This window comes from Lampetra planeri, chromosome 17 (assembly GCF_965212315.1).
Source record: "Lampetra planeri chromosome 17, kcLamPlan1.2.h2, whole genome shotgun sequence".
Lineage (NCBI taxonomy): Eukaryota > Metazoa > Chordata > Hyperoartia > Petromyzontiformes > Petromyzontidae > Lampetra > Lampetra planeri.
Genome location: NC_136123.1, coordinates 12407128 through 12479216, shown reverse-complemented (window position 1 = coordinate 12479216; position 72089 = coordinate 12407128). Strand labels below are relative to the sequence as shown.

The 72089-nt window shown below is 50.2% G+C and overlaps 2 protein-coding genes and 1 long non-coding RNA gene across 3 annotated transcripts in view; 2 read left to right on the top strand and 1 right to left on the bottom strand.

Moving 5' to 3' along the window:
- LOC144723381 (chymotrypsin B-like) overlaps positions 1-1633 on the top strand; it is a 7785-nt gene extending 6152 nt beyond the window's left edge. Inside the window, exons 4-7 of the mRNA XM_078602121.1 lie at positions 92-173; positions 341-521; positions 710-849; positions 1338-1633. Of these exons, the coding sequence (XP_078458247.1) occupies positions 92-173; positions 341-521; positions 710-849; positions 1338-1499 (565 nt within the window). The 3' untranslated portion in view covers positions 1500-1633. The remainder of the gene's footprint in view (positions 1-91; positions 174-340; positions 522-709; positions 850-1337) is intronic.
- A 19979-nt stretch (positions 1634-21612) lies between these two features.
- Positions 21613-25277, bottom strand: LOC144723380 (uncharacterized). Its single transcript, XR_013586156.1, has 2 exons — positions 24841-25277; positions 21613-22339 (listed from the first exon to the last, which is right to left on the bottom strand). It is a non-coding gene; the product is annotated as an uncharacterized LOC144723380 (long non-coding RNA).
- Positions 25278-28682: 3405 nt separating this feature from the next.
- LOC144723379 (chymotrypsin B-like) lies at positions 28683-36799 on the top strand. Its single transcript, XM_078602120.1, has 7 exons — positions 28683-29138; positions 32043-32146; positions 32319-32398; positions 32518-32599; positions 32767-32947; positions 33136-33275; positions 36507-36799. Exons 1-7 carry the CDS (start codon positions 29087-29089, stop codon positions 36666-36668), a joined length of 801 nt encoding a protein of 266 aa, XP_078458246.1. The 5' UTR covers positions 28683-29086; the 3' UTR covers positions 36669-36799.
- The last annotated feature ends 35290 nt before the right edge of the window (positions 36800-72089 follow it).

Here is a 72089-nt window from a genome sequence, read left to right as displayed (position 1 = left end):
GCATAGCACCGCTCATTGTTAACGACTTTAAAACGAGGAAGAATATCTTTATCAATCAGTAAATGTTCGGTTTTCTTAAATGCGTCCGCAGCCCATCCCGTGACCGCGTCGTCCTGGGCGAGCACGACAGGAACTCCAACGCCGAGAACATCCAGTCTCTTGTCGTCTCTAAGGTAAACTTTCGAGCCATGAATTGACCTCATGAACATTCCCTGCAACTTCCTAGACATTGAAATGGAAGAAGTTCAACTGATACCAATTGTGTTGATCAAGTACCCTGAATTTAACAACTGTAGCGAGTTTAAGATATTATAACATCTCGTTCTGTTTGCACACACAGGCCATCACTCACCAGCAGTGGGACTCCTACAACATCAACAACGACATAATGTTGCTGAAGCTGGCTCAGCCCGCTCAGATCGTGGACCGTGTCTCTCCCGTCTGCCTACCCGCCGCCTCGGATGTCTTCGCTGATAACATGATGTGTGTCACCTCCGGCTGGGGCAAGGTCCACTCTTCCGGTGAGCATCAAAGACCAATAATTAACACAATTTACTTGGTGCAGGGTATTCATTCAGACTTCCTACAGCTCGTAGGCCTATACAACTTTGACAGTAATTCGTGCCAAATAGTTATTAAGAAATATTATTAAAGAGATGATTTAACCCTTATTATGTTATTTGGCATTCTTCTATGTGTGCGTTCACAGCCTTCAACACGCCTCCCATCCTGCAGCAGACCGCTCTGCCCATTGTACCTACCCCCACCTGCCAGCAGAAGTGGGGCACCGTGAACGTCATCACCAGTGTCATGATCTGCGCTGGTGGTGCTGGAGCCAGCTCCTGCATGGTAAACGTTAATGGCCTTCCATTACGTAGCTAAAGTGGTATCTGAAGTCAGCGTTTTAATGCTTACACCAGAAGGTAGGCGATCATCATTGGAGGTATGAGGGATGGTGGGGTTTATGGGACTATCTTGCAAAAGTGTAACATGTTTGAAAGTAAACCATTGATGAAAGTAGTTGTTGACAATTTAATAGGATTGAACTTTGATATATACCTCAATACTTAATTTTAAGTGGCAATATATTTTTTTTATTTCATCATCTAATGTAATTTGGTGACAGCTCATTATTACCATGCACAATGCACATACATTATTTTAAAAAATGTGTAATTATTGCAGACCTGCACAACCATATAAGTGAAGTGTATCTCAAAACAACTCAATTGTCATCAAAGATGGGTCGGACGGTTTTATTTTACTTTATTCTGTCTCGATATCGAAGCTCATTCTGATATGCTTGTGGCTATGCACCTTGCGTGTCTTCTCTCCAGGGCGACTCTGGCGGCCCCCTGGTGTGCGAGAAGAACGGCGTGTGGAACCTCGTGGGGATCGTGTCGTGGGGCAGCAGCTCGTGCTTCACCAGCATGCCGGCCGTGTACGCGCGCGTCACCGCCCTGCGAAGCTGGATAAACCAGACCATGGCTGCCAACTAGACACACTGATGGGCAACGATTCAGTAATTGCTTTCAATTGGTCGCATCGAATTCGTGATTGTGAAGACCTTGGATATTGTACGAATCAATTTGTTGATGACATGTTGTATCATTAATAAAATTGTTGACCAATATTTTTTCCCAAAAAGTTTGATTTATTTCATCCTTGACTTGTTTTAGTTTAACACGTAGGCTTTCGCGACCAATATTATCCATAATACAGGTTTTTTTGGGTTAGATCGCGTATTCCATTTGTAGGCAGTTAAAGGAATACGAGTTAAAAAAAATAGTAAATTTAATCTAAACATATCATACAATATAAACCACAGATTTCTTTACAACAGTAACATAGCCAATATTCCAACAAACTAGTCGACCTTCCCAATTGCAATTCTAAATGTATACTCACGAATATTCTTAATTCATTTATAAATTGCTTTGCATGCACATCTGAAGTTTCTTTTTATTTTTTAAAGAGGATGACGTCGTCATGATTGGACTAGAGTTTGGAAACCCGTCGAGTATGTTATATGTAATGAACTCTGTCATATCACTGCAATTAAACTCTAATCGTAACGTGAACAAAACTTCAAAATTTCAACTTCAAGATTAGCTTAACACCGAGTATAATCATACAGGCAGACATCGTCGAACGCAGGGATAAAGTTCTTGGAAAATGCCATATTGGGAAAAACCACGTTCGACAATAAAGTTAATGGAAGTTGCATTTCTATGTCTGAAATGATCAAGCGCTCCCTATTTAACTAAATATACATGATTTCCACCCTTGATATTATGCTAAAGGATTCTGAGTCACTCTCCATTTCTTGTGTTTGTGTGTACACTCTTGATTTTTCGATTTCACCTCAATTTAAACCTCCATCTCCATTCCCCTTTCCGCACCGCGAAGACTGTTGCCCATAACTCGCCCCCGACATTTAATTGCCAGCCCGGTACTGGCCCCTAACAAAGTCACTTGAACGTGAATGATTTGCCATTTAGGCGTCCATATGAACTGACACATTTACTGCGCGTTTTGACTCGTAAGGATTTTTAGAATTTCTTCATTTTTGTAAAAAAATCTCCAAGACAAAGAGCGCTTTGACAAATTAACGTTGTACGGGGTTGCGCTTAGCGAGATCTGCCTGCATGTTATACCAGGCAGATCTCGCTAAGCGCGACCCCATCGAACGCTAATTCGTTACAGCACTCTTTGTTACTATAACATAAAGCACGGCCGGGCGGGCTGCAAGGACACAGCACCTATCGTGGCGGCAGTGAGGCTGGTACAACAGAATGGGGAGCCCTTCTGATGCCAGCAAGGTGTGCGGCAACAGGGCGAAAAGCCCAGAGCAGCGGGATGATGGCTGCCCGTCATCCCACAAACACCCACGCACACAGTGAAATAGTACTCACCACCAAACCTCTCCACATGAGTTTTTATCCTCGCAACCTTGAAGAACCAAGAAGATGAATCCCTGCAGTCACGAAAGGCTTAAATCGAAATAATAGTTATGCTTTAAATTAGAGGGCAGCCTGTATTACAGATGCGTTATATTCTCCATCGCCTCAGTCTTCTTCTCTCAACTATTCTCTGCTATTGACTCCATCTCTCCTCCGGTGGTCACTCTCACCCACTGGACACTACTCACCTGATGTTCGCTTCTCACATCAGGCTTTTCACTGGACAATGATTCTATCAGCTTCGACAATTGTGCACCATCCATCGTGCATTGATTAAAGAGATAGCGAGGATGCTTCTCCATGCATTCATCATCAGTCGCATGGACGATTGCAACAGCATCTTTTGCTGTTCTAGCACTGCGCATCTATGTCCACTCCGGCCAGTGTTCAATGCTACGTCTCACCTGATAGTTCGGACGCGGAAAAATGATAATGACCTCGATATGAGACGACTTAGATTGGCTATTAAATATAGGATTGATAAACAAAAATAAACTTTGCTTACTATTTTACAAGATGCTGCACCAATCCGCTCTGTCTTATCTCACTGAGCAATGTATACTCGCCTCAATGGACCCTAGACGATGCACTCTACAATTCACAGCTCATGGTGATCTACTGTACCCACGCACACACATTGTGCTGTTTTGGGGTCTTTGGTCCAAAGACCGGTAACTTGCATATGTTCTGGATCCATCCTTGAGTCTGAGTCAGCTTGCAACAAACTTTAAAGAGTAAAACTTAGTATGCAAGATCAGGGCGCATTTACATCGTACATAGCTAACCGCGCTAATTGGAGGTGCGGGATGCTCACCTGACATCTAACGCTCACGAAACACCCCCAATACTCCCATGACTCCATTCACCAGTCATCCACTTGACCCTCACCATATACAACTGACACCTAACTACTTGGTAGACACCACACTACTCTGCTGACATTTAGACACTCTAAACTTCTGAATTCAGTAGACATCACCCACCACTCACCTGCCACCAGCCTCATCGTTAATACATACTCACCAGACCAATTGACTTGATAATTACACCACTAAACTCCACCCTCAACTCCAACTACACCAAATTGTACTCCAACAAGGCACTGCACAACGTCACAATTGTAGACTACACCACATCACTCTTCGTGCGCCATTCCTCAGCACAGGTCAACCGAAATGAAGAACCGACTTTTACCAATAAAACGTGAACAAAACAAAACACAACTTAACAATCACAATAACCAACCCACTCGCAACTCCCCCAAAAAGTCACCCAACCGCACAATTGGGTCTTGACTCTGGAAATTCTTCCGGGCCTCACGTCGGAGCAGCTTACAGTCTCAGTCAAGACTTCTGGGCTCAGGAACAACTTGCAGTCTCAGACCGCTGAGTTAGATTCAGTGAAGACAGGTGCATCTGTTCATTGTGGGACTTTAAGAAGCATTGTCTGTAAGGTCGTTTGTATATTTATAATACTGGGAATGCTGTTATAATGTTAGGATTGCGATTATAATGCTGTAAATGCCTTTATAATGCTGTAATTGTTATGATAAATATGAGGCATAGTTAACAACGAAGCTTGCCACTTGCATTATCGTGAATGTTATTTTTAGTTGGATAAGTCGTGCCAGACTTGTGCCCATGCAACTTTAATGCAATCTTGAGAGCAAGGATGAAGAAGTATCTCATCCACAGTTCAGTGTTACATGCAGCACTGTACATTTAGGCTGCAGTATGGTGATTACACAAAGTGACCTTATTTAACACAGTCGCTTATTCTCTTGCTGTATAGTTATGCAGTGCTAATGTAGGTGCCTGGTCCATCCAGGACCTATTGTTGAGATTTATGTTATCTAAGACAATGTTATGATGCTGCAGTGTTCATTCATTGTATTGATATTGTAAGTATTAACAGATGCTGTATTTTGTGCTGTGTTTTTCCATCAGTTTTACTTCGCTCTATTCATTAAATACGTTGGAGTCGGATGTTCACCCTGGCACTGAAAATTTATTGAATGCAGGTAAACTACTTGGTGCAACGCAGCGCACAGCGAGGCCGTGACAGTAAAAATACATTCTTCTTGGAGCTCTCAACCAGCCAGCTCCTCAGGCTTAGAACTCTCAAGCAGCCAGCTCCTCAGGCTTGGAGCTCTCAAGCATCCAGCTCTGCAGTGAGTCTACATTAAACGTGTGTTCTAAGCATCGCAGCATGGAAAGCCACAGTTCAGCAGGGAGAGATGCTGAAACAAGTGATTTAACCAATCCAGGACCTCCAATCCTGCCTCAAGAGAACCAAGGGAGTTCAAGGCCCCAAAGAGAAGTCAGGCTGACACAACGGGCCTTGGAAAGCTATGATGCTGAGAAGGGGCATGGTGTTGGATCTATACCCCCTTTTTTAATATTAAGAATTATTCTGCCAACATATATAATACATTTTTTTAATAGACACGGGGCAACTTGGGAGCAAACAGGAACGCGCGGAAAACCAGTTTCCCCACTTACACAGATGCGCGCATTAACCTCACTTCAAATGCCAGAAGGCAGGAAAGAGATAGCAATAAATGTCATAAAAACTCCCCTAATTTCACACAAGAGGAAAAAGGGAAGGGGGAATTGCAAGCGGGAGTTAGGATAACACCCATCCTTTAAAAAGCCCTTTACAATACAAAAAAACCAGGCGCCACGAAGGAATATATAATTATATTCTTACCAAAAAAATAGCATTGACAACAAGAAAGCACAGACGGGTTTTGAACCATGTTAGATAAACAAAGTTACCAACTTAGCCATGAAGATTAAGCAAACATTATCTATCCTCGCTCCAATTGGAAACCAGACACAGTCTGCACCAGGGTCGCGATTCATCATTTGCTAATTAAATACTGACATTATTTACCTTTAAATAATTTCTACGCGGCCGGGCCGAAGCATCAAAGAATAATTATGGCAGTCAGGGTCGCTCCAATAAAAAAAACATAAAAACATATTCCCTAGTCCGGGATATCAGATTAAATAATAACTAGAAGTCAAATAATAAGTACGAAATTAAAGTGGATCTCCTAGGAGAGTTAAGGGCGGAGAAGTCTATCATAATTAACCAACACGCAACACTCCAGGGGAAGCGAGCAGCTCACAGCCATCTTTGTCTTCCCGAGAGGAACGACCACGGAGCACACGCACAAAGCCAGGAAATGACCCTCATAAAGTTTGGGGCGAGCGAGCGACGGCTCGAGAAAGGAAATTAACAAATAAAACACACGCGCAGTGTGCTCACACGACGGAGCACAGCCGTCTTTGTCTCCCCGCAGCACGGACAGCAAGATTTGCGCACGTGAGCAAATAACATTTCCCCATAGGGAGATCAAACCACGATGAAATACCGTGAACACGGCTACGGCATACCTGGAGTCGCTTGCAATCAAATCACAATGATACTAAGCAGCCAAATGAGTCATTTTAACTTCCAAACCAAAAACAACTTAAGCTGTGTGAGACAAAGGATATAACGCCCAGAGCGAGGGAGGGGATCATTAAGCTCGCTTAACGCGTAGGTTTTCGCGACAAATATTATTCATAATCAAAAGCGTGGATTATGATTTTTGTAACCTCGGTACGAACGCGAATCGTCGGTCGGGTTTAATGAATGACTCGTGTGGCGCCGCTCGCGAGGAAGCCCCCACCCCTCCTTCCAGAATGATTACACAGCTGTGTCTTTAAAGCTAATAAACACACACGCGACACACACGGACGAAACGCACACGAACAAAGGAACAAGTTATATGACCCGGCCTTTGAACAACTCGGGAAAACCGAGTGGATTTTCTCAATATAAGCCGAGGCAAAATCCATTTAAATCATCTCGTCTCCGGGGCTGCGGCCCCCACCAGAGATCTCCAGGGCTTCGGCCCCACCACAGATCTCCAAGGGGCTTCAGCCTCCATCTCCTCTCGTCGCCGCCAACGAAGAAGCTCTTTCGTCATCCAGAAGGACAATGTTCGCGGGGTAGCGACGTGCATCGACAAGCCAAGGTGCTCGCCTGCCGCGCACAAGTGAACGAGCTTCAACCCCTTTGTCGTGCCGCCAAGCCGAGGTGCTCGCCGGCCGCACACGAGTGAACGAGCTTCAACCCCTTTGTCGTGCCGCCACGCCGAGGTGCTCGCCTGCCGCGCACGAGTGAACGAGCTTCAACCCTTTTGTCGTGCCGCCAAGTCGAGGTGCTCGCCTGCCGCGCACGAGTGAACAAGCCTCACCCCCTTCATCTTGCCGCCAAGCCGAGGTGCCCGCCTGGCCGCGCCGTCAGTCACCGTACGGGGTCAGCCGAGAGAGGAGTCGGAAAGCGAGCCGCTCACCGCAGCCCGCTCAAGCAAGAGGGTCCTTCTCCGAAAGTCGTTCGTACCCACAACTTCCCCCACTCACAGACCCACACACGCACGCATCGACGTCCCGAACTTACCTATGAGACTATCTATCTCACCCATACCATCGTATCAACCCTAGTCAATTATCAGAAGACTAATTATCAAATTACATGAACCATCAGCTGGCCATGAGGAATCGTGGCCCATCGAGTGATTAAGAGTCCGTCGGTTATATGAGTGAGGTTATTTTCCTTGCCTTTTTCTTTTGTTCCGCTCATCGCATAGGCGACCAAGAGATTCGTCGAGGCAAACTCAAACTCTCGAAATCCTCATTACGAATCGACACGTTTACAGAGAGAAAATATCTTGTCAAACCGGTTTCTTTGTCATAGAATTTCGCCGAAGAATTAATCAAAGCAGAGCCGATACTCTCTCTCACAACACACATCCACCCACCCTTGTCTCAAACATTTCGTTAAAAGGATTTTATACTTGCCGATGAATCTATTGACGTATACTTTCGCCTCTGGGGTATAATAAGTTGCTTGTATTGCCTTCATATGAATATGGTCGCATGCCTGTTTTAAAACTCCGCCAGTCGCCGGTTGTGCTCGATACATGGGGGAACTACTGAGATGTCTGGTGGGAAAGTAGAATTACGGTTGTTAGAAGAGTGTTAGCCTTCAGTTTCGTTAATTGCATAATCTCGCCAGTGAATAAGAGTTTAGTCATTCATTTTTGTTAATTGCATAATCTCGCCAATGAATAAGAGTTTTAGTCATTCATTTTCGTTAATTGCATAATCTCGCCAATGAATAAGAGTTTTAGTCATTCATTTTCGTTAATTGCATAATCTCGCCAATGAATAAGAGTTTAGTCATTCATTTTTGTTAATTGCATAATCTCGCCAATGAATAAGAGTTTTAGTCATTCATTTTCGTTAATTGCATAATCTCGCCGATGAATAAGAGTTTTAGTCATTCATTTTCGTTAATTGCATAATCTCGCCAATGAATAAGAGTTTAGTCATTCATTTTTGTTAATTGCATAATCTCGCCAATGATTAAGAGTTTTAGTCATTCATTTTCGTTAATTGCATAATCTCGCCGATAAATAAGAGTTTTAGTCATTCATTTTCGTAAATTGCATAATCTCGCCAATGAATAAGAGTTTTAGTTATTCATTTTTGTATATTGAATAATCTCGCCAATGAATAAGAGTTTTAGTTATTCATTTTCGTTAATTGCATAATCTCGCCAATGAATAAGAGTTTTAGTCATTCAATTTCGTTAATTGCATAATATCGCCAATGAATAAGAGTTTAGTCATTCATTTTTGTTAATTGCATAATCTCGCCAATGAATAAGAGTTTTAGTCATTCAATTTCGTTAAAGGCATAATCTTGCTCATGAATTTATTGACGTATGTTGTTGCCTTAGCATGTTAGAATGTCACATGTTTGTTAGAATTAAATTGGTAACACAGAAGTATCTCGAGTGTTTCTTTCCAAATCCATGCAAAACTGTCTTATTCCTAAGAACTGTATCCTGTGATGAGATATGAAAGTGGAGACCTAATATAACATAACACACAATAAGATAATCAGTAAATGTTTAATCAATGATAATCGTGTTATCTTGATTGATACAACTCTGGATAAACGAAACTAAACCTAATTATCATAACGGCTCACATTAACATAATCGCAAGCATTTGCATAAATTACTACGATTATCTCCGTGATTATCATAATTTAAGCATATAATTACATACATTAACATAAATTATGCGATTGGCGCATTTTTCGGAATTTCATTATTTTTTATTATTTTTTATCAAAATTTAATAATTACAACATATACAACAATGGGACCAGGTTGAAGCAGGTATAACTGAAGTTCACAACGCCTCAGACACAGTGGCCTCAATTCAGCAGGCCATACATCGAATGAAGGTCGGCAGTTCAAGCTACAAGCTGCTGGCAAATAAATACATCTCCCACCTGAAGAAGGTGAAGACAGACGAGGGCATCGAGGGAGTGCGCATTCAAGAGCACTTCTTTGAACTGCTCGATGATAATGTGAAGGCAGTGATACAAGACACAATGGACCGTGTGGAGGGCTTAAGAGAGACACGATCTCAGCACTCCGTCTTATTCAAATCCATCACAAGATCTAAAGGCTCAGCGCACTCACAGTTATCATCTGCCAGGATGGCAGCAGCTCAGGCATGTGCAGCAGCAGAAGCAGCAAACGGACCGTATCTCCTACATGGCTGAAGAGGAAGCCATGATAATTGAAAAGGCCCGCATTCATGAAAAAGCAAGCGTAACTAAGAGTACATTGGTGGCTACTGCCACACGGAAGAAAGCAGAGCTGGATGCTAGTTAAGCACCCTACAACTCAAAAAAATTAACCCGTAAAAACAAAGTTTTTCACTATAAAGCCTTTATATGCGTGTTCAATGGGCCACAACCCAGCCCACATTGGTCTTTGAAACGGGCGGCTAGAGTCCTCTCGTCCTCTGGCTTGAGATGGCTGCCACCTATGGGTCAGATGATTGCCTGCCACCATTAAGCAAATGGTAATTTAATATAAAGCTAATTTACCTAATAAGTGTAAAATTTTGGAAAAAAAATTTCACGAAAAGAAATTGTCATGCACAACGAGTCTGTGTGCAAAATTTCAGCTCGATTGGATCACGGGAAGTGGGTTAAAAAACGACCGAAAGATTTGCACGGTCGTAAGCGCGCAAGCAAGCAAGTGAACTTAATATAAAGGATTAAAAAAAGAACAGCTGCTGCAAAGGCCCAGGCAGACGTGCTCGAATCAGCAGCCAATCTGGATAAGGAAGAGAATTGGAGGGAGTTTGGCACTCAGATAGCTGTCAAGGACCGTGATCAACTTACCAGAAAAAATATTTTGGAATGGTCTGAACAACCCACCAATGCTCTACCACCAACCAATACTTAGCAAAAGGCGGATGTTGAGGCATCACCACCTCCATGCCGAGTGAACATGAATGATGTCCACGGGAATGGTGAAAATGCATACCCTGCCCTGGCAGTTAATCACCAACTCAGCATCTTACACGTGGGGTCAGACAAGGATGCATTAAGTCAGACCCACATTACATACAGTCACATAAAGAGATCAAACCAACGTGATCAAAACCTTTTGGACCCATAATCCAATGCCATCGCGAATGATGGCATGCAAGGCAATACAGCCAATAATAGCACCTCACAAGCGCCAGTATGGACACACCCTGGATTAGCAGGCATAGGGGACTTTGCTAGGTACTTGGCTCACCGCGAACTAATCAACACAGGACTCGTAAAGTTCGATGACCACTCTGATAACTATCGAGCCTGGAGATCTACCTTCAGGAACGCAATCAGGAATGCAGATATCTCAGCAAGTGAAGGACTCAACCTGTTGGTGAAATGGTGAAGAAACAAATCTGCAGAGTATGAAAAAAGGATCTGGTCGGCAAACATGGACGACCCTGCCTCAAGCCTGCATGCCGTGTGGGAGAGGCTTGAGGAGTGCTATGGTAGCCCAGAAACCATTAAGAAGGCTCTCTTCAGGAAGTTGCAGAACTTTTCAAAAATCTCTGGTCGAGACAATAAAAGGTTACATTAGCTTAAATATCTTCTGATGGAACTTCAATCAGTCTAGGCTGACACCTACTTACCAGGTCTCATGTTCCTGAATACCTACCATTGAGTGAACCCCATCGTAGAAAAATTGGCATTCGACGTGCAGGAGAAATGGAGAACAAAGGGTTCCAGATACAAGTCAGAGCATCAGGTTGCATTCCCCCCATTCTCGTTTTTCTCAAGGTTTATCCACAACCTGGGTCGGACCAGAAATGAGCCGAGTTTCATGTGAAGCACCACGGGGATCTCCAGTCCAGATCTCCCAAAAATTGAAAGAGCAACGGCGAAACGAGGAACAGCGAGAGTGCCAATCTCTGTACACAAGACTGAGGTCTCTCCTACAATGTTCGCAAATACCGTCCAGGCAACCATCACAAAGAAAAAGATAGAAGATCCAGAAAGGCAATGCCCATTGCATGATGAACCTCACTCTCTCCAGAAATGCCGGGAGTTCAGGAGGAAGCCATTGGAAGAGCATAAGAATATGGGGGAAATCCCGTTAGGGTGTTGGTGGATACAGAAGCATCAGTCACCATAATTTCTGCGCTCATGTTCTATATGTTACAAGTGGATAAACGTCGCCTAGAACCCGTTTCTATTAAATTTGTCACAAACGGCGGTAGCCTGGGATTTGTTGGGAAAGTAAAGATGTAAATCCACATAGGGGAAATGTGTTTATCGGGCCCCATATTTGTCTCTTTGGCCCTAGCAGTACCATGCTGGTTGGAAACTGATTATTTAAGTTGGCTACCCATTAAAATACTAATGGATCAGGGCTGTATTGACACGCTGTCAGGAAGACATATATATATTTTTGCAGCCTGACACAGAGACAGGGAAGGCCGCTAGAGGCACGCCCTGGTGGGAAAGTTGATGTCAATTCTGCTCCTAGTACAGGTGTTGGTTCCCTTGCAACATCGATCGCCACTAATTACCTCGGGTACGGAATACCAATTACAATGTCACCATTGGGACCAAAGATCAGTCGACATTCACTAACGGCAGCGAACACCATTTTTAAATGAAACCAGTGATTATATATGCAAGTTTTGAACACAACAGAGCAAGTGCTAACAGTAATTGCACAGATTTACCTCGCAAGTGAAAAAAAAAAAGATGAAGTAGTGACAGGGATACAGGAAGTTATTGATGGGGTAGGGTTTCCCTGGGCAGGGGAAATCGTTAATCGGAACCCTGAGTTGACTCAAGGTCAAAGAGACCGGCTTAAAAGTCTCCTTCCCGAAATCAATAATATTTTCAGTAAGGGCCCGTATGATTTGGGCTGCACTGACTTGATGCAGCACCACATTGAAACGGGGAATGCTCAACCCGTGAGACAGAACTCATATAGAGTGGGTCCGGCAGAAGAGGAGCAGATCCATCGGGCTATAGACGAGATGTTAAAAGCATGAATCATTTCTCCATCGACCAGCCCTTGGGGAGCACCAGTAGGACTGGTGATAAAAACAGATGGCTCCATGCGGGTTTGCATGGATTTTCGACAACTAAATAAAGAAACGATAGCCGGCAACCTTCCACTGCCACGTGAAGCTTGTACTGTCGGGCCTCCAATGAGAGATATGTTTGATTTGTTTATACAACATCATTGTTTGAGTAGGTCGTTTGAGGAACACCTGGTGAGGTTACGTCAAGTTAACTTGAAAGTGAGAGGTGTTAGACCCTGAGAAAACGTTTGCTGTAAAAAAATGCCCGACACCTACTTCGGTACAGGAAGTGTGACAATTCCTAGAATTTGTTTCCTAATATTGTAGATTTGTACCCCGGTTCACTAACATACACACACCCTTGTTCCGAACTCCATGTTCCGCTATCTTTCTCACTCTATACTCCGATATCTTTCTCACTCTATACTCCAATATCTCTCTCACTCTATACTCCGCCAACCTCCACTCTGTACTCCACTATGCTCTCACTCTATACTCCGCTAACCTCTCACTCCATACTCTACTAACCTGTCCTGCTTCCCTCACACCTCCATCCTTATCTCTTCCCCCAGCAGGGGATCAGCCAACACTGCTGGGAAGGCCGAGGTGAGGAGGGCGAGGTCCCAGGCGTCTTTTCCCCGACTCTTGTGTTCTTCATCCCTTGACATCAAGCCAACAACCACTCGGTGTTGCTCCGCACACTCCCTTATATATCCCTCCTCATTAGGGGTCCTCAATTACCCCACATTAAGCTGGCACCTCTACAGCGCCTCCAGCACACACTCTCTCTCTTATCACCTCCATATCCCGCCTCGCCGGCATCTACCCCGTGTTCCAACGCTTGCACCTGCCTGTCCCCAAATGCACCCGCTTAATTAATGCTTCTCTCCCTAATTGCTGCCGCCTCTCCAGCGCCTAAGCCATGTCTCGATGCTTGCACCTGTTCATCCCCAAATGCACCCGCTCAAATCTTGCTTCTACCCGCTTAGCGCTGCGCGACCTCAGTTGCACCCGCTCCTTGCTATCTCCGCGTGTTATGCCACTACAAATGGATTGATGTCGCCGGTCAGTTTCCACTGTGCCGCTCCCATTGTACACACGCATGTGTCTTTGCACGGTAACCTTGATAATGGGTACTCTTCCTGTGTGTGACATCAATCCACCTCGCCAACTGTCCCAAAGGTTGATCCATTTTGAGCGAGAATTGCAATGCCACATGATTGGTCCGCACGGTAACCAAAACGTGCCAAAATTTTCCACTGCCAGAAGTTATCTATGAGTCACAAAATAGCGCTGTTCAGTGGTGGAAAGCACGTGACTCCCGTACACAATTATCACTTCTGTTTTCCCTTATTTTTGTGACAACACAGAACCTATACCGACATCACTAGCATCTGTATCCAGAATGAATCGTATTGAGAAATCTGGATATGCTAGTGGGGGAGCATCAGTCAACCTCGAGTGAAGCGCTTGGAATGACACCTCTTCTTCCTCCCCCCACTGGAATCACGTCCCTTTTGGTGTGAGAGTTTGCAAGGGTTTCGCTACTATAGTGAACCGGGGTATAAATCTACGATAGTAGGAAACAAATTCTAGGAATCGTCACACTTCCTGTACTGAAGTAGGTGTCGGGCAAATTTTTTACGGCAAACGTTTTCTCAGGGTCTGTTGATATCCCCTTCCCGCTGAGGGTTTCAGTTTGAGTCTAGCAGCACTCACTTTCAAGATAACTTGACGTAACCTCACCAAGTGTTCCTCAAACGACCTACTCAAAACAATGACGTTGTAGAAACAAATCAAACATATCTCTCATTGTAAGCCCGACAGTACAAGCTTTATGTGGCATTGGAAGGTTGCAAAACCGCATGGAGCCATCTGGGTTTGTCACCAGTCCTATTGGTTCTCCCGAAGGGCTGGTCGATGGAGAAATGATTCATGCTTTTAACATCTCGTCTATAGCTCGATGGATCTGCTACTTCTCTGTCGGACCCACTCTATATGAGTTATGTCTCACGGGTTGATCATTCTCCGTTTCAATGTGCTGCTGCTTCAAGTCAGTGCAGCCCAAATCATATGGGCACTTACTGAAAATATAATTGATTTAGGGAAGAAGACTTTCAAGCCGGTCTCTTTGACCTTGAGTCAACACAGGGTTCCGATGAACGATTTCTCCTGGCCAGGGAGACCCTACCGCATCCATCACTTCCGGTATCCCCGCCACTACTTCATCTTCTTTTATTTCACTTGTGAGGTAAATCTGTGCAATTACTGTTAGCGCTTGCTGTAATGTGTTCAAAACTTGCATATATAATCGCTGGTTCCATTTAAAAATGGTGTTCGCTGCCATTAGTGAATGTCGACTGATCTTTGGTCCCAATGGTGACACTATAATTGGCATTCCGCACCCGAGGTAATAATTGACGATCGATGTTGCAAGGGAACCAACACCTGTGCTAGGAGTTGAATTGACATCAACTTTCTCACCAGGGCGTGACTCTAGCGGCCTTCCCTATCTCTGTGTCATGCTGTAAAAATATATATCTGTTTTCCTGACAGCGTGTCAATACAGCCCTTATCCATTAGTATTTTAATGGGTAGCCAACTTAAATAATCAGTTTCCAACAAGCATGATACTGCTAGGGCCAAAGAGACCAATATGGGGCCCGATAAACACATTTCCCATATGTGGATTTCCGTTTTTACTTTCCCAACAATTTTCAAGCTACCGCCGTTTGTGACAAATTGAATAGAAACGGGTTCTAGCCAACGTTGATCTACTGCTAACAGAACCCCGAAAAGAGGTCAAGAGTGAAAAAAAATTCGCCCCAGACAAGACGTCGAGGGAATCATCCATACGCGGCAGGGGGTAAGCGTCCGCAACCGACACCTTGTTTAACTTCTGAAAATCGACACAAAACCGTAAATTACCATCCTTTTTCTTTATCAGGACCACCGGAGCGCCCCACGGGCTGTTAGACGGAGAGATGATGTCAGCAGCTAGCATATCATCCACCGCACCGCATACATGATCCCTCTCCGCCGGGCTCAACCGATGTGGATTCATCCGAATGGGAGCAGCATCCCCGGTATCAATATGGTGGGAGAGCAACGAGGTGCGTCCGAGATCGAAATCGTCTTCACTAAAGACATTAGAATATTTCTCCAACAGCGCGCGAAGCGCAGACCGCTGGTCCGTAGTCAAGGATGCATTTTCTTGGCACAACCCGGCGATCCATCGATCGTCCTGCGCCGTCGAGGCCGAAACCCCCCCTACGAGGCCCCGGTGGGTTGGATCGTCATGGGCCATAAAGGCGGTCGTAGCATGTGCCAAAACCGTTCCGGTTGGCACGACGACATTGTCCGCGCCTCCATTCAACACTTGCAAAAACGGAGGCTGACCCGGTCGAGCAATCATTCGTGCCGCGACCAGCGCCAGGCCATCCGTAACCGCGTTGGACGGCGAGAACAACACCCCCGCTGCCCCCTCGACCCCAGGCATGTGCTTCCAATAACGCAGTGGGATAAGCATCTGCGAGCCAGGTGGAATGTCGACCGAAACATCGGATAGCGCCTGCATCTGACGGTCCGGAGCGGAATGTCCCCACGGCGACGGCAAAAAGAAAATCTCCTGGCCCGCCGGTAACTCAATACAATTCTGATCAACCCTTATCTGAATGGACATCTTTGCCAGGAAATTCGTCCCCAACAAACACGGCACAGCGAGGGACCTAGAGATTAACACTGTCCCCGAAGCCGACACACCCCCAACTGAAATACGCGCCTCCACCTGACCAACTATGCCCATACTCCCTCCGTTCGCCGCAACACATGAATCGTAAACCGGTCGTACCCGTGACGGCGGAATGGACAGGAGATGGAATATGACGTCCGAGATGATAGTTGCGGACGTGCCCGAATCTACCAAAATCCGCACGTCGACCCCCTGTATCGAACCCGGTACGGTCGACGACCCAGTAGCGGCTGCGACCACCCTCCACGCTAATTTCCGCCACGGTGTCAGCGAGCGACGGAGATCCCTTAAAGTCCCTCCGTTAGAACAGGCCCCCGGAACGCATACCGACGGTGATGCATGAGATGACAGGCCTTGCCGGGTGTCTGATGCGTACCGACTTGCCTGAAAACGGTTGAATCTCCGGCGTTGACGTCGCGTCCTTGGCCGGGGACTCCGGCTGAAGAGGCGGGCGAGGGCAACTCTGACAGTCCCGCGCGAAGTGTCCAAGACGCCCGAAGCGGTAACACGACGAGTCGGCCCGCCACCCGGCTCCCCCCCGCCCCCGTCTCGACGATCCCTCAGAGGTGGGCCGGAGCGCGACTCTGTTCCCCCTCGAGGAACCCACTGGGCCGCCACTGCAGAGAGATCGGCAAGCGCCCTCTCGTTCGGCACGAAGACGGCCTTTGACGGAGTCCACCCGGCAGCGCCTCCCTCCACAGTCGGGCTCCCCATGCAGGCAGTCACCTGTGCCCAATGGCGCAAGTTGAACTGCGCATCGAGGCACTTGGCTGCCATCCGGGAGGTCAGCTGCTCATGGCCGCATATCGGCATCTGAATGCCCAAGTCCTTGGACAGCTCCAACATCTTACCCAGTATCAAGGGCTCCAACAAGTCGGGCTCCGTCTCTGGATACGCAGCCATGGCCAGCTCAAGCACAGCGTCCCGGAAAGCCACAGGCGATTCCTCGGGTGCCCGTTGCCTCTGGAAGAATCTGCGGTGTGCGTCGTCCGGAGGCTCGTACGCTTCCGCCATTTCGTCGAACGCCCCTTTCAGCGTCGCCTTCTTTGTGGCCTTGATGGAGCGGAAGAATTTAAAAGACTTGTCGTCCAGGAGCGTCGGCAGAACTTCTAAGGCCTCCGCATCCGTCCACTTGGCGGATTGGACGGCCGACTCAAACGCAATGCAAATGCGCTCCAATCTCCTCCAATTGAGAATTCTTTAATCGTCGTCAGGCGATGGCTGCGAGTCCCCGAGCTGCTGTCTTCCGATGCAGGCGTCCCCTGCGGCGGCGACAAGATGGCGTCTTCCCGCCGGGGCAGCGATAAGATGGTGGCTTCCCGCCTCGGCGGCGACAAGATGGCGACTTCCCGCCGTTCGTCCGCGACCACACCCAAGATGACGGCGTCCTGCCGCGTGTCGGAGAGGGCGGGAAGCGTCGCAGAGGCCCCAATGGCGGACGGCTCGGCCCCACCCGAAGGCTCCCCGCTTGAAAGCCCGCCGCGTGGCCGATCTGGCATCATCGCTGGCGCGACCAGGGTGACTAAATCCAGCAGAATGGCCCGCACCGAATCAAGCTGGACTGCCACGTGACGCCAGCCGTCCTCGGCGCCCGTCGACGCAGATGGCCCGGCCGCCCCGACGACATATTGTACTCCTGTCGTGTCGCTCGCCGCCACTTCGCCCACGCCTTCCATGGTCGGGACCGCCACCGCCAGAGGAAGGTCTTCTTCGTCTTCTGAAGATGGTGCAGGTATATTCTTTTTCTTGAGATGTTTTGACATCTCGTTCCACTTCTGAAACCAGTGTAATAAAAGACTCCGTCAGGCGATGCTGGTCTCCGTTTGTCTTTTATTCAGGTTCTTCTCCGCACCCCCACTAGCATCCTCTCGGACCAGTGTCGTCTCGCGCGTGCCCCGCGCACGCTCCCTCTCGCGTGCCACGCACGCTCTCTCTCTCGCGTGCTACGCACGCTCCTCTGTTAGCTCCTCTATTCTCGCACTCCGTACACCACTGGCCGACGGCGTGCTGAGGTCCTTCGGCCACGTGGCCGATGGCGCGGATCTTTCCTTACCACCCAACGTGGCTCAGCCTCTTAACTTCCCCGATTGCCCCAATCTCTTCTGGGCTCCCACTTATATTCATTCCCCACATGACCCTGACTCCCGCCTCCCAGATCATCAGATCCGGCCTTCCCATACTACCCCGCTGGCTCCGCCCCCATTCACCTCGCCTCCCATTGGAGCCGAGGTGAACGGTGGCCCCTCCCGCACGCCCCGCAGACCAGGCTCCGCCCCCCACTGCCTCGGGCCGCGTGATTGGACCAGAGGCCAGCAACAACCCCATTTACACTCGCATTACACTTGTATGGCCAGCAATGGTGGGAGTTTAGGTATTGTAGGCGAAATTGTGGTATCGATACGGATTGGAGATATTGAAAGAACGGGCCCGGTGTTAGTTTCGAGTTCATTGGTGGTGCCTTGTTTATTGGGGACTGATTTTTTGAAGAGGATGCCCCTCAGGACTTTGGTTGAATTAACGTCGGGGCATCGGTTGAGATTTTTGGAGTACCCTATGGGTTGTGTATGGCTAACGCTGTGGTTCGGGCCCTGGTGCGTGAAACTGTTAGTGTTCCCCCGGGTGCAAAGACGCTCGTACCCTTGAGCTTGCGGAAGTGGATCGACTGGAAAATTACTGGGGGAGGGGTTCTTTTGACCCCTTCAAATAGGGCAGTTTGTGGTCTCGCCTTGATTGGGGCCCAGACGATAGTGAGGGGGGATCAGGAGCCCTTCCTGCAAGTGTTAAATGCTGGGCCAGGTACCGCGGTCATACAGGTGTGTACTGTGTTGGCCCACGCGACGGCTGCATGTTGTGGAGAGACTGATTATGTAACCGCTCGGGTCGTGGCCACGGTGGAACGGGAAGCGTTGTTGGATGATTCATGGATGGATCCGTGTGCAGGTAATCCAGATTTGTCGTGGGAGCAGAGGGGCGAGTTGCAGGAATTGCTTCGGGAATTTTTCGACGTATTTAGTAAAGGTAAATTCGATGTTGGCCGTACGTCCCTGATGTATCACCATATTGATACAGCCAGCGCCACTCCCATTCGTCAGAACTCATTTCGGTTAAGTCCGAAGGAGAAGGACCATGTTCGTCAGGCGGTCGATGAGATGTTGGCCGCCAATATAATCTCCCCGTCAACTAGTCCTTGGGGATCTCCCATTATCCTGGTTGCGCCTCAGCGAGGCTCTGTTCCTCCATCTACAGGATCCGAAGGCCTGACGGCCATGGAACCGCCGGCAGCACCACCCACAGCCGGATGGGGCTGGATGGTATGACTGCCACCTGCTTCTTCCTTTTCTCCATCTTCGTCCAGGGGCCATCATCGAGTAACCCCCGGGGTCCACGAACGACTCGTTCCGGGCCCATATGAGGGGCCGGCGACAAGGACTCATTCCAAGACGGTTCGGTTCGATTGACCGCACCTACTCGTCGGTCGGTTTCTATATATTTTGGGGCTGGATTGTTGCCTGTGTTTCAAATGTTACGTTGGTATTGTGGCGTTAATCATCCCGCAACACGACCTATGAAGGTCAGCTGGGACGGCTGTTTCTTTTTTCACGGGGGGTCGGTGGTGTAGTGATATAGAATGAGTCACTGGAGCACGTAGAGCTGGGGACTGGTAGAGAATGGGAGTGGGGGTAGCGCCCGTTCTACCAGTTGTACACGTGGGCAAAGCCCAGGGCCTTCTAGGGGATCCAGAAGGGTGCTTGGTCAAGGGCGGAGCCTGGAAACGCTGGGAAGGATAAAAGGCGAACTTCAACTCACAGTCGGGACTGCTGCCATCTGGAGTGGAACTCGTCATGCTGCCGTCATCGTGGTCTTCTTCTCCTCGACGCTGTGGGTCTGGAAGCATGTTGGCTGTCCTGACCCGGTATTTAGTTATTCCCTATGGCTATGAAGGTTATAATAAAAGAGAAAGTGCCCCCTACTCGTGTCTTTGAATTATTACACTATACTATGTAAGCGTTTACGGTCTCTGGAGGTGGCTGGGTGGCGTTTGTCAGAAGATTTGAGTGCTGCCCACAGTGCTGGATGACGGAGTGCTGATGGCCTTCTACACAATTCTGGAAAATCAACACGCCATGCTAAGACAGGCTTGTGAGGGAATAGCAGAGCTTTTCTGCGCTCCGTCTAGCGCAAGGCAGCGATTTTCAGCCCAGCAGAGAGGAGAGAATGAGCTGCCAATGCCATACCATAGCACCTTGTTGGCGCTCGCAATTGTGGAGTTACCACGGATGGACGAGGCAGCTCAGGATGCGCTGGTGGCGGTTCGACTGCAAGCCCTCATCCATCAGAGAGGCCTCATTATCAATTGTATCATAGAGCAATCAAATTTCAATGTGGTTCGCAAAGTGCCTCCAGGCACCTGAGGAAGCAATAGGTGTCAAGGGCAACGGAGAGGAGAGGAGCGAGAGAAGAAGCGAAGCCAATGGGAGCAGCGAAAACGGCGGCCGCCACTGGGCCTAGCATTGAGGGTGCTCTTCAGGCGACTGTAGAGAAGATAGCAGTAGTAATTCAACCACCCAAGGCACGAACAACAACAGCAGCGACCATGGCAGAACTGCAGAGGAACCCGGAACCATGTAGAGATCTACTGCTACCGATGTGGGAGGCTGGCTCATATCGCAAGAGGATGTTGAGGGAAATCGACCCGAGACAAGCAAGCCAGCTCTGGACAACATGGCAGGATTTCCCAAGAACGAAACAGGTGATTGATGCTTCCATGTCCACCAACACCCTAACGGGATTTCCCCATATCGCTCCTGCTCGCAACAATATCCCCGTAGCTGCTGCTACAACCCATCTCACAAGTTTTTTTCGATTTAGTTATGGTTGTTGGACAAATTTATCCTGCTGTGTCTCCCTGGGTTTCCACGATTGAGTGGTATGCCGGTGATAATGGTGATGAGGCGTTTGATGATGGGGTGTGTGTGTGGTCTGGCTGGGTGTCGCGACTAGCCTGATTCGTTCTTGGGAAATCCTGCCATGTGGCGGCCGCCGTTGTCGCTGCTTCCGTTGACTCCGCTGGTCCTCTCGCTCCTTTCCTCTCCGTTGCCCTTGACACCTATCGCTTCTTCATGAGCCTGGAGGCACTTTGCGAACCACATTGAAATTTGATTCTCTTTGGTACAATTGATAATGAGGCCTCACTGATGGATGAGGGCTTGCAGTCGAACCGCCACCAGTGCATCCTGAGCTGCCTCGTCCATCCGTGGGAACGCCACAATTGTGAGCGCCAACAAGGTGCTATGGTATGGCATTGGCAGCTCATTCTCTACTCTCCGCTGGGCTGAATTTGACGGCGGCTTCAAATCTTCTGACAAACGCCACCCAGTCACCTCCAGAGACCGTAAACGTCTACATAGTATAGTATACTAATTCAGAGACACAAATAGGGGGCACTCTCTCTCTTTTATTATAACCTTTATAGCCATAGGGAAAAACTAAATACCGGGTCAGGACAGCCAACATGCTTCCAGACCCACAGCTTCGAAGAGGAGAAGACCACGATGACGGAAGCATGACGAGTTCCACTCCAAATGGCAGCAGTCCCGACTGTGAGGTGAAGTTTGCCTTTTATCCTTCACAGCGTTTCTAGGCTCCGCCCTTGGCCAAGCACCCTTCTGGATCCCCTAGAAGGCCCTGGGCTTTGCCCACGTGTACAACTGGTGGAACGGGCGCTACCCCCACTCCCATTCTCTACCAGTCCCCAGCTTTACGCTCTCTAGTGACTCATTCTATATCACTCCATCACCGACCCCCCCGTGAAAAAAGAAACAGTCGTCCCAGATGACCTTCATACGTCGCGTGGCGGGATGATGAACGCCACAATTCCAACGTAACATTCGGAACACAGGCAACAATCCAGCCCCAAAATATGTAGAAACCGACCGACGAGTAGGTGCGGTCAATCGAACCGAACCATCTTGGAACGAGTCCTTGTCGCCGGCCCCTCATATGGGCCCAGAACGAGTCGTCCGTGGACCCCGGGGGTTTCTCGATGATGGCCACGGGACGAAGATGGAGAAAAGGAAGAAGCAGGTGGCAGTCATAACATCCACCCCCGTCCGGCTGTGGGTGGCGCCGCCGGTGGTTCCATGGCCGTCAGGCCCTCGGATCCTGTAGATGGAAGAACAGACCCTCGCTGAGGCGCAACCAGGATAATGGGAGATCCCCACGGACTAGTTGATTGGGAGATTATATTGGCGGCCAACATCTCATCGACCGCCTGACGAACATGGTCCTTCTCCTTCGGACTAAACCGAAATGAGTTCTGAAGAATGGGAGCGGCGCTGGCTGTATTAATATGGTGATACATCAGGGATGTACGGCCAACATCGAATTTACCTTTACTAAATACGTCGAAAAATTCCCGAAGCAATTCCTGCAACTCGCCCCTCTGCTCCCACAACAAATCCGGATTACCTGCACACGGATCCATCCATGAATCATCCAACACCGCTTCCCGTTCCACTGTGGCCACGTCCCGAGCGGATGCATAATCAGTCTCTCCACAACATGCAGCCGTCGTGTGGGCCAACACTGTACACACCTGTATGACCGCGGTACCTGGCCCAGCATTTAACACTTGCAGGAACGGCTCCTGATCCCCCCATCACTATCGTCTGGGCTCCTATCAAGGCGAGACCACGAACTGTCCTACTTGAAGGGGTTAAAAGAACCCCTCCCCCAGTTATTTTCCAGTCGAGCCACTTTTGCAGCCTCAAGGATACGAGCATCTGTGTACCCGGGGGAACACTAACAGTTTCACGCACCAGGGCCCGAACCACAGCGTTAGCAATACACAACCCATAGGGTACTCCAAAAACTCAACCGATGCCCCGACGTTAATTCAACCAAAGTCCTGAGGGGCATCCTCTTCAAAAAATCAGTCCCCAATAAACAAGGCACCACCAATGAACTCGAAACTAACACCGGGCCCGTTCTTTCAATATCTCCAATCCGTATCGATGCCACAATTTCGCCTACAATACCTAAATTCCCACCATTACTGGCCATACAAGGACTATTCACAGGACCAAGGCCACCCACCATCGATGGCAAAGTCCTATAAATAGACTCCGAAACAATGATGGCGGATGCACCCGTGTCTATGAGTACCCACACCTCAACACCCTGAACAAATCCACTCACCGTGGATGATCCTGTTCCTCCTGCCATGACACGGTGTGCCAATGCAGTCCATTGCCTGGAACCCCGCAGCCAACTATTACACACCGATGCATTCTCTCCGTACCCCGTATCAATATGAACGGTGATGGCGTGTGCACCCGACACTGACTGCAATGGAGATGCATGAGGTGACTGCATCGGCCGGGTGTGTGACGTATCGCGACCTGCTTTCGGCCTCAGAGGAGCGAAGGCTGGTAGGACAGAGGACGGTGAAGCCGGGAAAAGCTGTCCCAGATCAGCACGGCAGACCCTAGAGATGTGGCCCGGTAAGGCCACATCTGAAGCAGGTAACGAGGCCCTTCCATGGTGGAGGGAAGGTCCCCCCCGCTGGTCCCATAGTCATCCCGCACCGACCCTCCCGCACGGGCTCCAACCACCCGACACGCAGACCCGAGAAGACTCTCAGTGCTCCTGGTCGCCCTCTTCTAGCTGGAATTCAGGCCAGACAGCCACCCCAGCACGCCGTCGCAGGTTACAGTGGGCCTGGATGCACCAGGCTACCTGAATCGAGGACAGGTCGTCTTCCTCCGTGGCCGGCAAAAAAACGCTCATATCCTGATGAGTGCCAACAATTTTTCTAGCCCCAGAAAATCCAGTCCCGCCTGCTCCATCTTTGGGTACGCAACCTGGGACAGGAACATTAGTGCGCTGCGGAAGGCAATGGGCATCTCGGTCTCCCTGCAAACAGCATACGGTGGGTAAAAAATCGACGCCAACTGGGAGTATGCTTGCCGCAGCATTGCCCTGTCTGCCGGGGGAATGGCAAAGAGTACCTCCAAGGCATCGTCATCCAGCGCAGTGGGAAGAGCACACAGTGCCTCAATATTGGACCACCCTGCGAGCTCGCAAGTGGTAGCGCTGGAAGGCCGCCCAATCACCCCCCGCAGCCGAAAATTCCTTGATAAATGGCAGCCGCTGCACGAGGGAAGATGCCCCCGGATGAGCTGTCTGTGGCAGGTTAATTTCGGCCGGACCCGATTCCTGCCCTCGGTCGGCCGAAACGGCGGAGTCGCCCTCTAGCTGCACCTGAGCTGCAGCCCCTTCCTACAGCTCTTCCCTACGCAACTGCCCCACCAGCAACGTCACCGTGGAGAGCAGCTCCAAGATGCGCGCTCTGAGTGCCCGCCGGGATCGTCCTCTTTGGAACCCCCCACTGGGGTTCTGGCTGCTGGGGCTGCCCGGGAACCCTCATCACCGTTGCCCTCTTCGCCCATGGACATGCCAGTGAGAGCCTTCCTCTTCGCAAACTTTTACATAGTCCATTTCCCCCCACAAAGATTCGAAATAAAACAAATAAAAGAAAATTCCTAACAACCCTACACGTTAACACTCCTGACACCAAATGTAGTGTACTATTTCAGAGACACTCGTAGGAGGCACTCTCTCTCTTATTCCGGCTTTTACAGCCATACGGGATAACTACATACCGGATCAGGACAGCCAACAGACCCACAGCTCGAAGAGGCGAAGACCACGACGACGGCAGCACGACGAGTTCCACTCCAGATGGCAGCAGCCCCTACTGTGAGTCGGAGCTCACCTTTTATCCACCCCAGCGTGGCCAGGCTCTGCCCTCGGCCACGCACCCTTTTGGATCCCCTAGAAGGCCACAGACTTCGACCACTGGTCCAACTGGTAGAACGGGCTGCTACCCTCACTCCTATTCTCTACCAGTCCCCAGCGCTACGCGCTCCAGTGACTCATTCTATGTCACTACAATAGGACCCAACCTTCGTGCGTGCTCCTGTTTGGGCAAGGTGGTCAAGGTTTGTGATGCAGCTTCTATCAGTGGCTGAAGCAGTTAATTGGTTCCTGCCTGCTGTGCTGCGAGGGGAAGCAGCGGATGCTACCTCCCCTGATTTTCAGCTTGCCATGTGACCAATGGTGGCAGCGGCTCTAGCTCGGGCGTCCCTGTTCGCTGCGCTGTGAGGGGAAGCGGCGGTTTGTGCCTCCCAAGAGCTTCGGCTCGCCATGTGGTCAAGGGCGGTGGCTGCTCAAGCTGGGCAGCACCTGCTCCCTCTTCCTCTCTCCTATCCACAATCGCTATCAGCAGTCGATTAATCGCAGAGGTAAGGTGGTCCATTCTTTTAGAAATTAGCCTCTAAATCTCTTGGTATGGCGATCCTGGTTCCTCGGTCTGGGGTGATGCCTCCACTTCCCTTGGAAACGTGGCTGCCAACGGATTCCAGGTCTTGATGCTTAGGGTCGATGGTTCTTCTATAAAGAGCTCATCGGTGGGTTTTATTTATCAATACCGTAGACGGAATTCCACCGCTGCCACCAGTGTAAAGAAGCCCCTTTGCAATCTTTTCAGGAGAGTAGAGCTTTATTTCTCCTAACGTATATATAGTCGGAATGTAATGACTGCCACACTCATAATTGCTATGGCTATCTTCAGCGCCGATGGTTTCCATTAAGTAGGTTCTCGAACAGTCAAACCACGATGGTTTCCACTTTGTCGATCTCGAACAGTCAGCCCCGATGGTGTCCATCTCTGGTCGTCGATTAGTCCCTGAGCAAGCGCCTAAACCGCGTAGCCTCGCTCTCTCTATATACTCACTTGACCCCGCCCCTATCGGACAGTGGGCAGCCCATTGAATTATAACACGTGTGTCCTTAATTGAATAATGCTTACAGTGCCTTCCGGCTACCTGTTTTCAATCATCTCAACGCGCGCCTTCCAGAATCTTCTCTTGTACAGTATCCTACACATATAAGCGTACAAGTGAAATAGCAGTGTTGAGGTAAAATGTATGATATACCCCCTTAATTAATTTCGTATTCCTTTAATTCACAACCTCCAACCTGGCTCTCTTGATGCTCACTTATGACTTCCTTGGGCAGCTATTGCTAGGGATGCCTGTTGCTATGCTGATGGTTGGTTGCCGCAAACAGCAGCGAAACATTTGTACACATAGCTTGGAAAATGTGATTTGTTTAAGACATGTAGCGGAAGGCTTCACACATGTGTAATGACACTGACACATGGCCTTGCTTTGTTAAGAGCCTTTATTTTGGACCCAATGCTATTCCTAGGCCCGGGCTTCGGTTCTTGATGCTTGAACCCTCTCTTCTCTCCAACCGTCTCTTCCCCTTTTATATCCCTCGAGCCCCCTTTCTCGAAGGTTCGCTCAATCCATTTTCTTGAGTCATTCCTCGTCCTTCTTCTCTAATGGTTGTCAACCATTACCTTGACAGTCGACCCTTATTTCCCTGCCTTTTACGTTTGAATTTCTCTCCAATCAGTTAAATTATCTGGTTTTGACTATCCCAAAACCAAGAATTGGAATAGGTGACAAAGCCTTTGCCGTTGCACCAAACGGTTTAGAAAAACCTTGTTTTCTCCCTGAACATCATACATCTTCCTTCAAAGAATATCCTGAAGTAGAAGATTAGTGCTGGATACAGCCACATTTGCCAATGTGATGTGGAATTGTTATCCTTACCCATGTATCGATAGTTCAATTTTAATGTGCAATTATATTGAGGGACTACTGTGTTGTTTTTCTGTGGTCTGGGACTGTTGTTGTTTTGCTATCATGCCCAAGCTTGCATTTATTGTTGAAAATCGGCAGGAATGTATATGTTTTTGCAATTTATACTTTATACTTCATTGTTCTTATTGATTTTAGTGACTTGCTTACCTTTACTATTCTTTACACTCATAGCGTGTTTTTTTGTATTGTTCGTTGTTGTAACTTTCTGACACGTCCCTACTGGATATCCGTGAAAAAGAGCTTCATACCGCTTCCTATTTTTCCAGTAAAAATAAAGATTCTGATTGTCAGTGACAGTTTCTTGTCATCTGATGGTACGACTTTGTTTGCAACACCTAAGTCCAGTCTAGGACTGGCCTTCCTGCAATCAATAGCATAATCTGCTCAAGAAAGTATCTGTCTGTTTAGCCACGTTACAAGATTAGATGACGACCCTGGCCCACCTTGCCTACTTTTAATCATCCACAGACCAGATCTCGACCATATTCATAATGGCGCTGTCCACGATACTTTTTGGGAAGCCTTCAACATCGCGCTTGAATGTAGAGGTTCTCGGTGGTGCAACGGACCTTCATCACTTACACACTTTTGAGACGATTATGAGTGATAAAATAACTGTGACGATCTTCTTTACCTATACTTTAACGGATAGCACAGGGGCTGGATTTAAAGGTCAGGTTTTTACATATACAAATGAAACATGCTCAAATGAATCCCTTAGATTAACAAAGTAGTTGCTGGTAGTTAAATGGGACTAAAATTCTTAAATGTCTTGAAAAAATTATTGAAGTGCCATTCTTCTTCGGTTTCACAATCCAAAATGTTTTAAAGCCCTTCAGGGTTGAAATTTAGTTTGTGTGGATAATTGACTATTCTGATTTCCTTAAACGCAATACACTCTTAAATATAATTGAATAAGATCTCAATGCAGAACCTTCGTGAAAAAAAGTGTGAGACTTTCCTGGTTGAATTACGTGATTTGCATTATTGTCATATATTGAAATGAATTTGGAACGTATGCACTCCTACTTGTTCTAGATGTTCATCTCACTTACATAACCACTGCACATCCATATTTAGATTTCAAAGCTGTTGTCTTATCACTTCATCAATAGCCATAGGTGTGTATGCTTTCACAAGGTGACGTTTTTGGTCGATACACGTCTGCTTGACGAGTGCTGACAACACTGTGAATATTTAACGTTTACAACACCTCATTTAAACGTTTCAAATGGGATTCATGAAATATTTTAATCTAAGGTTTTCAATGTGTTAGTGAATATAACACATTATAAGCCATGCGTGTAAGGCATTGTTGATGAGGTGTAATAATACATGGTTTTGATATGTTGATAATTGGTGTTCTGATGGTGAATGATAATCCAAATAATTACTTATCCTGGAGAAATCATATGAGCCATGAGACTCTTTTTTCCCAGATGTTCAGTAGGCGGGGGGGGGGCAGAAAGTTACAACAAACAATACAAAACACGATATGTGTGCAAAGTAGAAATCACTAAATCAAGTATATAAGTTCAAATTGCATGAGTACACCAATTCTCAATCTTGAGCAAGGCAGAGTGGCGTGGTGGCAAGACTGCATGGTTCAGCGGATGGACAGGGTGGATTCAGTTGTCACTCACCACTTATAGCAGCAATAACTGGAAATTTAACTCAGGTCACTAGCTGCGTGTATTAAACCCACAAATGATGATGAGCTATACGTCTTAAAAATGATTTTACTTGTACGATTCAGTTTCATTACTGGTGATAAAGTAAACATTTGTTATATTAAATACATTATTCCTCAAAATTTTGATTCATCTGTTCCCATTAATATAAATTCTGGACTTCACAAACAACTGTCTTAAACTCCTGAGTTTGATCTTCATTGAACACCAATTTCCAAAATGTCATGTTTTAACCAAAGGGTGTGAAAGAAAATGTGTTGCTCCATATCCTTACGTGTGTTTTTCAGCTGGCTTTTATAATATTCTTTGTTTATGGGAAGATATGGATTAGTGGCATGTGGCACCAGTACTCCACTGCTCATCCAAGAGCAAGGCCAATCGCTATAATTCGAAATAAAGGTTTAAACTCGCTGCCAAGCGGCAGATTTTCTGTATAAAAGGGGCTTCCCAACATCAGAGGTCCAGCACCGTCTACGACAGTAGCAATGTCTCTCTTCTGGCTCGTCTCCTGCTTCGCCTTCATCGTCGCCGCCTTCGGTGAGGATTCTACTGCCGTCACACACCTGTTGAACTCAAACACTCACAAAGTAAAATGGGAGTCGCGCGCAGCGTGGTAAGAAGTGGACATATACACTTGAAAACTTCAATTGTATTTGTTAGTTCTTCATAAGAACTAGCATATATTCAGGCAATTCTAATGTGAGAGAATAATCATAAAATGTATACCATGGTCAGGGATTTAGTTGACAACCATGGGTAATTTCCTGTCAATATTTTAGAATGAAAAGAATGTGGTGTACTGACAATTGGTGACAAAACGTATCAAATGCTTTGATAAATCTCCCAATTGTCATGACAGAGAGGGAATATGTACATATTTAGCTTTCTATCTTCAAAAGGCTCATCATGCAGGCAACCTATTGTCAAAACTGGCAGAACCTACTGCCAGTGCAATTAAATCAGATGCTTTGTGTAGATGCTTTCTTAACAGGGGTAATGTAAAAGAATACAATGTAAACATAAATTGACATTTTAAAACGAGGGGCACTCTTCTTTGGAGGTGTCTCAAACTAAATGTCTCAATGGTAGTGAGATGTTATCTCCCTTGCCTGGTATACATTCGATCGTGATTTCGATCCTGACCCTGACGCCTGCTTTATATCTGGAGTCTGGGTGTTTTCTCTTTCTCTCCCCATGGTGGTGTGGATTTTTGTCCAGGTCGCTCCACATTAGAAACATTTTGAGTATTTGGCTGCTATAAATTTCCACGTGATAAGCGACTTCGTTGAGTTATCATTCGTGTCCAGCTGATTTCTGAAAAAGAACTAACAGCTCAGTGAACCTTACCTGGTAAAATATAGAGTTTATAGTTTTTATAGTTTAGCTAGCGGGAAGTACACGGCGTTGCCCTGGCGATAAATATATTTAAAAACTTCTCTAAAACATTACATATACATACACAGATATTCATCTATTTTGGAAGCTCGGTGGGCCGTTTGTCCATTTCTCCACCAACAAAATTATAAGAGTCTTTTAGAAGTCGAAAAAGTCATAGAAAGTGGGGGGTAAATAGTTGATATTTAAGATTTCCGAAAATTGTCGACTTCCCCCCTCGAAAAATATTTTTACCCCCGCTTAGGTATATATACCTACACACCCTACATACAACAGAATAAGTAGTATCTATTGACTCTGTAGTTGTATCTACTGACTGTACAGTAGTATCTACTGACTGTTTAGTAGTATTTACTGACTGATGTAACTACTGACCGAAGTAGTATCTACTGCCCCTACAGTAGTATCTACCGACTCTCTAATAGTAACTACTAACTCTATAGTAGTATCTGCTGACACTATAGTAGTATCCACTGACTATAGTAGTAACTACTAACTCTATAACAGTATCTACTGACTCGATAGCAGTATCTACTATCACTACAACAGTGCATACCGAGTGTGTTGGTACCTGCTATCACTGCAACTGTGCATATTGACTGTGGTGAAACCTGCTATGACTACAGCAGTGCATACTGACATTGGTGGTTCCTGCTTTCAACTAAAGTGGTGCATACTGATTGTGGTGGTACCTGATTTCACTACAGCAGTGCATACTGACTGTGGTGGTACCTGCTATGATTGCAGCAGCGCATACTGACTGTGGTAGTACATGCTGACTTTATAGCAGTATCTATAGACTCGATAGTACAAACTACTAACTTGATAAAGTGATGTCGTGAGGCCTAGTCCCGTGCAGAGCCCCTGGCCTCGCCTAGATTTCCCAGCCGGCCGAGGTGGCACCTTGGCAAGATGGGGCTGGGCCGCTACCCTCGCCCTCCCCCACCATCTCCCGGCCCGCTCTACAAAAATACTATCTAAACGCTATAATATTAGTATCTACCGACCCTATAGTAGTAAGTGCACACATTGGGGTGAAGGGGCGGGATAAGAGGACATGACACTTTGAAGAATTTACCTCAGCGTTGTGTGTATTTTTCTTTGCATTTTTAACGCAAAATAAAGATTTTCCCCCTATCCAAACGAAGGCATGTGCTTTTCTAGGAACAACCCCTGGTCAGATTTGTTGCGCATGCGAAAATGCGTGTTTTGGCGAGGGCTCATCGGCGTAAAGAAATAAATAATAATAAATAGTACTACATGGTTAAGTAAACTACTTTAAAATTGACAGATGCAACATCAGAATAGCGCTGGTACCTGGCTACTTTTTAAAAACATAAACCCCATGGTTCGCGAGCCAAATCCTTCGCAAATTGTGTCCACACACAGACAGACACACAGACAGACAGACAGAAAAAAAATTACGTTTATAGGTAAGATTTTAGATATTACAAATAAGGAATACCTATTGTGTATGGCATTGCAGTCCTCAATATTAGTAGTTTAACATAATGCAGTTATCTTAATACTTAGAAGGCCCACATACAGCATGCAGTTGCAAAAGTATAACTAGTACATGCTAAAAAGGCATGCATACTACGTTCATCATTTGTAACATTTAACGCTTATGACAATTAATTTTAATTAAAGCTTCCTTCGTGCGCTTGGAAATACCATCCTGTCTTTAGTTTCCCAACTTTCAGTAAATAACACTGCGCACTTGATGCATTCATTTAAAGAGGAGGATGAATCTTAAAAGTTAAAAATGTTTAACCATCAAGTCTGTGTACACTGTAGTTTTTATCCACCTTGCTAACAGTACTAAGTATAATTATGTAATTTTGTATACATGGACACCCTGTAATCATCATCTGCCATAATCTATCCACTGCCGGATGAAATGCCTCACCAAGCCGTTGCTTTACCGAGCTCCTCCACACTCTGTCTATTACCTTCACTATTTAAAGTGCTAACGTTGTAGTAAATTCATGCAAGGAGCATTCTATAATGTTAACCACCAATCACCGTGTTCTTTACACATCACAGGGTGCGGTGTCCCGGCCATCAAGCCGGTCATCACCGGCTACTCTCGCATCGTCAATGGCGAGGATGCGGTGTCGGGCTCCTGGCCCTGGCAGGTGTCCCTGCAGGTGAGTGCTCAATGTTAGTATATCATGAGTCCACATTGACATGAACTGTATCGCGGTGTCCACGACACAAGTGAAAGTCGGCCTGTATGCACTGCTGTTTGGTATGTGAGGTGTGCTACGCGTGTCCCAGAGTGCGACACGACACCAATTCTGTCGCGTCTTGCCACTACAGGATTCCACCACATGGCACTATTGCGGTGGCTCCCTCATTGACCCCTCGTGGGTGGTGACCGCTGCCCACTGCGAGTTCAAGTAAGTGCATGCAGGAGTCACTGCACCAGCATAGCACCGCTCATTGTTAACGACTTTAAAACGAGGAAGAATATCTTTATCAATCAGTAAATGTTCGGTTTTCTTAAATGCGTCCGCAGCCCGTCCCGTGACCGCGTTGTTCTGGGCGAGCACGACAGGAACTCCAACGCCGAGAACATCCAGTCTCTTGTCGTCTCTAAGGTAAAATTGCGAGCCATGAATTGACCTCATGAACATTCCCTGCAACTTCCTAGACATTGCAATGGATGAAGATCAACTGAGACCAATTGTGTTGATTAAGTACCCTGAATTTAACAAATGTAGTGAGTTTAAGGTATTATAACATCTCGTTCTGTTTGCACACACAGGCCATCACTCACCAGCAGTGGGACTCCTACAACATCAACAACGACATCATGTTGCTGAAGCTGGCTCAACCCGCTCAGATCGTGGACCGTGTCTCTCCCGTCTGCCTGCCCGCCGCCTCGGATGTCTTCGCTGATAACATGATGTGTGTCACCTCCGGCTGGGGCAAGGTCCGCTCTTCCGGTGAGAATCAAAGACCAATAATTAACACAATTTACTTTGTGCAGGGTATTCATTCAGACTTCCTACAGCTAGTAGGCCTATACAACTTTGACAGTAATTCGTGCCAAATAGTTATTAAGAAATATTATTAAAGAGATGATCTAATCTTTATTATGTTATTTGGCATTCTTCTATGTGTGCGTTCACAGCCTTCAACACGCCTCCCATCCTGCAGCAGACCGCTCTGCCCATTGTGCCTACCCCCACCTGCCAGCAGAAGTGGGGCACCGTGAACGTCATCACCAGTGTCATGATCTGCGCTGGTGGTGCTGGAGCGAGCTCCTGCATGGTAAACGTTAACGGCCTTCCATTACGTAGCTAAAGTGGTATCTGAAGTCAGCGTTTTAATGCCTACACCAGAAGGTAGGCGATCATAATTGAAGATATGAGGGATGGTGGGGTTTATGGGACTATCTTGTAAAAATGTATCATGTTTGAAAGTAAACCATTGATGAAAGTAGTTGTTCACAATTTAATAGGATTGAACTTTGATATAAATTCCTCAATACTTACCCTTAGTTCTTTCGGTAAAGTCACGTAGGTAAAAAATTAAATTAAAATTAATAAAAATAAAATAATAAAATCACGACGTTTCGGAGGCAACACGAGTCTCCGTCATCAGGTGGGACCGTCACAGCCAGATTTGCTGCATCAAGTGTGGCAGGGATTCAAGATGCAAGCTCTTAAATACAAGTGAAGGGGGAGGAGGGGGGGGAGCTTATCAGAATGTGGTAGCCAATGAATGGAACGTATCGGGAGGGGGGGCGGGGCTAAAAGAGAGCACGAGGTGCTCGTAGGCGTCGACGTGGACGTGTTTGTGCGCAAGTCCCTGTTGGTGCACATAATAACGTATTGGAAGGGGGGGGGTGCTAAAAGAGAGCACGGGGTGCAACGTGTATTTGGACATGCCTGTGCACAAGCACCTGTTGGTGCACATGATAGAAGAGAACGACAATGCCCATGTTTATACCAGTGTTGGCTGACAATAAAAAAAGTGCTGTTAAACGCTGGGGATGTTAACACTCGGTAAAGTAAAATAGTGCCTGTCAGATAAGATGGTCCAAAAATGGGTAGTAAAATGTTTTTGCATGGTTAATAACATCTTTCCAATGATTACTAAGTTTGTACCATCATCACGGTTGAAATTATGTCTGTGTTTGTATATCTGAATGGCTTCGTGTACAAACCTTTGATGGTAGCCAGAGGGTTTGCAGAGCACCTTGGTCTCGGAAAAAACAATATCACGGGAGCCCACTGCGTTGTAGCAATGATCGGCAACGGCGGAAGACTCAATTTTGCCGTGTTTCAAATCTGACTTGTGCACGCGGACACGATCAGAGACATGACATTTCGTTTCCCCAATGTAACAGTCACCAATTTATAGACTCCAGGGTATTGCAAGTCAGGGATGACATCCTTCACAGATGGAATTAGATCACGGATTTTATGTACTGATCTGAATCGGACTTGGATCTTATGTTTGTTTAGAATTTTGGAGATCTTTTTGGTCACATCTGCTATGTATGGCAACGTGATAGTTTTGATCGGAGTTTCAAGTGGCTGTTTCTGTATGGTGGGAGAAACAGCTTGGCGGATGGTGCGTTCAGAGTATCCGTTCATCCTGAGGGCCCGATGTACATGTCTTAATTCACTGGCCAGGTGGTGTTGGTCAGAAATGCCATGAGCTCTGTGGTATAGCGTTTTGATGAGATAATTCTTTTGAGATGGGTGGTGGTAGTAATCCGGTTTCAAGTAGGAATCTGTGTGGGTGGCTTTCCTGTAGACAGAATGTCCCAAGGATCCGTCAGGTTTTCTCTCAAACAGAATATCTAAGAATGGTAGTTTGCCATCTTTCTCCACTTCCATGGTGAATCTGATGGATCGGTGTCTGGAATTGATGTGGTCCAAGAAGTGGTTTAATGCTGGGAGGCCATGTGGCCAAATGATGAAAGTGTCATCCACATACCTCTTCCACAGGGAAGGACGCAGGGTGGATGTCTGGATGGCGTCTGATTCAAACTTTTCCATGAACATGTTGGCTATCACTGGTGACAAGGGGGGGCCCATAGGGGTACCCTCATTCTGTTTGTAGGAGGTGCCATTCCAGGTAAAATAAGTGTTGGTGAGGTAATGCCTAACCAGCGCAGGTACATTCAATCCATGTTGGACCAAGTCCTCAATTATTGTTAGGGTGTCAGGCACTGTAACTTTGGTAAACAGAGATACTACATCAACACTGACGAGGATATCATCAGGAGATAGTACCATGTCCTTGACCATAGAGACTAATTGGGTTGAGTTGAATACTGCCAAAGAGGTCTTGCCTGTGAAGGGAAGCAGAGAATCTGATAGAAAACGGGCTAGTTTGTAGGTAGGGGAGTTGATCATTGACACGATGGGTCGTAGCGGGGTGCCTTCTTTATGGATCTTGGGAAGACCATAGAGTCTGGGAGGTCTAGCCGCCGAGGGTTTTAGAGAAGGACGTTTGGTTGGTTCGATTAGGGAAGTCGAACTCGTGATGATCTTGTTGGTTTTTGTCGTTAGGCTGTTAGTAGGATCGCTTTTAAATTTGGAGTAACTCCCATCGTTAAGTAGGTCCATGATTTTGTTGTATGATTCTTTAGGTTTGTACACGAAGCCATTCAGATATACAAACACAGACATAATTTCAACCGTGATGATGAGTACAAACTTAGTAATCATTAGAAAGATGTTATTAACCATGCAAAAAATATTTAACTACACATTTTTGGACCATCTCATCTGACAGGCACTATTCTACTTTACCGAGTGTTAACATCCCCAGCATTTAACAGTACTCTCTTTATTGTCAGCCAACACTGGTATAAACATGGGCATTTTCGTTCTCTTCTATCATGTGCACCAACAGGTGCTTGTGTACAGGCATGTTCACGTACACGTTGCACCCCGTGCTCTCTTTTAGCCCCCCCCACCTCCCGATATGTTCCATTCATTGGCTACCACATTCTGGTAAGCTCCCCCCCACTCTCCTCCCCCTTAACTTGTATTTAAGAGCTTGCATCTTGAATCCCTGCCTCACTTGATGCAACAAATCTGGCTGTGACGGTCCCACCTGATGACGGAGACTTGTGTTGCCTCCAAAACGTCGTGATTTTATTATTTTATTTTTTATTAATTTTCATTTCATTTTTTACCTACGTGACTTTACCGAAAGAACTAAGAGTATGAATCCTTGCAGTCACGAAAGCTTCAAATCTAGAACCTCAATACTTAATTTTAAGTGGCAATATTTTTTTTTATTCCATCATCTAATGTAAATTTGTGACAGCTCATTATTACCATGCACAATGCACATACATTATAAAAAAAAAGTGTAATGATTTCAGACCTGCATTACCATATAAGTGAAGTGTATCTCAACACAACTCAATTGTCATCAAAGATGGGTAGGACGGTTTTATTTTACTTTATTCTGTCTCGATATCGAAGCTCATTTTGATATGCTTGTGGCTATGCACCTTGCGTGTCTTCTCTCCAGGGCGACTCTGGCGGCCCCCTGGTGTGCGAGAAGAACGGCGTGTGGAACCTCGTGGGGATCGTGTCGTGGGGCAGCAGCTCGTGCTCCACCAGCATGCCGGCCGTGTACGCGCGCGTCACTGCCCTGCGAAGCTGGATGGACCAGACCATGGCTGCCAACTAGACACACCGATGGGTAACGATTCAGTAATTGCTTTCAATTGGTCGCATTGGATTTGTGATTGTGAAGACCTTGGATATTGTACGAATCAATTTGTTGATGACATGTATCATTAATAAAATTGTTGACCAATTCTTTTTTCTCAAAAAGTTGTTTTTATTTCATCCTTGACTTGGATTGGTTTAACACGTAGGCTTTCGCGACCAATATCATCCATAATACAGGATTTTTGGGTTAGATCGCGCAGTTTAAGGAATACGAATTTTATAAATAGGAAATGTAATCGAAACATGTAATAATCTATATATTTAAAAGGGAAATTTGTGAATTATGTGTCTGTTCAAAATGTTTAGCGTACTTCCCGCCATGCGGGTACTTTCCAGACTGTACACCATGCAAAAATTAAAAAAATTGACTTTTGTACTTTTGGGGGGGGGGGGGGGGGTGCGCAATAATGCATATATTTTGCACGGCAAGTGAGCTGTGACGTCACATCTGTCATGTGACCCGTATGCGGAAACGTAACGGAGTGTGCCTGCTGAGGTCATCCCCCCCCCAACCCTCCGCGGGTAAATTGAAATACAAGTGTGTTGCAGGTCTAAGGCGTTCTTCGCGCAGGATTGGTTTTTCAGTCGTTTACTGCCGCACGCACCCTGAAAGTTGAGTGTGTCTGCAGCAAGCGCGTGTATGTGTACCTATGGACGTGCGCGCGTTTGTGTGTGGGGGGAGCATAGCGATTCGCGCGCTGCGCTACGAACCCGGCGACCCGAGTTCGATTCCCGCTCACGGCCACCACCGGTGACGATTATGTTAACCGGTCCTGGGCTTCCCATAGGTCGACTCAGCCTCAAACGAGTAACTGGTGTGGTGTGTGAACATCGCCACTGGGGAGACAAAGGCGGCCGGGCGTGATGAATCCAAGTCCCGGGCGAAGCTGGGTAGTAAAGCTAGTACAGTGGTACCCCGGAGATCGAACTTAATTCATTCCAGAAGGCCATTCGAACACCGATTTGTTCAAACACCGAATTATTTTTTTCCCATTAGAATGAATGTGAATGACATTAATTGGTTCCAGACACAATAAATCTCCTATTATAAAGCATTTTTACACGAAGTTTACAGTAATTACATGCATAAAATCATACAAAAAAAATCACAATAAATAAATGGAATAAATGAATAAATATATGGAATAAATGAAATTAATGAACATTGAACTTCACTTTACCTGTGTAATGCGGGCGTAAGCGACCTTCCGGATGTGACGTCACGGGGGGTGGAGTCATGTGACGTGGGTGGAAGGTTCGGGTCCTTAAGCGGGTAAACCGGAAGGGGAAGTCAGTCGGGGTGTGAGCGGAAAAGAGTGAGGCCACGCGGGCGGGTGAGAAGAGGGGGGGGCACCGACGGCTATCGGGAGCCAACCCCGAAGACAAGAGGAAGCTGCGGAGTGGTGTGCAGCTGCAGAGGAGACAGCCAGAAGGGCTGCGTGTTAGAGGCAGCGGTGTGGCTGCCAGGAGGAGCTGCGGAGAGAGAGAGAGACAGCACGAGGCTGCCAGGAGGTGGAGAGAGAGGAGTTGCAGGGAGTACAGCCAAGGGGGGCTGTGTGAGAGAAACAGCAGCGGGGCTGCTGTTGTGGATCGGGCCGACATTGGAGTCAGCACCGTGGAGAAGCTACAGAGTAAAGACAGCCGTGTGGGTGTACAGCACGAACCGAATAAAGGACACTGAGCCAGACATCGTGGTCCAGTCGTTTATTACACTGGTGTCGGAAGTGCAACGGCATGTCGAAACAAGTGAGGAAGAAAGTTAATCCGGCGCCTGCATCGGCTTCTTCGTCCGACGACGACGAACTCCCTCCAACCTCGGATCCTGTTGGGGTGGTGGAGGAGAGCCCGGCTGAGGCGACCACGGGAACGGGAGTGGAGGATGTTGGCGCGGTGGCGGGTCCGTCGACATCATCAGACGCGGATCAACGATGGCAAGCGATGGCGGTACAACTGGAGGCACTTAAGGACGTCCTGGCGCATCTATGCCATCTCGTCGCGCCAGGGACGATGGATGATGCAATTGGTGCTCCGCGGGCCGCCACGTTGCCTGTCCTGCCGCCGCCATTGCCCACGCGGCAAGAGGCCGCCATTTTGCGCGCTCCGTGGCGCCAAACCGCCATCTTGGCCACGCCGCGGGCCGACGCCATTTTGAATTTGCCATCACAACCACCACCATTGGAAGACGGCGGGAAGAGGAGTCGGAGTCGCCACCTTACAACGGTTAAAGAATTTTCCGTCGGTGGGGACTGGAGCGCGTTCGCCTGCCGCTTCTTGGCGGCGGTACGCACAGCAAGATGGACCGATGCGGAGGCTTTGGAGGTGTTGCCGACTCTCCTGGACGACGAATCTGTCCGATTCTTCCGTTCCATAACGACCGATAAGAAGGCAACTTTATGTGGTGTTTTTCAAGAAATGGCCGATGCTTATGAGCCACCAGATGATGCGCATCGGCGATTCGCTCAACGACAACGAGCACCAGAGGAGTCGCCCGTGGCGTTCAGGGGTGCGGTGCTGGAGCTGGCCATGGCAGCTTATCCTGAGACGCCACAGGACCTGCTCGAGCCTCTCATATTAGGGAAAATGTTGGAGCTGTCTCGGGATCTAGGGATCCCCATGCCTGTGTGTGGGCATGAGAAGCTAACTTCCCGGACGGCTGCTAAGTGTCTCGATGCGCAATTCAACCTCCGTCGCTGGAAACAAGTGACGGCGTGGACGGGGGGGCCCGTCAAAGAAGGGGATGCGCTGGGGTGGAACCCTGCGCAGGCTGTCTATGTTCCGGATGACCGGGGCCCTCAACAACTGACGGCCGCCTCCGCTCCATGGACGGGACGCGGCGGGCCGAAACCGCGCGCGGCGCTACCAGAACGGGGCCGTCAGGAGGCGAGGCCTGCGCTTCGGCGCAACGAGGCCGAATGTTTCCGCTGCGGGCGTAGGGGCCACTACGCCAGAGACTGCTGGGCCCGCTTCCCGGCTCCGCCGCAGCAGGAGGCCTCGGCACCGGTCAAGTCGGCTAAAGATCCTCCGAAACAGGCATGTCGGCACGCACCAGACACTCGGCAAGGCTTTACACCTCACCCATCACCGTCGTTGCGCCATCCTAACGTTGTGGTTAAAGCATGCCCTTCGACGGGGCCTTGTCGCTCGGTCACGCAGTGGCGCAAGTTGGCACGGAGAGTCGTCGCGGCCGCTACGGGCTCGTCCACTGTACCGGGGTCTGTTGCTGCTGACTCTCCCCTGCCTGCGTCCATTGATCTTGCTAGAGCGCCTGTCGTACCTGTTCCAGACAGGCCGGCCGTGACATTGCGGGGGACGAGGGGCCCTGCTCGGAGGACGCCTGCCAGGTCTGCGGGACCTTCGAGCCCTGCAGCCCTTCCGACCCAGCTGCGGGCACGGTCACAGGACAAGCCCAAGACTAACTCTTTAGGGACACGGGACGGCGATGGACTTCCAGCTGCGACAGGGGGATTACCCCCTGTCATTCCTCGACTTTCATCGCGTTCCCGTTCTGCGAGTGGGCCGCCGACTGTCCGGGACGGGCCGGCGACCCGCACACGTTCCAAATCGCTTACGTTTCGTTGATTGTTGCTGTCTTGTTATTTTTTTCTTACAGTTGTATTTATTGCATGCTTTTTGTACGTTCGTTGATGTTAATTGCGTTGTTGTTGTTGTTCTTGCTGTTACATTGTATGCTTAGTGTCCTTTAGGGGGGGAAGCTCGGTTCGCCGCATTACGATTTGCTATTGGTCAGCCGAGGTCGGCTGGGATTTTTCTACGGGGGAGGGTGGTGTAATGCGGGCGTAAGCGACCTTCCGGATGTGACGTCACGGGGGGTGGAGTCATGTGACGTGGGTGGAAGGTTCGGGTCCTTAAGCGGGTAAACCGGAAGGGGAAGTCAGTCGGGGTGTGAGCGGAAAAGAGTGAGGCCACGCGGGCGGGTGAGAAGAGGGGGGGGCACCGACGGCTATCGGGAGCCAACCCCGAAGACAAGAGGAAGCTGCGGAGTGGTGTGCAGCTGCAGAGGAGACAGCCAGAAGGGCTGCGTGTTAGAGGCAGCGGTGTGGCTGCCAGGAGGAGCTGCGGAGAGAGAGAGAGACAGCACGAGGCTGCCAGGAGGTGGAGAGAGAGGAGTTGCAGGGAGTACAGCCAAGGGGGGCTGTGTGAGAGAAACAGCAGCGGGGCTGCTGTTGTGGATCGGGCCGACATTGGAGTCAGCACCGTGGAGAAGCTACAGAGTAAAGACAGCCGTGTGGGTGTAAAGCACGAACCGAATAAAGGACACTGAGCCAGACATCGTGGTCCAGTCGTTTATTACACCTGTAGTAAGGAGAGTTGATCGCTTGAGTGGAAGGTGGCGAGGAGGAGAGGTGGTAAAACCTTTGTCTGGGCAAGTGTCATGCCCGCTCGCCATACAGGTTCTTTCAAGTCGCAATTGCCCGTTTGACCTCCGAATTTCGTTCGGTTTCCGGGGCAATAAACGTTCGGATATATCGTTCGAACACCGATTTGCTCTAGTTTTGGTGCGTTTGATCTCCGAGGTTCTACTGTACAATATAAACCACTGATCTTTTTACAACAGTAATATAGCTAATATTCCAACAAGCTAGTCGACATTCCCAATTGCAATCCTAAATTTCATACTCATGAATATTCTTAATTAATTAATAAATTGCTTTGCATGCACATCTGAAGGTTTTTTTTATTTAAAAAGAGGATAACGTCGTCATGATTGAACTAGAGTTGGGAAACCCATGGAGTATTGATTTGAAGTTTTTGTGACTGCAGGAATCCATACTCTTTGGTTCTTTCGGTATAGTCACGTAGGTAGAACATAATTAATGAATCGCGACGTTTCGATTGCAACACGAGCAATTGTCATCAGGTGGAACTGCTGAACAAGAAAGGGCTGCTGCAACAAGAGGTTATATATAGGTTTGAGGTGGGTGTCACCCAAGGGTAAGTAGGCGGGGTCAGAGATGGAAAGGAGTACCGTTGCCGCACACACGCACAACAGCTGCGTTAAAGGGAGAGATTGTCATGTCAATGTAAACGAGTTTAATGCGAAGATAGCATGTCTGTGTCAGAGGACCGGGTATAGCGCCACCTCGTGGGCAACACAAGCTGTGGCGTTGGCTGCTGTACAGTGAGAGGCCAGCGTATCAACGCAAGAGAACCATCGTAACGCTGGCCGTGCCAGTGAGACTTACAGCCCATTAAACAAAGAGAGCTACCATTACATCGAGGCAAAAGGGAACAGCGGTGGCTATGTTATTGAGACCTTAGTCTGTTAATGGAAAGACATTTAATAAGATAATTGTTTTTTTACCCTTCTATCTGGCAACAAAACTGACACCTTTTTACAAGGAGTCATGTTTGTATAGACCGCAATACCTGCAGTCAAAACCAATTATCATATTTTTACTGGCAAATGAGGTTCCCATAGTGTAGCCATTTAATAAGGTTATGTAATTTAAAGAGTCGGAAATAACTGCTTAACAATGGCAGCAAGGATGGAAACATCACAGCAAGTTATGACTTTATCTGGTTAATAACATCCTTCCAATGATTGCAAATTTTTTACGCATCTTCTCAGTTGAAATTGTGTCCGTATTTATATATCTGGATGGTTTCATGGACAAATTTTTGAAGGTAGCTTGAAGGTTTGCAGAGTACCTTGGTCTTGGAAAAAACAATATCGTGTGAACCCACCGCGTTGAAACAGTGATCAGCCACGGCAGAGGTATTGGTTCTGCCGTGTTTCAAATCTGCCTTGTGTTCGCGAACACGGTCTGAGACATGTCGTTTCGTTTCCCTGATGTAACTGCTACCACCGACACAACTTAGTCTGTAGACACCAGGGTATTGCATGTCAGGAATCACATCCTTCACAGATGGGATCAAATCACGGATTTTGTGTACTGTGTTGAATCGAACCTGGATTTTGTGTTTGTTCAAGATTTTGGAAATATTTTTGGTAAAACTTGCTAGGTATGGCAAGGTGATGGTTTTGATTGGGTCCTCAGATGGTTCTCTCCCCATGGTTGGGGATACAGCTTTGCAGATTGTGTGGTTTGAATATCCATTCATCTTGAGTGCTTGGTGTACGTGCTCCAGCTCACTGGCTAGGTGTTGCTGGTCGGAGATGCAACGTGCCCTATGGTGTAGTGTTTTGATGAGGAAGTTATTCTGGGCTGGATGGTGGTGGGAATCAGGCTTTAGATGGGAATGTGAAGGCTGCTGGCCCCCGGCTCCTCCCCCGGGAGAGGGATGATGTCGGGGGAGCTGCTGCCTCCTGACTCCTCACTCGTGTGAGAGCAGCTGTTCCCCGATTCCTCGTTCGGGTGAGGGCTGCCGCGCCGCGGCCCCTCGAATCCGCGACCCCACCATCTCCGAGTCTTGTCTGTGGGGCATAACTCGGGGCTGGCGCTCGGCTGCCTGGAATTAATCCTTCGCTCCTCACTCACACTCCTCCAAACATTAGTAGGAGACTCCCTGCACGCCACAGCCCACACTCGTGTACACGCAGCCACCCAAACGCGACGTCTCCGCTCTCACAACCACGTGCACCAATCGCACGCGCAGAACGGGGGGTTAGGGGTCAAAGGGCAGTGATGTCACTCGCACACGCGCCGCCGCCGAGAGTGGGTAATGGAGATTATTTAAAGGGCTGTGGGGCGGGTATTCGGGATTGGTTTTAGCACGAGCGTTGCTGTACGCTGGGGAATTAGAGAAATACGTTAATCGTCCTCCTGCTCCTCTGCGCAATGATTAATAACTAGCGAGAGTTTTCGTACACCAGACTCGGGCACAACGGTCGCAGTACTCGACTGGATGTGCGCGTAGGACTCTTGCGCAATGGTCGCCCCGATATAGTTATACACGCACCAATCTCCGCGTTACGACGAGCGTACTCACGCCACCACGCACTCTCCCCATACTCGCAGAAAACACACAAAACTGTTTATAGATTACTAATGGTTTATTCCCGGTGTGCCCGATACTAAATATCCCGGAGCCCGAAGCCGAAATCAGTAGGGTAACTAACCTGTTTCACGACGGTCTAAGTCCAATCTATCCTGTCTATTCAGACTTACTCTCCCGAGGAATTCTCACTCTGTTCTCTACTTCTCTCTCGTACTCATAGTTCGACTCGTACGAAGTTCGGAGAGCTCGTCCTGGCTGCACTGCGATGCGTCACACAGACGCTTGAGTGCCCGGAGAGTAGACTGCGTCGATCGCTGACTCGAGAAGAACACGAACTCATTATTCCCCCCCTTTCCCTCACCTTTTATTGTGCCCTACATCAAATAAATATTTCGCTGATCCAGTGGCCTTCTCGGCCAATCAGGTCGCTTGCTCTGCGGTGTCCCATCACTTGCATCAGTGCTCTCAGCACCGTCCGTGTCCCGGTTTCTATATCAAAGGGAGCCGCCGCTATTGTTGGTGACCCCCGAGCACGTTCGTGCTCGCCCCGTATTTTGTGGCCCTACCCCCCTGCTTGCCATTGTGTGTGTGTCCTATCCGCGGTGGCTGAGTAGCCTCGTCGTGACCGTGTAATTTCACGTTAATTCGCGGCACCGCAGTGCCATTTAATCCCAGGGAAGCCTCGGCCAATTCCCTGGCCCCAGGAAACCATGGAAAAGGTTCCCCACGAGGAGGGCTCCTTGGTGAAAACCTGTAGGCCAGGTGACTTCTCCACGAGGCCCTATGTGGGTATGTGTGTGTGTGTTCATGTGGGGGCTGGTGAGGGAAGAGCAGCGTCGGCCAAGCTGCTTTGTTGTATTGGTATCGCGGGTGCAGCGCCGGCAGAGCGGCTTCGCCGCTGTGGCATCACAGGAATCCGTGTGGGTGGCTTTCCTGTAGACAGAATGTCCCAACGAGCCATCAGGTCTTTTCTCGATCAAAACATCCAGAAATGGTAGCTTGCCATCATTTTCTACTTCCACGCAGCTGTTGTGCTTGCGTGTGGCGACGGGACTCCTTTCCATTTCTGACTCTGCCTACTTACCCTTGGGTGACACCCACCTAAAAACCTTTCTATAACCTATGTGACTTTAACAAAATAACCAAAGAGTACCATGGAGTATGTTATATGTAATGAACTCTGTCATATCACTGCAAAGAAACTCTAATCCTAACGTGAACAAAACTTCAAAATTTCAACTTCAAGATTAGCTTAACTCTGAGTATAATCATACAGGCAGATATCGTTGAACGCAGGGGTAACGTTCTTGGAAAATGCCATATTGGGAAAAACCACGTTCGACAATCAAGTTTATTGGAGTTGCATTTCTGTGTCAACCCCTCCCTCTTTAACTAATTCCACACGATTTATACCGTTGTTATTATGCTAAAAGATGCTGAGTCACTCTCCATTTCGTGTGTTTGTGTGTACATTCTTGATTTTTCAATTTCACCTCAATTTAAACCCCCATCTCCATTCTTCTTTCCGCACCGTGACACTCATGCCCATAACTCGCCCCCGACATTTAATTGCCAGTGCGGTGCTGGCCCCTAACAAAGTCACTTGAACGTGAATGATTTGCCATTTAGGCGTCCATATGAACTGACACATTTTCTGCGTGTTCTGACTCGTAAGGATTTTTAGAACTTCTTCATTTTTGTAAAAAAATCTCCAGAACAAAGAGCGCTTTGACGAATTAGTGTTGTACGGGATCGCCCTTAGCGAGATCTGCCTGTATGTTATACCAGGCAGATCTCGCTAAACACGACCCCATCGAACGATAATTCGTTAGAGCACTCTTTGTTACTATAACATATAGCACGGCCGGCCGGGCTGCAAGGACACAGCACCTACGATGCTGGCAGTGAGGCTGGTACAACAGAATGGGGAGCCCTTCTGATGCCAGCAGGGTGTGCGGCAACAGGGCGAAAAGCCCAGAGCAGCGGGATGATGACTGCCCGTCATCCCACAAACACCCACGCACACAATGAAATAGTGCTCACCACAAACCTATCTCTATCCACTGCTACCGTTATCGTATCTTCTCTACTCACTGCTGCTCCGTCTCTCTCCCTGGCACCAACCGCTCCAGCTCCAATCCCAAACCAGACTCCCGTCTCTCCGTTATGCTATCCTCTTATCCCCACACCAATCAGTCCCAATCAATTATCTCACCCCCCCGCTTTGTCACTCGCCCCCAGGCCCCCAGCCTCACGTGGCCTTGTTATTCCCGCCAGAGCGGCACCGGTCATTAACTACTCACCCTCCTAACCAATCACCGGCCTGCATCCTCGGTTACCCCCTAACACCTGTCGCCCATCTTAACGACATCTCCCTCACGCCCGACAACAACAACCCCGTCCTCAGATACCCCCCACTGTACACCGCTCGCTTGCATAGCAACAGAACAACCGAACGTGTGGCGCGTCATATTTCAAGTCCTACACCTGTATAAAAGACAACTGTTCACAGAAGCAATCAATCAATCCGATTCCAAACTCTCCACCATGGCCAAGACCAAAGAGCTCTCCAAGTATGTCAGGGACAAGATTGTAGACCTACACAAGGCTGGAATGGGCTACAAGACCATCGCCAAGCAGCTTGGTGAGAAGGTGACAACAGTTGGTGCGATTATTCGCAAATGGAAGAAACACAAAAGAACTGTCAATCTTCCTCGGCCTGGGGCTCCATGCAAGATCTCACCTCGTGGAGTTGCAATGATCATAAGAACGGTGAGGAATCAGCCTAGAACTACACGGGAGGATCTTGTCAATGATCTCAAGGCAGCTGGGACCATAGTCACCAAGAAAACAATTGGTAACACACTACGCCGTGAAGGACTGAAATCCTGCAGCGCCCGCAAGGTCCCCCTGCTCAAGAAAGCACATATACATGCCCGTCTGAAGTTTGCCAATGAACATCTGAATGATTCAGAGGACAACTGGGTGAAAGTGTTGTGGCCAAATGAGACCAAAATGGAGCTCTTTGGCATCAACTCAACTCGCCGTGTTTGGAGGAGGAGGAGGAATGCTGCCTATGACCCCAAGAACACCATCCCCACCGTCAAACATGGAGGTGGAAACATGCTTTGGGGGTGTTCTTCTGCTAAGGGGACAGGACAACGTTACCGCATCAAAGGGACGATGGACGGGGCCATGTATCGTCAAATCTTGGGTGAGAACCTCCTTCCCTCAGCCAGGGCATTGAAAATGGGTCATGGATGGGTATTCCAGCATGACAATGACCCAAAACACACGGCCAAGGCAACAAAGGAGTGGCTCAAGAAGAAGCACATTAAGGTTCTGGAGTGGCTTAGCCAGTCTCCAAACCTTAATCCCATAGAAAATCTGTGGAGCGAGCTGAAGGTTCGAGTTGCCAAACGTCAGCCTCGAAACCTTAATGACTTGGAGAAGATCTGCAGAGGAGTGGGACAAAATCACTCCTGAGATGTGTGCAAACCTGGTGGCCAACTACAAGAAACGTCTGACCTCTGTGATTGCCAACAAGGGTTTTGCCACCAAGTACTAAGTCATGTTTTGCAGAGGGGTCAAGTACTTATTTCCCTCATTAAAAAACAAATCAATTTATAACATTTTTGACATGCGTTTTTCTGGATTTGTTTGTTGTTATTCTGTCTCTCACTGTTCAAGTAAACTAACCATTAAAATTATAGACTGATCATTTCTTTGTCAGTGGGCAAACGTACAAAATCAGCAGGGGATAAAATACTTTTTTCCCTCACTGTAGATTGGCTATTAAATCTATAATTTATAAACAAAAATAGACTTTGCTTACTATTTTACAAGATGCTGCACCAATCCGCTCTGTCTTATCTCACTGAGCAATGTATACTCGCCTCAATGGACCCCAGACGATGCACTCTACAATTCACAGCTCATGGTGATCTACTGTACCCATGCACACACATTGTGCTGTTTCGGGTTCTTTGGTCCAAAGACCGGTTACTTGCATATGTTCTGGATCTATCCTTGAGTCTGAGTCAGCTTACAACATACTTAAAAGAGTAAAACTTAGTATGCAAGATCAGTGCGCATTTACATCGTACATAGCTAACCATGCTAATTGGAGGTGCGGGATGCTCACCTGACATCTAATGCTCACGAAACACCCCCAATACTCCCATGACACCATTCACCAGTCATCCACTTGACCCTCACCAGAAACAACTGACACGTCACTACTCGGTAGACACCACACTACTTTTCTGACATTTAGACACCCTAAACTGATGAATTCAGTAGAAATCACTCACCACTCACCCGCCACCAGCCTCATCGTTAATACACACTCACTAGACCAATTTACTTGATAATTACACCACTAAACTACACCGTCAACTCCAATTACACTGAACTGTACTCCAGCAAGGCACTGCACAACATCACAATGGTACACTACTCCACATCACTCTTAGTGTGCCACTCCTAAGCACAGGTGAACCGAAATGAAGAACCGACATTTACCAATAAAACTTTAATAAAAACAAAACACAACTAAACAATCACAATAACCAGCCCACTCGCAACTCCCCCAAAAAGTCACCCAACCGCACAATTGGGTCTTGACTCTGGAAACTCTTCCGGGCCTCACGCCGGAGTAGCTTACAGCCTCAGTCAAGACTCCTGGGCTCAGGAACAACTTGCAGTCTCAGACCACTGAGCTAGATTCAGTAGCGGCTTGTAGCTTGTTGTATATATAGGCCTTTATCAAAAATGTATATGAAGAATAATTCTGCCAATAGATCTTTAATAATAATCAATCGGGGTGTAGCATGGAGCACAAAAAAGGTGTAACAAAACACGATCACCCCTCACTCCGCTGCCCTCACAAGCCATACAAGAAGGCAGTTGGAGATAAGCCATAACATATAAAAAAAAACTCGGTGAAAGGCGGGGGGGGGGGCATAAAACGCAGACACAAAACAGGGCAAACGGACGTTACAACTGGCGTTTTTTTTTTACTTCGGTAAAAGTTCGAAACTTAGCAACAAGAACAAATCATATTCTTATATTCTTGGTTTTTTCGGTAAAGTCATGTATAAGGGAAATAATAAAATAATAAAAATATAAAACAATAAAAAAGTCTCACGACGTTTCGACTGCAACACAAGCAATCATTATCAGGTGTGAAATCCACAGCAAAAAAATTTGAAAAAAGTGGCGGTTTTTTCCTAACGTCAGCACCACATACAGCGATTTGGCAGTTGGTCAGATGGACGAGTCCATCTATGTTCGGAAAAGAGGAGGGGGGGAGCAGAAAATAGAATGCGGTCTGAAAGTCACTGTAAGCGTGAACACAATCAATTAGGACCCGAAATGGTTTATCAAATCCTTCCAATGATTGCTAAGCCAGAATCCATCTTCTCGGTTGAAATTGTCTGTGTTTGTATATGTGAACAGCCTCATGAACGAATCTCTCATGGTAGCCAGATGGCTTGCACAGAACCTCTGTCTTGGAGAAATCAATGTCATGTGAGCCCACTGAATTATAACAGTGATCTGCCTTGGCCGAGGTGTTGGTCCTACCGTGTTTTATGTCTGCTTTGTGCTCACGGATGCGGTCAGAGACATGTCGTTGCCTTTGTGGTAGTAACTACTATTGTAGTAGGTTCCAGGAGACTGGGACGACGTAGTTGGAGGCACACTTATTTATTAAGCACAAAGTACATAACAGGCCGAGATGTACAACACTCGAAGGGGTATCGGCCCCTTCACTCGTGTAACAGGGAGATCAACACTCTATGTCACAGCTAGCCTTACTCCTAGGTCCTCCACTACAGGGCTAGGGGAGGCTAGCTAACCCAGCTCTGGTTAAGCTGGGATTATGGCACCCTGAGTCCCCAGACCGGCTCTTACAAGAGCATCGGCTCTGGGCTCTTGGGGCCACGCCACTGGCTTGTCCTGGTCGGTCCTGAGAAGGACAGCGATCCAGGGGAGTCCCAGGGCCTATCTAGCAGGTCTTCTTGCTTCGCTGGTTAAGGCTGAACACTGAACCCCGAGCCCTCTGGCTCACCGCCTTATATAGCAACTCCCCCACTGAGGGGTGGGGCCGTGGGGGATCCCAGCGCCGTGTTAGCCCCCCAGGCTAAACGGTGCGGACGTGGATGTAAGCACTTCTCGGCGTACGGGCATAACCACGCCCAGTGTGTTTGTTTGCCCTCCGTAACACCTCTACATCACCCCCCCCCCCTGTATAGCCCGCAGCCGTCCCGGCTGCAACAAAATCACAATAAAGATGCATCCCCCCCAAATCCGTGTGTGCCTCACGCAATTAACAAGAACAACAACAACAATCAACAACAACAACAAGAAAGAGAAAAATAACCCGACGCACCCCCCCCCCCGAATAAATACCCATACCGTAAAAAAAACCCCCATATATACAATTTCCAGGACCCCCACCCCACTCCGCGACCCCCGCAAGGGCCGCACAAGCGGCCGATCTCACAAAAGTATGTGCGTTTTGGCGCGCGTTCTTGCAGCGGGGCCGTCACAAGGGGCAACCCCGGTTGGCCCAGTGGTGGGAGTCAACAGTCCGGGTGCGAGAGTGTCTGGCTTCGCTGCTGAGTGACCCCCGACCCCCCCGGGAGGGGTTGGCGGTCGTGAGCACGTCAATCCTGGTGCACCTGGAGGTGGAACAGTCGGTGGCAAGTTAGGCGAAAGCAGCGAAGTCGGACTCCGGGAGTCGGTGGACCCCTCACATGTTTGGCCACACGTGTGTGTGGTAGGAACATGGGGCGCAAGGAACGGTTTCAACCGGGAGGGGTGCACGAACCACCGATGCTACCCCCATCGGATACACACACATTGTGGCCGCAAGACCTGCACCACTTCCACGGGCCCCCGCCACGGCCGCACCAGCTTAGACGAGGTCGCCAGTGGTATTTGGGGACAATGCAACCATGCCTTGTCACCCGGTTTCCACTGGAGCACATGTGCCCGACCCAGCCTGAGCCTCTCATTCGCCCTTTGGCGGAGATCTGAATTCTGGATGGACACCTCCCGCGCCTCTGTCAATTTAGCGATATTGAATTTGACATGGTCGGTCAATTTCGATTTAGCCTGTGGCGTGGAGATCTGCAGCTGAGTCGCAACAGGTGAGTTAGCCTCGCGGCCGTACATTAGGAAGAAGGGCGAAAATCCGGTCGCCGCATGGGGAGCCATTCTGTATGCAGCCAAAACCCCCGGAATATGAAGGTCCCAATCGGTCTGGGATTCAGAGACCTGTTGGGACAGCATGGACGTGATAGTCCGATGCAGACACTCCACCATCCCGTCAGTTTGCAGATGATATGGGGAGGTACGAATTTTTTTCGTTCCCAGGAGCTCGCATACTTCGTGTAGAAGTTTACCCGAATTTTTTTTACCCTGGTCGGTCAGCAGCCGCTCCGGAGCACCTTTGTCGAGGACGTAGCCCTGGACAAAGGCCTCCGCGATGGCTGCTGCCGACTGGTTTGCGAGGGGCCAGGCCATAGGCCATCGCGTAAAATATTCTACCCCGGTCAATAGGTATCTATTTCCCCTAGGTGTAGCGGGGAATGGGCCCAGAATTTCAAGCGCAATGAGCTCGTTAACCCGGGAAAATTTGATAGACTGCAATGGTGGGTTGGACCCTCGCGTTGGTGGCTTCCGTTGCGCGCACTGAGTACACGACCCTTAAAGATCATCCACGTCCCTTGCCATGCCCGGCCAAGAAAAATCCAGCTGGAGCATGGCAAGGGTTTTGTGAGTACCCAGGTGAAGGAGTCGCTCATGCACAGCCCACACCACTCTACCCCTCAATGTGGAAGGCACCACCAGCCGGTGGCGGCGGGATCTCCCGTCCCAATGCATCAAAAGACCCTGAAATAACCCCCACGAGTCGACATTTCCCCCCCCCCCTGACCAACTCCCCCGATGCGACGGCGCAAAGCGAGGAGGGAGGTGTCCTCCATTTGGAGGCGCCCCCACTCCGCAACAGACAACCACAGCAAAGAATCCCTCCTTTCTTGCTCAATAGGACCCGCAATCAAAGGCGCATCAGCGGCGGCCGCAAGGACCAAATCAGAGATAACATTCGGAGGTCTGCAACACCCCGAACCCAGGAGGCAAGCGCACTCAGAGGTGGGCGGCAACCGCGACAGAGCATCTGCGTTCGTGTGGCGAACGCCCTTACGATAAGTAGTTTCAAAATCGAAATCCTGGAGAATCTCCAACCATCGAGACAATTGCCCCGATGGCTGTTGAACCCGCAAGGCGTACTGCAGCGCCGCATGATCTGTGCGGACGGTGAAATGTTGACCGTACAGATATGGGCGATATTGCTGAATGAAGTAAATGATTGCCAATAGTTCCCGACGGGTAACACAGTACCTTTGTTCCGCCGGAGACAACACCCGACTGCTGTACGCAACCACATGCTCTACGCCCCCAACAACCTGCGAAAGTACGCCCCCAATGCCCGTGTTGCTTGCGTTTGTATCGAGCAAGAAGGGTTTTGTAAAGTCAGGGTAACTCAATGGCGGAGCCCCCACTAGGGCGTCCCGGAGGGAGCGAAAAGCAGCCTGCTCCTCCTGACCCCAATGAAACTTGACCCCCTCGGATGTCAAGGCATGTAAGGGTTTCGCAATTGTAGCGAAATCAGCGACAAACCGTTGGTAATATGACGCGAATCCAATGAAACTCCTGACCTCCCCCACCGAGGTGGGAGTCGGCAAGGAGCTGACACATTGCGGTTTGGCGGGATCTGTGGCAATACCTGAACGTCCGACAATGTGACCCAAATACCGCACCGATTCGCGGAGCAAATGACACTTCTGGGGCTTGAATTTCAAATTAGCAGCCCGCATTTTGAGGAAAACGGCACACAACCTCTGGAGGTGTTCATCGAATGTTTTACTAAAGATGATGACATCGTCTAAGTAAATCAAACATGAATCCCACTGCAACCCAGCCAGGACCAATTCCATTAATCGCTGAAAAGTTGCCGGCGCTGAATGTAGCCCCATCGGCAAGCGGTTAAATTGGAAAAGGCCGTGCAGCGTACGGAAAGCAGTTTTCGGTTTAGATTCATCATCCAGAGGGAGCTGCCAGGACCCGGACAATAAATCCAATGTGGAGAAGAACCGCGCCCCCGCCAGGGCATCAAGCGATTCATCCATCCGAGGAAGCGGGTATGCGTCGGCTACAAAAATCTTGTTCAGCCGACGAAAATCGACACAAAACCGCAATGAGCCGCCGTGTTTTTTAACTAAGACGATCGGCGCACCCCAAGGGCTGGTAGAAGGGGATATAATATCCGCAGCCAGCATGTCGTCTACGGCCGATTTGACATGATCCTTTTCGGCGGGACTCAACCGAAAAGGATTTTGGCGGATTGGCGCGCTGTCACCCGTGTCAATATGGTGTCGCAGCAGTTTAGTACACCCAATATCGTATTTGTTTTGACTTAAAACGTCGGAAAACTCGCGCAGGAGGATTCGAAGCCTTTCACGCTTGGAGTGGGATAGGTCCGATGATCCCGCACAAAGTGCATCCAGCCACCCCTCATCACGGTCCGAATGCGGTCGCGCCGGCGGAGTGGCGCTCACCTGAGCAATGACCGGTTCCTCACAGGGTACCGGCGTCGCGTGCGCAAGCACGGTCCCTTCAGGAACCACAGCCGTTCGCGATCCCACGTTGAGGACCGCGATGAAGGGGTCCCCGTCCCCTTTCACAATGGTCTGGGCCACCATCAAATCGGGTCCGTTGACCCCGGCCCTAGATGGTCCCAACAGAACCCCCCGATCCCCAAAGCCCTGGGCAAATGGTCGCCGCAGCCTAAGAGGCACGAGCATCTGAGCTCCCGGCGGTACGCATACCGTCCTCGCAACCAGCGCCTGTACCGTCGCAAATGCCGTACGGACAGTAGCGGGGGAGGACAAAAACATCATACGTCGGCCCGACGGGAGTTCGATGCAACCCTGGTCGACCAAGATACGAATCGGCATTTTGGCCAAGAAATCCGTCCCCAACAGGCACGGAACCGCCAGCGAGGAGGAGACCAATATCGGGCCGGATAATTTGATGTCCCCAATACAAATTTGCGCGCAGATCTGTCCGATAATGCCCAGCGAGCCCCCGTTAGCAGCGTAACATGGAACATCAACGGGGAGCAAAGGACGGCTTTGAATGGGGAGAATGTTATAAATCAAATCGGACACAATAGTTGCCGATGTTCCCATATCAACTAAGACCCGCACCTCAACCCCATCAATATGCCCCACAACGACCGACGACCCCGACGACGCGGCAACAACGCGATGGGCCAACTCGGACCACTGGCCCGGTTGGAACGCACTCCCCACTGTGGCACATTTTGGCATGAAGACAGGCAAATTTTGACCCCCGTTCGTTGCAGTGCGTGAGTGTGTCACAGGTGTGTGCGTAGGCCAAACATGTGGGGTGCCACGACTCGCCGGAGTTTGCTGGTGAGGCTTGGGTAGAGGTGCGACTTCTGGCCGAGGCATCGCCCCGTGCTGTCGAGGAGCCCAGCATCCCGAAGCCACATGGCCCCGGAGGCCACAGTTGTAGCAGCGCGTGAGCACCCCAGACGGCTTGGGCTGATCCTGGCGGCTCGGTCCATCCCGAGCCGGTCGTACCCCGGCTCTCCACTCCATCGGGCGATCCACAGCGCAGACCTCTTCCGATGGGAGGGTGGTTGCAGCCACGGTATGGCCGGCCGCCGCCTTGCTGGCCTTGCGACGCTGGGACAGCAAGTTAGCGTGGATGTGCCACGCGGCCCGCAGGGAACACATCTCCGTGTCGTCTTGCACCAAGACGACAATGTCCAAATCGTCCGCCAATAGCATTATCTTCTCTGCCACCATGGCATCCACCTCTTCCTCGTCCATCCGAGAGAAAGCCGCCTTCGCTAGGGCCAGGAGAGCTGTGCGGTATGCCAGACGCGATTCCTTGGCACCCCGCTGGTGATCGTAAAACAGCTGCCTGCAGTCCGAAGGTGGTTCATAGACTGCAGACAGGAGTTGAAGCGCCATTTGCAGCATGGAGCACTTCGCTCTTGGCGCCCAGGTGAGGGTAGCGAGGGCGTCATTGTCGAGCATCGCTGGTAGCGCGCGTAGCGCCTCGTCATCCGTCCATTGTGCCATTTCTTGGTGAGCGAGGAAGCGTCTTCGGAAGGCTCCCCAGTCACCGTCTTCCCCCACGAACTCTTTGAGAGGTGGTAATCGCTGCTGTAACGCGGCGTCCGCAGTCAAAGATCGCGCCCCGTCGTTCCCGCCACTCCGCACAGTTTTGGGGGGAAGGGCGGGTGCCATCGGCGGTCGCTCTTCTGGTGACACGCCGGCCGCCATTGATGACGTGGCGGTTTCTGGTTGGCGAGAGTCGGTCGCCTGACGTAGCCCGGCCCCGCCCTCAGCACCCACTGTACTGATGGCGGCAAATCCGACTTTCAGCCCCGTAGAAATGGCGAGAACCGGCGCCACGTGTCGTCCGTCGTCCCGTGCAGCTCCTCCAGCCCCCAGGCGAGTGATTTCCTCCAACGTGGCGGCTGCCGCGTAGAGTAGCTCCGCCAGGCGGGAGTGAGCCAACAGTAGTCCGTCAGCCGACGGTCCCCACCCGTCCTGCCGTTGCGGTGTGGGTGGACTCGGCCCCGGTTGCTCGGATTCGCCCTCCGCAATCTCAGGCTCTGAGTCGGCCGAGGTTTCCTCCTCCCCCGGTTCCCTGGTACGAGCCGTTCATCTTGTATCCATCCTTAGAAGACCACTTCTGATGCCAGTTGTAGTATGTTCCAGGAGACTGGGACGACGTAGTTGGAGGCACACTTATTTATTAAGCACAAAGTACATAACAGGCTGAGATGTACAACACTCGAAGGGGTATCGGCCCCTTCACCCGTCTAACAGGGAGATGAACACTCTATGTCACAGCTAGCCTTACTCCTAGGTCCTCCACTACAGGGCTAGGGGAGGCTAGCTAACCAAGCTCTGGTTAAGCTGGGATTACGGCACCCTGAGTCCCCAGACCGGCTCTTACAAGAGCATCGGCTCTGGGCTCTTGGGGCCACGCCACTGGCTTGCCCTGGTCGGTCCTGAGAAGGACAGTGATCCAGGGGAGTCCCAGGGCCTATCTAGCAGTTCTTCTTGCTTCGCTGGTTAAGGCTGAACACTGAACCCCGAACCCTCCGGCTCACCGCCTTATATAGCAACTCCCCCACTGAGGGGTGGGGCCGTGGGGGATCCCAGCGCCGTGTTAGCCCCCCAGGCTAAACGGTGTGGATGTGGATGTAAGCACTTCTCGGCGTACGGGCATAACCACGCCCAGTGTGTTTGTTTTCCCTCCGTAACACCTCTACACTACCACAAAGGCAACTCAGTTTGTAAACGCCAGGGTACTGTATGTCCGGAATCACATCTTTTACAGACGGAACCAAATCACGGATTTTATGTAATGTGTTGAATCGGACCTGGATCTTGTGTTTATTAAAGATTTTGGAGATCAACATTACAGATTGCAGTCCACATTGGTGTCCTTGTATTATTACTTACCTTATTTTACTCTTATTCAACTCACATTGTTTTTTATTGTATCTTTCTATCTGCGTGACTTTACCAAAAGAACCAAAGAGTATGGATTCCTGCAGTCACAAAAGCTTCAAATCTAGATAGACCAAATAATACTTGGGAAGTATTAGACCGAGGGTCATCCAGCAGAGATACAAGGCGAAATAGGTCATTCACATATGGCTAAGACAAAATGTATCCCATAGAGAGAGCCTCCCAACCGCCTTTGTCTCCCAGCAGCATGTGGTAGCAATACATTACATACGTATGAAGAGGGCACCTCCCCTTGAAATATCAAACACCATGAAGGAATTCCAAACCTTGATGGAAGTACTGTAAACACTGTTCCAAACATACCTTGAGTCACTTACAGAGTCAGAACTGCAAAAGTGGTACGGTATCAAGCTATAAGAGGTAAAATAATATTTTAACTTCCAAACGGTATGAGAGAACACTATTTCAAAGGCCACAACACCCGAGCCGCGAGGGAAGAGGGGGGGGGGGAGAATGAACCTGGGCAAAAGGAACCCCTCCCTCCTTCCAGATTATTTATTGGAATCACACACACACACGTACACTGGACAAACAACTGCCCCCACAGCAAAGAGCAAAATCAAAGGAATCTCGTTCCTTTGTGAGAAGGCGAGCCGAGGGGAGAGAATGTCAGATATAAACGGAGAAACGAAACGCACAATTGAGTACTGCAGGGGGTAGGCTCCGGGGTGGGCCCTGCAATCAACCAAGGATGACGAGGCTTGCAGAGTAGTGATGAGCTGAAAGATGAAGTATCGCAAAAAGTTTATTCTACATTGAGTGCCAGCTCCCACCAGCAGCTGCAGCCCAAGAGAAAGAGTGACGAGCAACGTCAAGCAATCAACCTCGAGGAAGGGCAGAAAGCGCCAAGCATCGACCAAGCGAGCATCGCAGAAGACCAGCCGCAGCGGACGAGCTGCGAGCGCAATCGTGCACCGCCAGAGAGCATGGAGCAGGAGAGAGCGCGCAACCAGCGCAACCAGCTCTACTAAGCAAAGGTGTCTGCCACCAGCGAACGAGCTGCGAGTGCCTCGTGCATTGCCAGAGAGCACGGGGCAGGAGAGATAGCGCAACCAGCACCACTCAGCAAGGGTGTCTGCCACCAGCGAACGAGCTGCGAGTGATTCGTGCATCACCAGAGAGCACAAGCAGGAGAGAGCGCGCAACCAGCGCCACCGGGCGAGGGTGTTAGCAGTCAGCGGACGAGCTGCGAGCGCGATCGAGCACCTTCAAAGACAAGCGTCGTGCCAACTCAGCTCATCCAGCAGTGAAAGGAGCCTGCAGCTGCCGCCGAGCGAGAGAGAGCGCCGTGTGTATGAAACTCCACACTCACACACCCACAATGCATCGCCCAGCAGGGAACAAACTAATTTTGGTACAAGAAACGCCACCTCGGCGTCTGCTCAACGCAAAGAGTTGAGCAAGGAGACGATACACTAACACACACATAACGTACATATTGGGACTAATAAGAGTACTCCAAAGTTATTTCTGTGTTTCAAAAAGGGTGGCCATCCTAAGGTGGTGCGTCAACTATTAGCTGATCATGAAAAGCAATGCTGCCCATTGAGTTACGTGGATACGGTCGTTAAGAAGTATATTAGTCATTCTTTTTGTTATTTGCATAACTGTACCAATGAATTCATTGATGAAACTAAACATTTAGAAACCTACGTTACGAATCAACACACTCGCAGGAAGACTATTGTGTTGAAATCTTTCTTTTGACCACAGAATCTTGCCCGTGAATTTATCGAAGCCCTTAGCCAATTGATAAGCATTTTCTAGACAGACAGGCACACTGCCGCACACCATTGTTCCAAGACATTTCGTTAATTGCATAATCTTACCAATGCATTCATTGAGGTCTACTGTTGCTTTCGGGATATGTTTCTTTATTGCTGTTCGTATGAATAGTCACATTTATTTTAAGGACTTTTTCCCATCGCCGTGTATGCTCGCTTTACTCTGTGGAATTAACCGATTGTTCTGCTAACCAGCAGTTTAACAAACGTGATGATTGAGGGTTAAATGTACGGAGCAATGAGGAGGACATCTCCAGGAGTACTGTGTTGACATTCCAAGCATAAGAGTTCGCATATTAGAGTGTTATGTTTTTGTTTAGAGATTAAAGTTGCTTAACACAGAAGTGTCTGAGTGGTGCCTTCCTTATGATAACTGTATCCTGCGGTGAGATCTGAATCTTGAGACCTGACATAAACACACTAAAACATAATCAGTAAAAGTTAAAGCGAAATTAATCGTATTATCCCGATTGATAATACAACCCGAGACAACGAAGCATAGCCTAATTATCATAATTGCATACATTAGCATAAGTTCATAATTAGAATAATTTCGGCTAATGACATATTTTTCAATTTTCATTTAATTTGTATATTTTTTATTAATTTTAAAAAACCCGTGTATAGATGTAGTGGTGTTAACTACTCGCTGTTCGCAAGCTGTGAGAGAGCAGTTAGTAAACAAGGTTCTCCCGCTCAATCAAACAGTCAGGGTTAAATGGGGTGAGGTAGGATCCAAACGCCAGATTGGGATGGACCAATCGGAGGGGTCCACGAGGTGGCCGGGGATTGGTCAACCCGGCCACGAACAGGTATAAAAGCCGGAGCGCTGAGAGCTCTTGGTTGGTTCTGCTACACGAAGACCCAAGTCGGCTGAAGACAGCTAGGACCCTGGACCAAGCCTTCCAGCCCTTATCAGGGCTGGGGCTCAGTGTAACCATTGGTCAGGGGAGATAGGTCCTGGATAGGACCCTGGCTCCCAGCCTTCCCGCCCTTGTGAGGGCAAAGGTCCTGAGCGACCAGAGGTCAGGGACCCGCCGGGCCAGCGGCGGGTCAGTGTGCCACCCCTAGGTCCCAGCCGGAGGACGCCAGGCTAGCGGGAAGATTAGATAGACAGCAAGTCCGAAGGCTGTACCTTCGTAGAATAGGAGCGAAGAGTAAGTGTGAGCTGTGCCATAAAAAAGTTTAGAAGTCCGTCCTTTACAACACAACTGGCGTCAGAAGATGGAAACAAGACGAACGAACCGCACGCGAGGTCCCGACAACGCAAGCTCCGACTCACCTGTGGGGGCTGAGGGCGGCGCTGAAGACGCTGGCATGCCGACAGCCACCCCACCACCAGCGGTGCAGCCGATCGCCGCGAGCGGCGGCATCCCGACTGCTCACGCCCGTCTCGTCCAGCTACTGCATGCTGCAGCAGCCATCCTCGAAGAGATTACCTTGGGGGCTGCGGGCGGAGCGGAGCGACCGACGGCGGACATTCCCGCCATCACAAACCCGGAAGAGATCGTGTTTCCCGCCGATGGGTCACGTGATTCCGCCGGAAGCGGAAGTCACGGGCATGATGGGAACTCCGGCGGCCAATCACGGCACACAGCGTCATCAGAGCACGACGCTGCCTCTGCAGGACCCTCCAACAACGCTACATCATCACGGCTGCGACGCCGTACAGTAAATGTCATGGATCAGGCGATCGCCGCGTTCGGGACCGAGTCCGACTTGGACGAAGACGACGACACAGCTACTCTACAGCAACGCCTGGCCGTCTTCCGTGAATTCTCGTCCACAGGGGGCGACTGGGCGGCATTTGAGCGTCGCTTCCTCAGCCACCAGGAGATGGTGGGCTGGTCAGATGCACAGGCTCTTCGTGCACTACCAGCCACTTTGGACGACGACTCTCTCGCTGCGCTTATCTCCATTCCCAAGCGACAAAGAGCGACACTACTTTGGCGGCTGTCCGATGTCTACGGACCTCCTTCCGCCACACGCCAACCTGAAATTCAAACCGCAGAAGTGCCACCTTCTGCGTGAGTCTGTGCGCTATCTGGGCCACATAGTCAGCCGCTCGGGAATTTCCACTGACCCTGAAAAGACAAAATGTGTCAGCCAGTGGCCTACCCCCACCTCTGCGGGGGACGTTCGCAGCTTTATCGGCTTCGCGTCGTATTACCAACGTTTTGTGGCTGGTTTCGCAACAATCGCCAAGCCACTGCATGCTCTTACGGCGAAAGGGGTCAAATTTCATTGGGGAGACACTGAACAGGCCGCATTTGACTCCTTGCGCAACGCTCTCGTAGCAGCACCGCCTCTGGCTTACCCCGATTTTGCAAAACCGTTTATTCTGGACACCGATGCCAGTAACACCGGGATCGGTGGGGTGCTGTCCCAAACCGTAAATGGCGTTGAGAGGGTCGTTGCCTATGGAAGCAGGGTCTTGTCCCCTGCAGAACAACGCTATTGCGTGACCCGACGCGAGCTGCTGGCCATTGTTTACTTTATCCAGCAATACAGGCCATACCTGTATGGTCAACGGTTTACCATTCGCTCCGATCACTCTGCGTTGCAATACGCTTTGCGCATTGACCAACCGTCTGGCCAGCTCTCCCGGTGGCTTGAAGTCCTCCAGGACTACAATTTCATGGTGATTTACCGTAAGGGTACACAACACAATAATGCTGACGCGCTATCTCGTCTTCCGCCAGAAAAAAAATGTGCGTGCTTTACGGGTTCTGGCCGGTGCAAACCGCAAATGGTACAGCCGGTTGCACCTCCTGAAACATTTTCTGCCGCGTTTCCCTCCGATTCTGTGCCAGAAGCGGACGACGAAAGTCCACCAGCGAGTGACGACTTGCTGGGGATAATGCTGGACGAATGGGGTCAGCACCAAATGAAGGACGCGTCATTGTTGTCTCTGCGTCGTCGCGCATGTGATACGGCCTCACGTTCTGGTAAATTGAACTCTTTTGTTCTGCGGCGGGGTCTGCTCATGCATTGGGATGCGGATTCCTGCCATTACAAAATTGTGGTGCCTTCGGCTTTGCGATGTACAGCCATGTGCGCGGCACACGAGCGATTGTCGCACCTGGGTGTGCACAAAACCATGGGTTTGTTAAGGTTGCAATTTTACTGGCCGGGCATGCTTCGCGACGTGACTGATATTTTAATGGGCTGCACCCAATGTGCGCAACGAAAACCGCCAGCGAAGCCGGCATGCCCACCACTGCAGCCCATCTCGGTATCCCGTGTAAACGAGCTGGTTGCTCTTGACATTTTGGGGCCTTTTTCTACTACGCCTCGTGGTAACAAGTATCTTCTGGTTGGGGTTGAGTATTTTACACGGTGGCCTATGGCCTGGGCCCTCCCCAACCAGTCGGCAGCGGCCATCGTGGACGCCTTTGTTCAAGGCTATGTGTTGGACAAGGGCGCTCCAGAACGGCTGCTGACCGATCAGGGAAGAAATTTTTCGAGTACCCTGTTGAGCGAGGTATGTCGCCTGTTGGGCACTAAGAAGGTGCGCACTTCGCCCTATCACCCCCAAACAGATGGCATGGTGGAGCGGCTGCATAGAACCCTCACCTCTATGCTATGCCATCAGGTTGATGAATCCCACGTAGACTGGGACTTGCAGATCCCAGGGGTCCTCGCTGCTTACCGCATGACGCCACATGCAGCGACAGGGTTCTCCCCGTTTTTCCTAATGTATGGCAGGGAGGCCATTCCCCCTGCTGACGTTCGGCTTGGGATAGAGCAGCTTCCACGGTCATCGAAGCTCACTGATCACTTACGCTTCAATCTCCGGAAGCTGTCTGAGGCACGTGATGCGGCGATTGAAAATTCCGCCTCCCGCCAGCGGGCCAATTCGAGGTTGCAAGCCCCTCGCACGTCCGTGCATCAGTGGGCTCCAGGTGATAAGGCATGGCTTCATTGCCCCCAGGTGCCGGTGTCTACATCGGCAAAGCTCCTTAAACCATGGCGAGGTCCGGTTGAGGTAGTCGAGATTGTGCGACCACAATGTATTAAAATCCGTTGGGGACGGCGTCGCTGGTTTGTGCACCCTTCTCGCCTGAAGCCATTTATTGCTCCGCACGGCTCTGCGTCAAACTCACAACACGAGGGCCGAGCGTGTGATGTGTCCGACGAGCCGGATGTCGCCCCATTGATGCCTAATCCACGGCGCAGACGTGTCATTCCTCCCGCAGATGACGCGGGACTGATGGAGTCGTGTGAGCCACGTTCTGCCGCTGGGAACCGGGGGGCGCCACGAGTCTCTGCAGAGAGGCCTCTGGGCCCACCCAACATTTTTGTCAGGCTGCCTGACCCGCCCGACATTTTTGCCAGGCTGCCTCACCGGCCTGCGCCTAGAGGCTCCGCAGAGAGGCCTTCTAACCCACCCAACATGTTTGCCAGGCTGCCTGACCAGTCTGCACCAAGAGGCTCCGCAGAGAGGGTTCCTGACCCACCCAACATGTTTGCCAGACTGCCTGACCCGTCTGCACCAAGAGTCTCCGCAGAGAGGCCTCCTGTCCCTACCGACATTTTTGCCAGGCTGCCTGACCAGCCTGCAACCCGGATGAGGACACCCGTCCCCTACAATGGGCCCGCGAAATATACACGGGCTAAATCGCGTCGGTTTTCATGATTGGCCATTGGTGATTGTCTCTCACCGTGTACATATGTTGCGTTATTGGGGGGGTATTTATATTGGGTGTTCTTGTTGTTCTTGTGGTTCTTGTGGTTCTTGTTGTTTTTGGCACATACATCGGTTCATTGATGGGGGGTTTTTCTGTTTGTAACAGCCGGGACGGCTGAGGCTTCTGAAGGGGGGGGGGGGGGTGATGTAGTGGTGTTAACTACTCGCTGTGCACAAGCTGTGAGAGAGCAGTTAGTAAACAAGGTTCTCCCGCTCAATCAAACAGTCAGGGTCAAATGGGGTGAGGTAGGATCCAAATGCCAGATTGGGATGGACCAATCGGAGGGGTCCACGAGGTGGCCGGGGATTGGTCAACCCGGCCACGAACAGGTATAAAAGCCGGAGCACTGAGAGCTCTTGGTTGGTTCTGCTACACGAAGACCCAAGTCGGCTGAAGACAGCTAGGACCCTGGACCAAGTCTTCTAGCCCTTGTCAGGGATGGGGCTCAGTGTAACGAGTGGTCAGGGGAGATAGGTCCTGGATAGGACCCTGGTTCCCAGCCTTCCCGCCCTTGTGAGGGTGACGGTCCTGAGCGACCAGAGGTCGGGGACCCGCCGGGCCAGCGGCGGGTCAGTGTGCCTCCCCTAGGTCCCAGCCGGAGGACGCTAGGCTAGCGGGAAGATTAGATAGACAGCAAGTCCGAAGGCTGTACCTTCGTAGAATAGGAGCGAAGAGTGAGTGTGAGCTGTGCAGGGTCAGGAGACTGTGTGTTAAGATAATAAACAGTGTGTGCCATAAAGAAGTTTAGAAGTCCGTCCTTTACAACACAACATATACAACAAGCCTCAGACCCCTGGGCTCTGATGCAGTGAAGACACGCCTATCACTAGTTGCAGCAAGGTGAATGTCTGGGAGACTCGCAGTCTCCATACTCGGTGGTACGGTAGATGTCGAACGCCCACTGGTCACAGAAATGTGGAGGCCTAGCAGCTTCATTAACGGCAAACTCTCCCTAATTGAAAGTGCACGGCAGAGGCGGGGCATGACCACCAACCAGACACTGCAATGGCCGGGAGTGGCCCAAATACCATGCTGCCTTTAACACTGGAACCTGTTTATACACTTCCCCTTTATCAAACAATCTACCTGAAAATTCAGCCGCATGACTCTCCCTCTCTGTCTGATAGTGGAAATATTAAATATATTATCCGTCAACCCATACGGTTTACCCGTATTCATGTACAGGGAAATTGAGTTTTTAGGTCCATACGGCATGCAGCCGTTTCAATACGGGCATAAATGTTTTTTCTATTTTTTGTGTTTCTCCCTTGTGATGGGACTTTGAAAGCATAAACGTTGACATTGATAAAGGAACAGGGTGACCAATAAGGTTTGAATTGGTCTGTAAATAAGATAGGCACTGATAAGGGGGTTGACAGGTATGAAATATGATCCCACAATGAGCTGATACTATTGTGGGGGCCGGCGTCCACCCCGGGCAGGTGGGGCGCGAAGTCCGCCGCGTCGATTGGCTCCCACCCCCGGCGACCGGGTGATCCCCCCCCCCATCCTAGCGCCCTCTCTGAGGGACATAGCTAAATTGCTGGCTCACCGTCGCACGGGGTTACTCCACACACGCTCGCATACACTCCACCACTAATGGAAACACGGTGGCGAGCACGCGCAAGACACCTGGAGGCGATTATACCCTACCACGCACACACACACCACAGTTAACACTCAAGCGACTGCGCGAACACACACGCGCTCCTGCTAGCGATTATATTCTAACACACGCCCGCACTACAGCTGATGCTCAAGCAGCAGTGCTAACACACGCGCGCCAGCGGGTGGTTATATTCCTACCAGCGTCCGCACTAAGACTAACGCGAAGCGGCTGCATGAACGCGCGTGCTCCGGCTGGCATTTATATTCTAACACGCGCACACACTGTGGCTCCGTGATTACTCTTCTGTGCATACCACCACTCACGCTAACGCGGGCCGCAGCAGTCCGACCACGCCCACACCTGTGTAATAGAGTTAACGACTCTTGGACGCCGGAGTTGGAGGCACACGGGTTTTATTCACACAGCACGGTTCTGGCATACAACACTAGAGGGGGTGTCGGCCCCCTCACCCGGCTAGCTGGGGATACACGCGCTAGCTACTTCCTAGCCTGCCTCCTAGTCCTCCTCTAACGGGCTAGGGGAGGCTATCTGGCCCGACACTGGTAAGTCGGGCCCGGTACCCTGAGTCCCAGACCAGCGCTGACAAGAGCACCGGCTCTGGATCTCGGGACCACGCCGCTGGCTCGGTCCTGTTCGGCCCTGATAAGGACGGCGAACCAGGGGAGTCCAGGGCTCTAGCTAAGACGTCTTTAGTCTTCACTGGTTAGCTTAACAAGAACCCCGAGCCCTCCGATACATCCCCTTTTATACCCAACCCCCCGCTGAGGGGTGGGGCCCCCCCGGGGTGCCTGGCGCGGACGTCGTAGAGAGCACCTCCCCGTGCACTCACGTAGCCCCGCCCACTGTGTTTGTTTGCCATAAGCTGCCATGCATAACGGGCTCTCTCTCTAACACCCCTACACCTGTAAGCGATTATTAATGAGTGCTTGTGCTGCGGCTCTACTCTCACTCTCTCTGTGCTAACGTTTATTCACGGCACAAACCCTGCACTGCCCGGAGGGAATATTCTGTGAGCAGAGCCTAGCCTACTGCGATCCAAGTTCCCAAACTCTCACACGCTCTATCATGTACCTCGCAGCTGTACTCACGGCGTCGCATGGACGCTGTGAGAGTCGGAGGGAGGATGACGAAAAAACCTTGCCTATCACTGCCTTGTAGCAGCATTCGCTGGCATCACACAGATGCTGCAAGCGGCTCGAGGAGGCAGGACGTCCCGGCTGCCAACATACAAAAAAAATGACAATAAAAGCGCATTTACCCCCTGACAGCGCGTGTGCCTTACTATTTTCCAACAATAACAAGAACAACAACAAGAACACAACAAGAACGCAACAGCGAGAAGAGAAAACAACCCAACGCACCCCCCCCGAATAAATACGAATTCCGTAAAAACAGCCTATATACAATTTGCAGGGAACCCACCACACACACAACACATGGCGAACCCAACATATGTACATCCAATGAGCCGGGAACACATCACCCACACAACACACAATGAACACAACCTATGTACACATCTTCCGGCCTCACAACAGTCTGCGCATTTTAGCGCGTGTCCTTGCAGCGGGCCCCTCACACGGGGTAACCCCGGGTGGCGGACCGTCAGGTGGCAACTGTCCGTCTCAGAGTGAGTCCTCATCCGATGCCGCGTGACCCTTGGCATCCCCAGGAGGGGTGATCGGGCGTCAGCCCGTCACTCCTGATGCACCTGGAGGTGGCACAGCCGGCAAGGCGTTAGGTGAGAGCGACGGAGACAGACCCAGTGAGTCGGTCGACCCCCCACATGTTTGGCCACGCGTGTGTGAAGTGGGGATGTGTACCGCAACGAAGGGTTTTAATCTAGAGGGGTGCACGAACCACCGCCGCTTCCCCCATTTGATGCGCACGCACTGCGGTCGCAAAACCTCGACCACCTCCACAGGGCCCCGCCACGGCCGCACCAGCTTAGAGGAGGTAGCAAGTGGCACCTGGGGACAGGGCAGCCATGCCTTGTCCCCCGGCTTCCACTGCAGCATGTGCGCCCGACCCAGTCTGAGCCGCTCATTCGCTTTCTGACGGCGGTCAGAGTTTTGCATGGCAGCATCCCGTGCCTCAGTTAATTTGGCCAGATTAAATTTTACATGGTCAGCCAATTTAGTTTTACTCTGCGGCGCGGGGATCTGCAGCTGGGCACGAACAGGCGGGTCAGGTTCGCGGCCGTACATGAGGTAGAAGGGGGAAAATCCCGTAGCTGCATGGGGGGCCATTCAGTATGCCGCCAAGACCCCTTGAATTTGCAGGTCCCAATCGGTCTGTGAGTCCGAAACCTGCTGTGACAACATTGACGTGATGGTGCGATGCAGACGCTCGACCATCCCGTCAGTTTGCGGGTGATACGGGGAGGTACGAATTTTCTTCGTGCCCAGGAGCTCACAGACTTGTTGGAGTAGTTTGCCGGAAAAATTTCTGCCCTGGTCGGTCAGCAGCCGCTCCGGAGCACCTTTGTCCAGGACATATCCCTGAACAAAGGCCTCCACGATGGCTGCTGCTGACTGATTGGCAAGGGGCCAGGCCATAGGCCAGCGCGTAAAATACTCCACACCAGTCAACAAATATCTATTGCCCATGGGGGTGGCGGGGAATGGGCCCAAAATATCCAGCGCGACAAGCTCATTTATTCTGGACACTTTGATTGATTGCAAGGGTGGGTTAGACTCCCGTGCCGGCGGTTTTCGTTGCGCACACCAAGGGCATGACCCCAATAAATCCCCGACATCCCTCGTCATGCCTGGCCAAAAAAAATCAAGTTGGAGCAAGGCGAGGGTCTTTTGGGTCCCCAGGTGTAGGAGGCGCTCGTGAGCGGCCCACACCACCTTGCCCCGCATCCCAGAAGGGACCACCAGCCGGTGTCGATGGGATTTCCCGTCCCAATGCATCAGCAGACCTTGCACCATCTCCCATGCGTCGGCATCACCCCTCCCCCGCGCAGCACCCCCGACGCGACGACGCCACCCGAGGAGGGAGGTATCCTCCATCTGGAGGCGCCCCCATTCAGTGACGGGCAACCACAACAGGGAATCTTTTCCCTGTTGTGCGATCAAATTAGTAATCAATGTTTCGTCGTCGTCGGCGGCCGCCAAGACCAGAACCGATATGTCCCCCGGAGGTCTGCAACGTCCAGACCCCAGGAGGCATGCACATTCGGAGGTGTTGGCATGCGCGACAGAGCGTCCGCATTGGTGTGGCGAACGCCCTTACGGTAGGTGGTTTCAAAATCAAAGTCCTGGAGAATCTCCAACCATCGAGACAATTGTCCCGATGGTTGTTGAACTCGCAGGGCGTACTGTAGTGCCGCATGATCTGTGCGGACGGTGAAAATGCCGACCTACAGATATGGGCGATACTGTTGGATGAAATAGACAATTGCCAACAGTTCCCGACGGGTGACACAATATGTTTGCTCCGCAGGAGACAACAACCGACTACCGTACGCGACCACCCGTTCCACGCCGTCAACCACCTGGGAAAGCACGCCCCCAATACCCGTGTTGCTCGCATCGGTGTCAAGCAAAAAGGGCTTAGAAAAATCGGGGTAAACCAAGGGAGGAGCTTTCACCAGAGCGTCCCGAAGGGAGCGGAAAGCAGCCTCCTCCTCCTGTCCCCAGTGGAACTGAACCCCTTTTGACGTTAAAGCATGTAGGGGTTTCGCAATCGTCACAAAATCCGCGACAAACCGTCGGTAATAGGACGCGAAGCCAATGAAACTCCTGACCTCTCCCACCGAGGTGGGAGTCGGCCAGGAGCTGACGCACTGCGTTTTGGCGGGATCGGTAGCAATACCTGAGCGTCCCACGATGTGTCCCAAATAACGCACCGATTCGCGTAACAGATGACATTTTTGGGGTTTGAATTTCAAATTAGCAGCCCACATCTTTTGGAAAACCGCCCGCAACCTCTGGAGATGTTCGTCAAATGTTTTACTAAAGACGATAATGTCATCCAAATAAATCAAGCACGAGTCCCATTGCAATCCAGCCAAAACTAATTCCATCAAACGCTGGAAAGTTGCCGGCGCTGAGTGGAGTCCCATCGGCAACTGGTTGAATTGGAACAGGCCGTGCGGTGTACGGAAAGCAGTTTTAGGCTTTGAATCATCGTCCAGAGGAAGCTGCCAGAATCCCGAAAGTAAATCCAATGTGGAGAAGAATCGCGCTCCCGCCAAGGCGTCAAGCGATTCGTCCATCCGTGGGAGCGGGTATGCGTCGGCCACCAAAATTTTGTTAAGGCGCCGAAAATCAATGCAAAACCGCAACGAGCCGTCCTGTTTCTTAACTAGGACGATCGGCGCTCCCCAAGGGCTGGTGGAAGGAGAAATGATGTCGGCGGCTAACATGTCATCAACAGCCGATTTGACATGGTCCTTTTCGGCGGGACTTAACCGAAAAGGATTCTGGTGTATTGGCGCGCTGTCACCCGTATCAATATGGTGACGCAGCAGATGAGTGCAGCCCAAATCGTATTTGTCCCGACTGAAAACGTCGGAAAATTCCCGCAGTAGTGGTTTAAGCTGTTGACGCTCTGAATTTGACAGGTCCGTCGATCCCGCACAAAGCGCCTCGAGCCACCCTTCATCGCTGTCTGAATGTGGTCGCGGCGCAGGGACAGCGCTCACGTGATTCGCGATGGGTTTCTCACAGGGCACCGGCGTTGCGTGAGCAAGCACGGTCCCCTGTGGGACCACCACCGTCTGCGAGCCCACATTGAGGACCGCGATGAAGGGGTCTCCGTCCCCTCTTACTATGGTCTGGGCCGGAAGTAAATGAGGTCCACTAACCCCGGCCCTAGACGGCCCCAGCAGAACCCCCTGGGCCCCAATGCCCTTAGCGAAGGGCCACCAAAGTTTCAAAGGAATCAACATTTGTGCCCCCGGACGAACGCGCACCATTCTATCTACGAACGCCGGCACCGTCGCGAACGCCGTCCGATTCGTAACGGGGGATGGCAGAAACGCCATGCGTCGGCCCGATGGGAGCTCAATGCATCCCTGGTCGATTAATATCCTAATCGGCATTTTGGCCAGGAAGTCCGTCCCCAGCAGGCATGGAACCGCCAGCGAGGAGGAAACAAAAATCGGCCCAGACAATTTCATATCCCCGATACAAATTTTGGCTCGAATTTGTCCAATGATGCCAAGTGAGCCCCCATTAGCAGCATAGAATGGCACGGTAACGGGCATCAAAGGACGGCTCTGGACAGGGAGAATATTGTAAATCAATTCCGAAATAATGGTTGCCGATGCTCCCGTATTGACCAGGATGCGCACCTCAACCCCGTCGATGTGCCCCACAATGGCAGACGACCCCGATGATGCAGCTACAACACGATGGGCCAACACGGACCACTGGCTGGGTTCGATATGAGTACCCAGAGTGGTGCGTGTTGGTGCGATGGTGCGCGATATCGACCCCCCATTCGCTGCAGTGTTTGAGTGTGTGACGGGCGTGTGCGTGGGCCAAACATGAGGGGTGCCGCGACTCGCCGGGTTATGATGACGGAGCTTGGGAAGAGGGCCGGCGTCCCGTCGAGGTGTCTTCCCCTGCTGCCGAGGAGAGCGGCACCCCGAGGCGACATGGCCCCGGATGCCGCAGTTGTAACAGCGCGGGAGCGCTGGCGAAGACGATGGATGGTCGAGATGGCCCGAACCGCCCCGGTCCGCCCGTACTCCCGCTCCCTGCTGCCGTTGATGGTCGATGGCGCAAATCTTTTCCGCCGGGAGGGTGGCTGCAGCCACGGCACGCCCGCTCGCCGCCTTGCTGGCCTTCCGTCGTTGTGCGAGCAGGTTTGCGTGGAGGAGTCGTGCCACTTGGAGGGAGCACATCTCCGCGTCGTCTTGTGCGACGATGACGATATCCAAGTCGTCCGCCAGCAGGAGTATCTTTTCCGTGACCATGGCGTCGACACCTTCGATGTCCATCCGTGGAAAGGCCGCCTTCGCCAGTGCCAGGAGGCTTGTGCGGTACGCCAGGGGTGACTCCTTTGCCCCCCGCTGGCGATTGTAAAAGAGTTGGCGACAGTCCGACGGCGGACCGTAGACCGCAGCCAGCAGCTGCATCGCCGTCTGCAGCGTGGAGCGCCTCTCCTTCGGTGCCGATGTTAGAGTGGCAAGGGCGTCGCTGTCGAGGAGTGCCGGCAGCGCGCGGAGAGCCTCGGCGTCCGTCCACTGCGCCATTTCCTGGTGAGCGAGGAAGCGCCGCTGGAAGCCGCCTCAGTCGCCTTCCCCGCCCACAAATTCTTTGAGTGGAGGTAGCCGCTGATGTAACGCAGCGACTGCCGCGGAAGGTCGCACTCCCCCGTCTCCCCCACCCGGCTGTGCCGCGACTCCATCTCCCCCACCCGGCTGTGACGCGGCTCCGTCTCCCCCACCCGGCTGTGCCGCGACTCCGTCTCCCCCACCCGGCTGTGCCACGGCTCCGTCTCCCCCACCCGGCTGTGCCGCGGCTCCGTCTCCCCCACCCGGCTGTGCCGCGGCTCCGTCTCCCCCACCCGGCTGTGCCGCGGCTCGAACAACCGATGGCATCGCCGGTCGCACCCGTGTTGACGTGCCGTCCGTTGGTGATGACGCGGCAGGTACTGTATGCCCACCGTTGGACTCGATGCTCAACCCGGCCACGCCCTCAACAGCAGCTGCGGCAATGGCGGGATTTTCAAAGTGGTGCTCCGTCGAAATGGCGGGAAGGCGCTGTGGTCGCCGGCTGCCTTCGCCCCGTGGCGGTCCAGCAGCCCCCAGCTGTGTGATCTGGTCCAGCATGGCGGCAGCGGCGTACAACAGCTCCGCCAGCTTAGCGTGCGCCTGCCTCAGCCCCTCTGTCGACGGCTCTCCATTCTCCTGTTGCTGCGGTGTGGACGCATTCGACCCCGACTGCTCCGTGTTTTCTTCAGCCGTCCCGGGCTCCCCGGCTGCAACGGTGTCCTCCCCCTCCGGTACCCTGACTCGAGCTGTCCGGCGCGTGTCCATGTTCGTAGATCTTTACTTCTGACACCAGATGTAATAGAGTTCACGACTCTTGGACGCCGGAGTTGGAGGCACACGGGTTTTATTCACACAGCACGGTTCTGGCATACAACACTAGAGGGGGTGTCGGCCCCCTCACCCGGCTAGCTGGGGATACACGCGCTAGCTACTTCCTAGCCTGCCTCCTAGTCCTCCTCTAACGGGCTAGGGGAGGCTATCTGGCCCGACACTGGTAAGTCGGGCCCGGTACCCTGAGTCCCAGACCAGCGCTGACAAGAGCACCGGCTCTGGATCTCAGGACCACGCCGCTGGCTCGGTCCTGTTCGGCCCTGATAAGGACGGCGAACCAGGGGAGTCCAGGGCTCTAGCTAAGACGTCTTCAGTCTTCACTGGTTAGCTTAACAAGAACCCCGAGCCCTCCGATACATCCCCTTTTATACCCAACCCCCCGCTGAGGGGTGGGGCCCCCCCGGGGTGCCTGGCGCGGACGTCGTAGAGAGCACCTCCCCGTGCACTCACGTAGCCTCGCCCACTGTGTTTGTTTTCCATAAGCTGCCATGCATAACGGGCTCTCTCTCTAACACCCCTACACCTGTAAGCGATTATTAATGAGTGCTTGTGCTGCAGCTCTGCTCTCACTCTCTCTGTGCTAACGTTTATTCACGGCACAAACCCTGCACTGCCCGGAGGGAATATTCTGTGAG

What these genes read in the sequence shown, in the direction of transcription:
- LOC144723379 (XM_078602120.1), top strand. Translation starts at nt 29,087, where the DNA reads ATGTCTCTCTTCTGGCTCGTCTCCTGCTTCGCCTTCATCGTCGCCGCC. An exon ending in CTTCATCGTCGCCGCCTTCG is followed by an intron (nt 29,139 to 32,042) that starts GTGAGGATTCTA and finishes TACACATCACAG; the next exon opens with GGTGCGGTGTCCCGGCCATC. An exon ending in AGTCTCTTGTCGTCTCTAAG is followed by an intron (nt 32,600 to 32,766) that starts GTAAAATTGCGA and finishes TTGCACACACAG; the next exon opens with GCCATCACTCACCAGCAGTG.